This window comes from Podarcis gaigeae, assembly GCF_964106915.1.
Source record: "Podarcis gaigeae genome assembly, chromosome: 7".
In the NCBI taxonomy this organism is placed as follows: Eukaryota; Metazoa; Chordata; class Lepidosauria; order Squamata; family Lacertidae; genus Podarcis; species Podarcis gaigeae.
In genome coordinates, this window is record NC_139683.1 from 15,027,782 (window position 1) to 15,099,870 (window position 72,089).

General features: G+C 45.3%; 1 long non-coding RNA gene across 1 annotated transcript; it reads left to right on the forward strand.

Annotated features, from left to right (window-relative positions):
• Positions 1–55,574: 55,574 nt before the first annotated feature.
• On the forward strand, positions 55,575–58,418 carry LOC310849350. Its single transcript, XR_014566886.1, has 3 exons — positions 55,575–55,697; positions 57,510–57,566; positions 58,102–58,418. It is a non-coding gene; the product is annotated as an uncharacterized lncRNA (long non-coding RNA).
• Positions 58,419–72,089: the final 13,671 nt, after the last annotated feature.

The window sequence follows — 72,089 nt, forward strand, 5'->3', positions numbered from 1 at the left end:
CGGAATACACAGGACTTAAAGAACACTTAACTTTCGGCAAATATTGCTGTTGATAAAGAGAATGTTATTTTTACATGTGCCTAATGCAGAAGTCTCAAACCTCCTCTGGAGCATCAGCTGTTGGCTCTTGCAAGAAACCGGATACTGTGTGACATGAATCAACTACAAGGTGCATTAGCTGAAAAAATCTATTGTTTAACGCAGCAAGTGTACTGTGATAGTTAATATCTGCCTGAGACATCTTCCATGGGAGCACACAATCTGGGAAATGACATTGGCAGGGGCCTTCTAAGGTTACTTTAGGAGACCCAACCACAACCTTCACAATGTCAGAACTTGGGTTGCGTAAAATTCCGCTTGAAAAGTTTTATTGCAACTCTCAGCCAGTAAAAGGCAATCTGGGCCCAGACTTGGCACAGAAAGACAGCAGTACACGTTCACTCGAGGGACTGGAACAGCTGCGACCTCTTGGAAACTCAATCCAGTTTTCATAATCTTCTGCAGATTTGCATTTTGCTGCACTTAACACTGTTTCCTAATTGCAACGTTGAAGCAACAGATGCAGGTAGGGCCCCACTGTGGAAGTGAAATGGTCTTGGATGGAGGAAAACATGGTGAACACCCTCAATGGTTCGTATTTTTCTGGACATTTTCCCAACCAATTAGTTGGGTTAGATGAGTGAACACTTCTCTCCTGGTATGCCCTGCAGAGGACCTTAAGGTCCATGAATAATCACTGTTTAGAAGTCCTGGGCCCTAAGGAAGTCAGATTATCCTCCACCAGGGCCAGGGCCTTCGCAGTGATGGCCCCCGACCTGGTGGAATGCTCTGTCCCATGAGACCAGGGCCCTGCAGGATTTAACTTTCTTCCACAGGGCCTGTAAAACAGAGCTATTCTGCCTGGTTTTCAATTTGAACTTGACCTGATATTTTATTCCCCTTCCTTCCCTCCCCCTCCCCTTTTTATGAAGATTACCCGTTCTGGAATCCCACAGCTAATTCTCCCTTCGTCTCCTCACTGGTGCAAATAGGACTAATTTAGCCAGCTAGCCCTGGTGATCATCTAATGTTTATTGGATGGATTTCCCCCCTAAATTGATTTTTGAATTCTGAATTTATTGTTATTCACGTTTTATACTGTATTTTATGCTGTTTTTCGTTGCATCAATTAAGTGTTTTAAATTTGTTGTTAGCCACCCTGAGCTCAGTTTTTTGAACTGGGAAGGGCGGGGTATAAATAAAATTTTATTATTAGTAGTATTAGTATTAGTATTCTCAGTTTGGTCCATAATTCATCTGGGCATTTATGTGTAGCTGCCCTTGGTCCCGGTTGTGGTGGTGCAGATTGCTGATGGGGGGACATCTGACTGACAATATGTGACACCTTTGTTAAAACATTTGCACTGCCTGCTTATCTACTTACCAAGGCAGGTTTAGGTCCTTGTATTAATTTACAAAGCCTTGAACAGGTCCAGGGTATCTCAGGAGCTGCTTGAACCGAGTATATCTGTCAGGGGAGCAGGTCAGCTATAATACGCAAGGTGTCAATGAAGTTAAGTCTTTATTCAAAGAACAGCTGAGGCATCATCCCCATCAACAAAGGATTGTCGTCTTGTTTTTGTTATGTGCTTGTATGTTTATATGACAAAATAAAATTTTTAAAAGGGTTATCACAAGCAATGGCGGACCTTGGGGGTCTCAAATTTCAGCAGTGCCCCATGCGACAACAAAATTCAGTGCCCCCCAGCTCTCGTCTTCCATTCTACTGAAGGAGTGAGGACCAAGGGTCCACCTGAGTCCACTTTGGAGAGCCAGACTGAAGCCATTTTATAAGAAGCAAGCTAAAAGCTAAAAGCTATTTCTCTCCTCTGCCTGCACACAGCATTTTTGTAAATGCAGCAAATGTGGTCAGAGCACTTCACACCTGCTCTAGCCGTTGACGCAATTCCAGTAAACACACCGAGAATAGAGCAAACAACAGGAAGATGTAGCCCACCACAAGACTAATGGTGAGAACACAGATGGCCAATGTGGTTTTACTAGGAATTGTAAATAGGTCAAGAGGTTTATAAGCTCGCAGCGCCACCTAGTGGATAATGCAGCTTAGAACCGAAGGGCCACCATCTATTCTTTAATTGGTTGAGCTTCAATGAATATGCATAAAGGGGGATGTCTGGGAGGTGGAAAGGGGGGGCTGAGCTGTTGCTTTGCCTTAGAGCATAAAAGTTGTCTGCATCTGACTGACGGTGGGCATTCTCTCATTTTTGCTGAATGTACCCATTTTGCTTTGCTTGTCTGACAAATAAACCAAAGTCAATAAAACTTTTTTAAAAGATATTGCTGCCTGGATTTTTCCATTCTGGTCTGGATTCTGAAGTCTCTAACATTTCTGGTGCCGTGACTCGGATAAGGGACCTTAAGTCCTCAAAAAGACCAGAAGGCAGCTCCCTTGTCCTTTTCTAGGCAGGGCACAGGGGAAGGGGCAACCGGCCGCTTATCCTGGTGCCACCAAGGCTTTTCTTCGGAGGAGGGCGAAGCCAATTTGACCCTTCTGCTGTACCCTCAAGAGAAGACAACGGATTGAAGGACCGAGGTTGGGAGAACAGGGCAGAGACCAGCCGGCTGGTGAGTACATGGGAAAAAGGGCCCTGGGGACAGAGGAAGGCAAGACCCCCTTGTAATTAAAAGGGGAAGGGACATCTTGATCACATGTCCAAGCGTGCTTGGTGGCATTAAGGGAAGGATTGGCCCCTGATAGTTACCCACGCTTAAGGATTTTAAAGGAAGGCAGAAGGAAAAAAAGGGGGGGGACCGGGAGGCTAGTGTGTGGTACAGCGTCCAGTGGAAGAGGCACTTGGTGTGTGTGTGTGTGCAACCCCAGGGTATTCCCCTGGGGTAGAACCAATAAGTACTCCGTTTCCCAGCAGTGCGAGCTCGACTGGGTGAGGAAAATTGGGAACTGCATGTGTGTGTGTTTGGTGTTTGGGGACGCTGCACAAGGGCCATATTAAATATGGGAGGGAGTGGCTCTAAAGGTCCGGTAGGATTCAGCGGAGACTATGGCGTTGTGATGACGCCAGAACGCTTACGCACTCTGTGTGAACTGGACTGGACACAGCACTGAACTGGGAAGAAACATAGGGGCCCTAGCTGGGACAGGGCAACAAGGAGTATCTTTTGAGGCTGAGTACCTATTTAAGGAAGAGTTTCAGACTCAGATTCAGATTTGGGAGCGATGGAGGGGATCGCTCCAGAGATCCTTTAGGTTATTCAAGTTGGTATATTGCACTAGAGTGCATACAAAGCTTTCAGATCTCTGGACCTCAATGAAGGCAAGAGTTCAGCCAGGCAAAGCTGGAGGGTTCTCTGCTGAGCTGTGGCTTTGGTAGTAAGGCAAGCCTCCTAGTTTCTCCAAAGCCCATCACTGAACTGGGAAGCACATGAGCCTCGCAGACCTCCAACAGTTTTGATCCCTATAGTAACTACAACTTGACCAGGGAGGCCAACCTAAATCCCAGAACTTAGGTAGGGAAGAGCTGGGTACCTCTGTGACCAGCGGCAGTTTGGAACATATCAGGGAAACCACCAGCAGCCCCCTAGCTTCTCTGATGACCAGTGAGAGGTGGTCTATGGCTAGGAAATACAAAATGGTTTCAGACCTATAGCAGTTACAGTTGAGACAGGGAGGGCAATTTAATTGGTGTCCTTAACCAGGCACCAGCTGGATGGCTCAGTGCTCAGGTGTGTCTCAGAGAACACTGCAGCAGACCCCTAGTTTGAGGCTCAGGCAGAGGAGCCTCAAGAGAAGACCTGCATCTTTGTGGCCACCACAGTTGACAAGTTAGTTGCCACAGAAAAGGATGAAGGAAGAGATGAAGAAACAAGCCGGACACCTGAAGCTGACACAGGGTGTGAGCAGCCAGTGGCAGGTGTCTGTTGGGAGAAATACTAGAAGTTTTTAAGAAAAAAAACTGCATAAAACTAAAAGAGGAAGAAGAGCTTTCTCCATTTAACTTGGATGAGTTTGTGAACATGGATGAAGTTCTAGAGGTTCACGTGATAATAGAGAACCCCCCCCCCACCCCCCTGGCTGAAGAAATATAAGACTGATAAATGCAAAAAAATTATAGCCCTTAGGGCTATAATTAAAGGAGCACAGGCAGGAAAACGCCTCAAGAAGCCCATTTACCAGGGATCCGAGGCAAAAGTCCTGGCCCCACCCCCATATGATCCAAGTGCCGTGATGGCCCCCCTTGGGAGGACAGGGACAGCCCCATATCCTCAAAGCTCCACCACCGCCCCGATATGCGGCCCCGGGAGCCGAAGCAGGAAAGGGGGGGGGGCTGCCAGCCAGCCAGCCAGAAGTACACAAGGCAGAGCCCAGTAACCAGGTCCTGGAGAAAATATACCCCAAAGTTAAAGAATTGAGGGAAAGGATGAACAAATACAGAAGTTTGACCACTATGTATTGAGAAGCTGAAAAAGCTTATCGCAATGCTTGAGCCAAAGTATTGGGGAAATACATAAAACAGTCCAGGTCCACCGCAGAGGCAGGAGCAGCAGTCCTGACCCCCCCCCCCTTCGTGTAGTTCGGGACAACCCACCCAAAAGGTGTTTGAACAAAGGGGAGATGTTGAGAAGAGGGAGAAGAAGCAGTGAAGGAAAGAAAAGGCAGCAGTGTTAGGCACGGCAATGGCTCACAGCCCAGGGATCCGAGGGGTCCGCCGTAGCCATTCAGAGACCCGCAGCCAAGGAGGAAGATGCCTGCTCAGCAACAGCAAGGCCATGAGAGTTACCCCTGTGAAAGGCTGCATGGGGCCAATTGGGAAGCCTGGTCAAAAAGCATGTACTATTGGCTGGCAGAAAAGCAGCTATGGGAAAGTACACAGGCTGAAACAGGCTTTGCCCAGCCCATTGAGAGGTCTACAGGCGCAGTGGAAGCTTGTGAAACAGACGTGGCTGATGCTCTAGAGAAGCCCTGGGTTGCGTGGTAGGGACTGAAGACGGCATGTCAGGCTGCAGTAGAAGCCAGACCAGAGGGACTTGGAAGCCCAGAAGGGACTGTGGGACGCCCAGAAAGCCCAGAGGGACCTAGAGGATGCCCAGAAAGAGTACCAAGCCCAGAGGGGGCTGAGTACCAAGCCCAGAGGGGGCTGAGGCTGCTTTGGGAAGTTGTTTCTACGGTTCAACGCATCTGTATGATGGACTGTGTGTTGGAGAAAGGCTGAGGCCAGGCAAGCCGTTCCAAGAGTTCTGAGAAGGCCAAAGTCTCCAAGAGTTATTTGTCCTCTGAGGTGAAGTCCAACAGCGAAAGGCATTGCCCTGCAATTGGCAGCTGGATGCAAGGCTAACATCTATATTGATTCTAAATATGCCTTCTTAACCCTGCATGCGCATGACGCCCTATGGAAAGAGCGGGGCTTGATTGGAGCCCACGGGAAAGCTCTGAAATACGGTCCAGAAGTTGAGACGTTACTAGAAGCTGTATGGGCCCCCGAAGAGATTGCTGTGATGCACTGCAAAGGCCATGGTAGAGGTCAGGACATGGTCACTAGAGGCAACCGGAAAGCAGATAATGCAGCTTGTGAGGCAGCTCTGAAACCTCCACCAGTGGTCAACACCGCCCTCAACCCAGCTACCCTGTTGCTGGTAGGAGAAGGTGAGGAGTAGACGCACGATTGCATTGAGGTTATGGACACAAGACTGGACCAGGAGAAGTGGCCAGAGGAAATCGATTGGCAGACAGAGTGGCCAAGGAAGCAGCCCGGGAACCGGCCCCCGCCTCAGTTATTGGAGCAGTGGTCCCAGAAGGAATCTTTAGCACGGCCGACAAACCAGCCTATACAAAGCAGGAAAGGGACACTGCAGATGCACAGGAGTTGACATTGTCCAAAGATAGATCCCAGAGTCCCTTTCCCAGCAGATAAATTCAGAGATACCATGAGTCCACCCACATGGGGCCAGATGCCACAACCAAGCAGCTGGAGAAGTATGTCTATATAGCCAACCTTTATCAACTGGCAGCCCAGATTTCCAGGAAATGCCTGCTATGCCAAAAGAATAATCCCAGAACTCACTCTGGATGATGTGGAACCGCGTTACACCCTTGATGAACAGCAGTGGGCCAGCCAAGAAGGAGCAACGCTCCAGGAAGGACCAGACAGCCGTGTTTTTTGTGCCCCAGCATCTGGCCAGCGTGATTGTGAAGAATTGCCACGAATCCACCCATTTGGGAGGCCCAACTGCTAAAGCACACCTTGGGAGAATACTCTACATCCCCAACCTATCTCAACTAACTGCTGCTATAACTAACTGCTGCTACATCCCAAAACTGTGTCCTGTGCGACAACCAAGAGACTGAGACTATCACCCTTTGAACTTTTGTATGGCAGGCCACCGCCTTTCGTCCGAGACAAGTGCAATCCCTGTGTTTGTCGTGTGTGTTTGCTTCCCTTCCAGGTATTCCCTCGAGCGTACACCGTGCAGTCCCGCGGCAGTCTCGCTGAGCCGGTTCACCAGTCCCAACCGGGTGACAGCGTCTGGCGACCCCTTCATCCTCAACTGCAGTGAAAGTAGCCGAGGTGATCCCCTGGGTACATCAAGAAGTCGGAGGGTGTCTGGACTTGCAAAAGAAATCCTGCTGACCCTCTGAAGCTGATCATCACCTTGTGTCTGACGCTACCAGGGAAAAGCGTTGGGCCACGGGCAACGAGATCCTGCGACTAATCATCACAAGGACAGTCACAAAGACTTTCTCTTTTCTCTCTTATTTTCTTTATTGACTTGCTCTATGTCTTATTGCCCTGACCCCACCGAGCCATACCGCCCTTATTGGCCTGCTGGCCTCTGCTATGACTGGTTCGTCTTGCCGGTGGTAAGAGATGGCGTGCTCATTGGTTATTGGAAACAGGGGTTTGATGAGGTTGCCGTATTGAAACATCCCACTACCCCACTGTGGCTCCTCTTCCATACCACTGTCCAGCGCACATGGGTACTACTCCTACGGGAAGCTGCAGAGACGGTCGAAATCTATCGAGTTCTGGACTGCTCTTGCTGTTGTGGGGGGGTAACCAACTGTCAATCGGGGGGTAGAGCACTGTACCAACCTCCAGGTTCTAATCTTAATCCAGGCGTTAAATGAGACGGAACCTATCTTAATGCAAGTGTTGCAGGGGAGGGAGCCTGAACCAGGTGTGCATTGAAATTGCTGAACAAGTGCCAGTAAATTTTGCAGCCCCACCTGTGGTTGTCGTGGTGGCTCAAGCCTCCCAAAATCCCAGAATACTACCTGAACTATTGGGCCTGGTAACTCCATACGTAATACCCTTGAATGTGGCAGGAAATTCTTGTGGCTGCACAAGAGTTGCCACCCAGTAGACAGACAGAGCACCTAGTTCCAGAAGAATTGGATGGGAGGGACGCCAACTGGCAGCGTCCCCAACGTAGAAACTTGCTCTCCAGCAAATTTAGAGGCACCACTAGGACTTTTGGTATTGGGCCCAGAACCCCTTGATATAGTCACCCCGTGTGTCAGGCCGTTGCAGGGGTGGATATATTCTTGTGGGTGCAACATCATTTACGTGGAAGAAGGGGCCCCTTTTGGATATAGTACTCTCCCAGGAAACCACAGGGGTCTCCACCCACCGGGAATAGTTGGAAAGTTGATCCAAGTGGTAGGAGCTTCCGAAATAAGGTGGAGAGTCACCCCTGAGGCCCAGCGAATAATTGAATACGAATATCAGTGGGCCCTTCAGCGGTAAAAGAATATTAGGAATGGCCCCCGAGTATTGGTGGGTAGGAGTGGTACATACTGCCCTACTTCTCCTGTATTCTTGCTGGCATGAACAATATCGTATCTGGTTAGAGAACCTACCTGTGTATTGGCCAAAGCGGGAAAGAGTCCCCTGGCCTCCCATGCCAACATTTTCCGTCTAATGACTGAGTGGGGCGTCCATAACCCCTACAAGAGGTAGTTACAAATGGCTGAAATGGTAGCCCATTCTGCCAATAAGTCAGAATGTCTGGTATGCACCTTGGCCCCAACAGATGCCACGAGTGGACTACCACTTCTCCCATATCCTGGCTCTCTATGACCTATAGATCCATCAAAACGAAAATGAGGAACCGTAACCGGTCAGCATTTTCGTGATGGAAAGGGGGGAATGAAGGAGTGAGGACCAAGGGTCCACCTGGGTCCACTTTGGAGAGCCAGACTGAAGCCATTTTATAAGAAGCAAGCTAAAAGCTAAAAGCTATTTCTCTCCTCTGCCTGCACACAGCATTTTTGTAAATGCAGCAAATGTGGTCAGAGCACTTCACACCTGCTCTAGCCGTTGACGCAATTCCAGTAAACACACCGAGAATAGAGCGAACAACAGGAAGATGTAGCCCACCGCAAGACTAATGGTGAGAACACAGATGGCCAATGTGGTTTTACTAGGAATTGTAAATAGGTCAAGAGGTTTATAAGCTCGCAGTGCCACCTAGTGGATAATGCAGCTTGGAACCGAAGGGCCACCATCTATTCTTTAATTGGTTGAGCTTCAATGAATATGCATAAAGGGGGATGTCTGGGAGGTGGAAAGGGGGGGCTGAGCTGTTGCTTTGCCTTAGAGCATAAAAGTTGTCTGCATCTGACTGACGGTGGGCATTCTCTCATTTTTGCTGAATGTATCCATTTTGCTTTGCTTGTCTGACAAATAAACCAAAGTCAATAAAACTTTTTAAAAAGATATTGCTGCCTGGATTTTTCCATTCTGGTCTGGATTCTGAAGTCTCTAACACTACCTCATGGTTGTGGCGTACTCCCCAGCAGGACAGTCACATAAAGGCCCACATAAATTGAGATTGTTTCTATCCGCTGATGTCAGCGGTACATTCTAGTTTGTCCAATATCCTACAGATTCTGAAATAATTATCTTCCATCCAGACAGGGAAGCAGCATTGCCAGAGTTCAAGGACACTCAAGGAGGGGAGAGTCCTAAGGGCCAAACAGAGAGTGCATTTGGCCCCTGGGCCTAAGGCTCCCAATCCTCGTTCTACCAACTGTTTTCTCCACAGCAAATGTCCCTTCTCCAGACTCCCACTCTGCATATTGCCAACCAATATGTCACCGTGTGTGTGTGTGTGTGTGTGTGTGTGTCTCAAAGGTCTGTATAGTTAAAGCTATGGTTTTCCCAGTAGTGATGTGTGGAAGTAAGAGCTGGACCATAAAGAAGGCTGATAGCTGAAGAATTGATGCTTTTGAATTATGGTGCTGGAGGAGACTCTTGAGAGTCCCATGGACTGCAAGAAGATCAATCCTCTCCATTCTGAAGGAAATCGGCCCTGAGTGCTCACTAGAAGGACAGATCCTGAAACCGAGGCTCCAAGACTTTGGCCACCTCATGAGAAGAGAAGACTCCCTGGAAAAGACCCTGATGTTGGGAAAGATGGAAGGCACAAGGAGAAGGGGATGACAGAAGACGAGATGGTTGGACAGTGTTCTCGAAGCTACCAGCATGAGTTTGACCAAACTGCGGGAGGCAGTGGAAGACAGGAGTGCCTGGTGTGCTCTGGTCCATGGGGTCACGAAGAGTCGGACTCAACTAAACGACTAAACAACAACAACATATAGATAGATAGATGATAGATAGATAGATAGAGATAGATAATGATAGATAGATAGATAGATAGATGGATAGATATAGATAGATGATAGATAGATAGATAGATAGATAGATAGATAGATAGATAGATAGATGATAGATAGATAGATAGATAGATAGATAGATAGATAGATAGATAGATGATAGATAAATAGATGATAGATAGATATAGAGATATAGATATGATAGATAGATAGATAGATAGATAGATAGATAGATAGATAGATAGATATAGATAGATGATTGATAGATAGATAGATAGATATAGATATATAGATATATAGATATATCTGCCATAAATTAACTTAAATCCAAGAAGTATACCCCATAGTAAATCACATTTAGGTGAGAATTGGGGCTGCCTGCTTCATTTCATTATCACAGTGGGATATGGACAGGCTCCCTGTGGCTTTCCCTCCCACGTTGTCATGGTAATAAGCAAAAGCGCAGGACCACATGGATGGTGCCAATCATGTGAGTCCTTCCTACCCAATCAGTGCCCAGCAGAGAGAGAGCAGCAGGACCTGCCTTCATGATTCCCAATATTACCATAGCAACATGAGGAGAAACCAAGGGATGAGGCTGAAATGAATCCGTTCATGTCCAAGAACTCTTGCTGAACTGGTGCTGAACTGGTACATTATGTGAGTACACCTCAGTGAAACTGCTGCCTAATGAAAGTCCAGTTGTGCTTTTAAAATACACCACCTTCCTTTTTTATTTTATTGGTTTAAACCAAAGAATGGTGTTCGGAGATTCAGAATGCCTATTGCAATCACCACATGTGTTTAATTTTTGTCCTTGGGTGACTAATGACTATATATTCTTCTCAGCTTGTTTCCAGCATAACAATACTCTTGGAAGATGTATTTTGAAAGGAAACAGGAAATTGTAGCGCTGGAACAAAAGATCAGGCAGCCCAGCAGTTCATGTCTTGGTTGTCATGAACAGGGAAGATGGAGAATTCCAAGGAAAGTGGAAAATGTCATTATTTATTATTATTATTATTATTATTATTATTATTATTATTATTATTACCACAACCATCTGGCTGGGTCTCCCCAGCCACATCGGGAGGAGACCTGGGAAGCCTCTCCTGATATGACAGTCATCATGCGCAGTCCCCCCAATGTTGGGCACAACTCGACGCCTGTGGCCACAGACAAATCCCTCTCACGCGTTACCAACACTCATGGCTTCTAAGGCAGGCAGGTCCCACCAGCTGATCCTAAAACACAAGGAAGCAATTCAGAGAACTTGCACCCTTCACCTTTAGTCCTGGTTCATGCCAGGTAGATGGAGGCAATAATACTTCTGAGTACCAGTTGCTGGAAACCACAGACGACGGGAGAGAGCGCTCTGGGGCTGGAGCCCTGTTTTCATTTCCCCACAGGCATCTGTGAGGGAGGGACGCTGGACTAGCTAGGCCATTGGCCTGATCCAGAAGGTTCTTCATATTTTCGTACTCACCTCTGGGGGTAGCCTCAAATACCCATTTTGTGGGTACACGTGAGGAATGGTCTGAGCAAGCAGTTTAAACATCCTTGTTGCTTTTGAACCCTCCAGGGTGACCTCCCTCACCTACGCATTGTGTTTTGTTTTCTTTACCTGACACCCCCACTGCTCGGTGTCTAAACAAGAGACCTGCCAACCAGCTCTAGTGGAACAATTTCCTGTGACATTCATCATGGTGTTTTTCATCTGTCTCTCGGCTTTTGTGATCCTGACAGTTGTTTGAGCTCAATTTTTCACGGGGCGAGCCTGGAAAGGGACCCTTACTCTGCCGAGCACAGTGGCTGGGTGGGCCCCGAGGGGGTGGGGGGGTGGATGTCCAGCTCCTCCCTCACATGTTTCTACTCAGCAGCTCTGTGTTAGCGATCCCTGAGCTGAGATTTCTGAATGGAGGCGAAAAACCGGGTCTCCCTGCATACACAGCCCACTTCAATTACTGTGCGTGGGAAAAGGGTGTGTGTGTGTGTTGGGGGGAGAACAAAAGCAGTTGGCGGGATGAGCCAAAGAACAGCATGGTCGCCTTGCTCTGACCTGGGTTAAACGTTTAGTCATAAATATTTAAGGCATGATTTAGCCATTTTTTTTAAAAAAAAATCAACATGTGTGTCTGCGCATGAGAGAGCAGATGGAGGAAGGAGGGAGAGGGCAGGGAACACATGTAAAATGTGAACTAGTCGTTTTAGTAAGCAGCATACACATTATGTTAAATAAATGAAGAAGATGAGGAGGGAATTCAAACTATGGCTTGTATCCAGTGTTTTTTTTTTCTGGGGGTACGCAGGGGTATGCATACCACTAAACATTTTGTGAATCTTTGTACCCAGAGCAGCGCTTCTCCCAGGGGACGTGGTTTGCCTCCCGTGAGGGGTATGGCCCGCCGCCCGCGGGGTGCCGCCAATCGGGGGTTGCCCTTTTGTCCTCCCCACCTGTGGAATGGCACCCGGAGCAGAGAGACACCCCACCCACCCTCGGAATGCTCCTGCCTCTGTCTCCAGCCCGCTGCTTTATTATCTCTGTTAAAGGTAAAGGTACCCCTGACCGTTAGGTCCAGTCACAGTCGACTATGGAGTTGAATGCTCATCTTGCTGTATGGGCTGAGGGAGCCGGCGTTTGTCCATAGACAGCTTCCGGGTCATGTGGCCAGCATGACTAAGCTGCTTCTGGCGAACCAGAGCAGCGCATGGAAATGCCGTTTACCTTTCCGCCGGAGCGGTACCTATTTATCTACTTGCACTTGACGTGCTTTTGAACTGCTAGGTTGACAGGAGCTGGGACCAAACAACAGGAGCGCACCCCGTCATGGGGATTCGAACTGCCGACCTTCCAATCAGCAAGCCCTAGGCTCTGTGGTTTAGACCACAGCGCCACCCGCATCCCATATCTCTGTTACTTCACTCCTAACTCTTCCAATATTAATCATATTGCTTCCCTTTATCTGTAGAGTGAATGGGGCCCCACCAATTTGCCATGTCTGGCAGGTTCCTTTAATCCAATATTTTCCTAATGGGTCATTATCCCCAGGCTATCATCTCACACAAGAGGCTAGTCCAGTCCTGGCTTAATTAACTTTTGACACATCACAGGAAGCGTCAGCATGGCTTAATTAGTTTTTGACACATGCTGATCCAGAGGATTAGAAGCATCTAATACACAAATGCACACGGGTCTAGCAGAATTCTAAGACTTAATTAAATTCTAACACCTACTGAACCCAGTAATTTAGGGGAGTCTAACACCCATGAACACAATACATTACTTTTATAAATAAATGAATGAGCAAACTCATTTCATTGAGGAGATGGCTACCAGTGGCAAGTAGTCACAACGGCTTTGCTATATCTCTACTGTCGGAGGCAGTGTGCCTCTGACACCCAATTGCTGGAAATCACAGCAGCTCTCCATAGTTTCAGACTGGGTTCTTTTCTGCATGCAAAGCAGATGTGCTATGACTCATCTCCAATTTATGGAGCATAAGGCTTTCAATGATTAATAGCCCCGATGGCTATATTTTGCTCCACTGTTGGAGGCTGTGTGCCACTGAATACCAGTTGCAGGAAACAGCAAGAGAGGAGAGTGTTGTTGTGCTCAGGTCTTGTTTACAGACTTCCCATAGGCACCTGCTTGGCCACTGTGTCCCATGTTCTTATGGGTGTCCTCACTATCCTATCTTGGCTTAAGCCCCACAGGCTTCCCCACACATCTGTGTGGATGCTGTCCTCTTGATAGGGTATGCTTTATCAACTGGCCCTTTTAAGAGAATGAGCTATGACTCAGGAGGACAGCTCCTGGAGAGCAGACTTGGAGGTGTGGCCTAGCTGGAGAAGTTTGCTACTACTGCAGGCATAGACAAACACCAGATGTTTGGGACTACCACTCCCATCATCCCTGACCACTGGCCCTGTTAGCTAGGGATGATGGGAATGGTAGTCCCAAACATCTGGAGGGTCGGAGTTTGCCTATGCCTGTACTACTGTATGCAGGCACCCAGGTGCCATCAGAAATAAAGCTTGTTAGCCATCCACTTAGCTTTTAATGAGTTTCCACATAAACAGTGGAAGACAACGCAGACCCTTCACTTAAACGTACTGCTCCAGTCTCTCTTACCCCAGGTGGTGAGGGAGTGAGGCCCCAGGTCAGCAATTTTGTTGACCTCAGACAAAGGGAGAATCGGTACCTTGTGGTTGCTAGGCAACCAACAAGATACAGTCCCCAAACATCCCTTAGTGGTTGAGGGCCTTCTCTGACAATTAAATTTTGTGGTTGCCTGGCAACCGCCAGAAGCAAATTTGTTTCTTCTGACAAATGAAAGTGAACAGTTATAGAGTTACAGTAAACTGCTAGAGTAAAGCAGTAGGGACCTCAATACTGTGACTGGCCCTAAAGTTTCTGGGGGTGGGGGGAATGCTGTTTTATTATCTTAAAACGCATAGACATCACCTTGCCAACAAAGGTCCATACAGTTAAAGCTATGGTTTTCCCAGTAGTCATGTATAGAAGTGAGAGCTAGACCATAAAGAAGGCTGGTCGCCGAAGAATTGATGCTTTTGAATTATGGCGCTGGAGGAGACTCTTGAGAGTCCCATGGACTGCAAGAAGATCAAACCTATCCATTCTGAAGGAAATCAGCCCTGAGTGCTCACTGGAAGGACAGATCCTGAAGCTGAGGGTCCAATACTTTGGCCACCTTATGAGAAGAGAAGACTCCCTGGAAAAGACTCTGATGTTGGGAAAGATGGAGGGCACAAGGAGAAGGGGACGACAGAGGACGAGATGGTTGGATAGTGTTCTCGAAGCTACCAGCATGAGTTTGACTAAACTGTGAGAGGCAGTGGAAGAAAAGAGTGCTTGGTGTGCTCTAGTCCATGGGGTCACAAAGAGTCGGACACAACCAAATGACTAAACAACAGCAACAACAACTTCAGAATCAGGTCGGATTCTGATATGGGACATGCTGTAAAGGGCATCGTGTTTAGTTAGTTAAGAAGGGCGAGGACACCACTAGGCATTCCTAGAATTGTATTGTGGTGTCTTTATTTAAAGAACTGGAGAACTTGTGGTCTTCCAGATGTTGTTAGATTCCAACTCCCATCAGGCCCAGCCAGCCTATTATCTCAAAAGTGGCATGGTTAAGTGATGTCTGGGGATCAGCAGAGTACCCTCTCACCATTAGCACACCAGTTATGGAGTCTACCCCCCAGAGGCTGGCACCTATGTCAGCCAGATCTTTAGGAAACATCTGAAGAGTAGCCACTCCCCCCCCCCCAGGCCTTCAGGAGTTAGGAAATTGGCCCATCCAGTGATATCTTACAGATGGCTAGGGTTTTATTTAACTGTATTGGACAATGTACTTTTATTGATCGTTATATGTGTCTACAGCCTGCTACATTTGCAACCTGCCCCGGGTTCTAAAGATGAACGGTGTGATACACGTTTCAAAAATGAATGGAAATTAAAAGAATGTTCCGTATTTGGCTTGGTGTGCCACTTGTTTTTGAAAAATCCACCTTAAGAAATAGCCTGCTGCATCACTGCTGCATCCCTGACCTTGTGCCCCAGTCCCATCCTGTCCTGTCTCTGCTCCTAGTTACCATCATTACCTGAATAATGCAGCTGATAAACCCTGGGGCAAGGATTCTGTCACTCATAGAATGGTCTGTGCAGCACCTATCTCCAGGCTGGTACTGTGCAAACATTATATAGCACTGTAATAGATCATCATTAGTAATTTTATGGAAGCAAAGCACAAGATAAGGCAAGCACCAGGCTACATCCTGTCATGTGTTTTTCATATTAGAAAAAGCTCACAACATCTATAGCAACACACACAGACACATTGCCCTTTCATTATTAAACCACGCCGTATAGAGTTGCTTACACGATGGGCCCATATTTTGTATGAATGAAGTTTTCTGTGATTCATGTTGCAATGACTCAAAAGTCTTTTTTTTTTAAAAAAAAGAAAGGCAAAAAAAACCCCTCCAACCAAGAACCCAGCTCTGACCAAATAGAGAGGTACAAATTAAAAACATCAAGAAGGAGGAGACAGAGTGGGATTTATGGAGAAGAGATGGAAGTAATAGGAAAGACAAACATGCCTAGCAAAGGGCAGAGTGGAAGCCTTTTCAAAGCAATGGATATTTCTGGTGGACACTTTGACAGTTCCTTGATGCTGCTTTTCCTCCAAAGATAAACACTCAGCTCGAAAGCATGCTTGACTCTGTGGCCACCGGAAAAAAATACATCTACAAAAGAAAGAGGTCAACCTTCCCACCAGACCTAGATGTGCATTCTTCAAACATCTGTGCTTGCAGGGGTGCCATCTTGCCCTCAGGATTGTGGGTGCCCACTGCCGCAATGCAGATGTGCAACGTCACATGCACACGCCTGCATGTAGTGTGTGTGACATCACACGAGCATTGCAGCAGGCAGCGACATCAGCGCCTCTTCCTTTTCCTCTTCCTTTTCCTCTTCCTTTTCTACCAGTGTGGTATAGTGGTTAAGAGCGGTGGACTCATAATCTGGTGAACCGGGTTTGCTTCCCCACTCCTCCACATGCAGCTGCTGGGTGATCTTGGGCCAGTCACACTTCTCTGAAGTCTCTCAGCCCCACTCACCTCACAGAGTGTTTGTTGTGGGGGAGGAAGGGAAAGGAGATTGTTAGCCACTTTGAGACTCCTTCGGGTAGTGATAAAGCGGGATATCAAATCCAAACTCTTCTTCTACTCTTCTTCTCTGCAGCTAGCGAGGCACCTTTTTTTCCACGGGGAGGGGCTCAGACTTGGAGGCAGAGAGACTCTGCCTCTGCATCAGAGCCCCACCAAAAATGGTGCCTTGCTGGCTGTAGAGGCAGGGGCGTAGGAAGGAGGGCATTGGGGGCGGACCACCCTGGGTGCCCTCACTGAGGGGGGTGACATTCGGCGCGCTTCCTGCCTGCAACTCCCAAGCCTACCCCGAGCTGTCAGAGTAAGGGGGGAGCTGCACCGCTTTGCCAGCAGCAATCCCCCCTTCCCCCTTTATTCCCCCCTTTTTTATTGTTTGTATTTATTTTTATTAAAGATTTTCTTGATTTACAAAAGTGTTATCTCTCTCTCATATCCCCCCCCCACATGTAACATTTTTACAAATCAGTTTCATTTGTTGAGACATTAGGAAGAAAAGGGGGAAAGAGGTGGAGTGGGGGGAGATGGATGGGGGTGGGGTCGGGTGGCGATGTTTCTATTTTATTTACTATATGTAGGGTTTGGTCCCCTGGCTGCAAGGTGTGTGTGATGCTCCGGACACCCGAGTTGCTATCCTGCATCTGGGAGGGCACCCTCTGCACCATGTCCCCCTCAGGAGCATGCCACACAACCCTCAGGAATGCTCCCACCCTGGGCAGCGCAAGCATATGCTCCACCGCTGTGACAAGGGCAGAGCTGAACTGCTTCTCTCTCGGAGACAGCACTGCTTCCACCTGCTGGCTTTTCTCATTGACTTTGTGGGTGCCGGCTCCCGCAATTATATTATTGTGGGTGCCAAGCCACCTATGGCCCACTGGAGTTGGCTCCTATGCGCACTTGTGTGCATGACTTAATGATGCTGAAAGCATAGCATTCCACTACATGACCACATATAGCACAAAACTATATCATATCAAGGACGTGGGTGGCGCTGTGGGTTAAACTCAGAAGGTCGGCAGTTCGAATCCCCGTGATGGGGTGAGCTCCTGTTGCTCAGCCCCTGCTCCTGCCACCCTAGCAGTTCGAAAGCACATCAATGTGCAAGTAGATAAATAGGTACTGCTCTGGCGGGAAGGTAAACAGTGTTTCTGTGCGCTGCTCTGGTTCGCCAGAAGCGGCTTACTCATGCTGGCCATATGACCTGGAAGCTGTACGTCAGCTCCCTCGGCCAGTAAAGCAAGATGAGTGCCGCAACTCAGAGTCGGCCATGACTGGACCTAATGGTCAGGAGTCCCTTTACCTTTATATCGTATCAATACAAATTTATTACCTAAATGGCAGGAGGAGAAAGACACAGGCCATGGTGATATGTGGTTTGTTTTTCTTCTTATTATGTATTTTGTGTTCTCGTTTTGTATTTTTATGTTATGAACTGCCCTCTGTGATCTTCAGTTGAAGGGCAGTATATGCATATTAATAACAGCAGCAGCAGCAACAACAACAACCACAATTTGCAAAAGAACTCCATGGGAATTCTCGGGGAGACCTGTTTACTTTAGGTTCCAGCTCCTTGGCAGTGGCTTTCAGCTTGCTGGAAAGAACAGATACTTTTGCAACTGCAGTGTGTGGAAGGCTCACGAAAGCCCTCGCTGCTACAGCCAACCGTTTGAACAGAATAAATGCTACCCTAGCCTGACCTTCGGCACAACATGTCACAAGGGTGACATCAATGTTTGTCTCCCGCTCCACCCAACAATTATAAGAAATCATATCAGCAGCCTCAAATGGAAAAAGAGGGGGCAGGAGAAGCAGAGAGGTTTCCAAAAGAGGGGTGGGCGGGGAATTCTCTCACAATATTTCCCTCATCCAACAATGAGTACACAGAAGACTCTTGACTGCTGTTTTGATTAATTCTGGAGTAATTCAGATGGAAGTCAGAAGATAGGCTGGGGCTGTGATTTGGGGACAGGAGAAGGGTTAGCTCCAACATCAGACAATCTGGGATGAAGGTCACTTGTTCACTATTTGGCATAGGGTCTGAAACCTCCACCCATATGCTTGGAAAACTTGGAATTGCAGCCACTCTCCTTTGCAGGATTCAATGGCTACTCCCAACAACCTCACGACCATTATCCATAATGATAATAATAATATTTCCTACCTGCTCTTCACTGTGAGGTCCCAGGGCAAATTATAACAATGAGAAAATGCAATATTAAAAAGAGATTACAAACCAGATAACAGGGTGGGTCTTAAAATATATATATCTCAGGTGTTCAAGGCCAGGTAAAGAGGAGCATCTTCAGATGAAAAACTACACCATGAAGGTACCAGGTTCACCTCTGTACAGAGGGGATTTCACAGCTTAGCGGCTACTGCAGAGAACGTCCTTTTCCAGACTGCCAACCCCTGAATTTCTGAGGGTGGTGGGACTACCAAGCGAGTCCCCTCTTTAGGGATGGTGATGGGCTTTCAGATATTTGGGGCATGAGTCATTTAGGGTTTCACTTAGAGTTCCCTGGGAAAAGAAACTTGGTTGTTAAAGCACTCTGAGAACTGTAGGTCTGTGAGAGGAACAGAAAACTCTTAACAATACACAACATCCATAAAGAACTACGATTCCCAATATTCTTTGCAGGAAGCCACGCCTATTTATTTATTTATTTCAAAAAACAATTATTCATTTTATAACACAAATAAAGAACACAAACAGTAAAACAAACAATACAAGCATATCCTTATTTTTCTAAACATTATTAAGTGGGCTTCCCCAAGTCCCATCTATCTGATTTTCATTTTACTTCATCTTTAGCAGTTTACATATATCATATTTTCTAACCATCTTTTTAATCACACTTAAAATAACTTCACATTTTATCACTTACAAATAATACTATTTTAAAATACACTATCTTCTAACACTACAGCCTATACCCACTTGAAAGCCACGCCTATTTAAAGTGGTAGGAGATTGCTTTAAATGTATGGCATGGCTGCAACTCAAGTTTGCTTTTCTATTGGACGGTTAAGTCCGATCAAAGGCGACAATAGGGTTGCGGCACTCATCTCTCTTGCAGGCTGAGGGAGCTGGCGTTTGTCCACAGACAGCTTTCCGGGTCATGTGGCCAGCATGACTAAACCGCTTCTGAAGCAACGGAACACCGTAACGGAAGCCAGAGCGCACGGAAACACCATTTACTTCCCGCTGCAGCAGCACCTATTTATCTACATGCACTGGTGTGCTTTTGAACTGCTAGGTTGGCAGGAGCTGGGACAGAGCAATGGGAGCTCACCACTGCAGAGTGGATTCGAACTGCCAACCATCTGATTGGCAAGCCCAGGAGGTCAGTGGTTTAGACCACGGCACCACCCGTGTCCCACTGTATTGACAATTACACAAGCATGAAGCCATGGGTATAGAAGTCTGGGGTAGTGTAGATACATGAGTTCCCAGGTTCATTTTCTGCTGTCTTCCATTGAAAGATCCAGTTAGAAGGTTGCATGAAAGACTTCTGCTGGACAGCAATTTGCTAATCAGAGCAGCCAAATGCTGACCTAGCTGGATGATAGTCTGCCCTGGCATTAATCACTTTTCCTGTGTTCCTCTCTGCGCATTTAATTATGAGCTGTTGTTTTGGAAAGCATTGCATTACTAATGCCAACTGGTTTATCCATCACAGAATTCTGGCAATGGAAGTTTCTGAGGTGCCGGCTCATAGTCAATAAAAGAATCCTGAGGAACATCACCCAGCAATTGTGTGGGATCCCTGGAGTTCCTAGGAGAGCAGGGCTGAGATGAGACTTAGAAGTTCTGCAGCAGAAGCTCAGTGGCTTCTCAGTTGACAAATGGGATGAGAGACTGCATCCCCAAGGGAACAAAGCTTGAAAACAATAGATGCAGCTCATCTAAGGAGCATTGGATGTGGACCGGTTCCAGGCAAGCTTGTTTCACTTGAATCCTGACACTTTGCAGAAGTTATTGTGTCATGTTGGAAGCCAGCATGGGAGGAATCTGACCTATATATGAAGTGCCAATATTGTAGATTGATGATATATTCAGGCATCTCTTCACTTACTTGGGGGTTAGGTTCCGGGGCCCCAAGTACATAAGCAAAACATGTGTAAGTGTGTGTGTGTGTATTATAATAATAAAAAGGAAAGGGCTTAGAACCAGATATGTCACCTTGAGCTCTTTGGAGGGACTGTGGAATCTAAAAGCAGTAAATAAGCAACTGCTTTCATGGATTGTTATTGATTTTTAATACCTGAAAGCTATTTTGGGGAACTGGTATATAGAGTAAAATTATGTGGGGTATGTGTAGTATGATAGATATAGTGTGTTGTTTTAATAAGATGCTGTTAGCCAGATGCTGGTGGCACTGTGGTCTAAACCACTGAGCCTCTTGGGCTTGCCGATGGGAAGGTCGGCAGTTCGAATCCACTTGATGGTGGTGAGCTCCCATTGCTCTGTCCCAGCTCCTGCCAACCTAGCAGTTCGAAAGCACGCCAGTGCAAGTAGATAAATAGGTACCGCTCTGGTGGGAAGGTAAACGGCACTTCCTTGTGCTCTGGCTTCCATCACGGTGTTCTGTTGTGCCAGAAGCGGTTTAGTCATGCTGGCCACATGGAAAGCTGTCTGTGGACAAACACCGGCTCCCTCGGCCTGAAAGCGAGATGAGCGCTGCAACCCCATAGTTGCCTTTGACTGGACTTAACTGTCCAGGGGTCCTTTACCTTTTACCTTTACCTTGTATGAGCAGGGCAGGATAGAAATGTTTTAAATTAAAATAATCAAAAGGTAAAATGGAACCCTTTAAAGCCAGGATAGCCAATGTTGACTTCTGGGTGGCCGCTGTCAGAATAGGCTACTGAACTAAAAGGGTCATTGGCTTGATCCAGTAGTCTCTTTTTATGAACTCCAACTCCCATCAGCCACTGCAAGTATGGTCAGGGATGATGGTGGCAGTCAAGGTCCAACAACATCTGGAGGGCACGACTTTGGCTCCGCTGGCTTTGAAGAACCAAATCAAAAGGAGTCATTGAGACAAGGCTACTTCACTGGAGTAGGAGGAGGAAACAGTGATTGGAGGCCATATAATGCTTTGAAGAATATTTATTAAGGAAACCCCCTCCCTTTCTACAGCAAAAGCAGCGAGACCGTGGAAGTGGAAGCAGATGTGTTTTGCCAAAGAAAGGTGATGTAATCTGCAGAAGAAACTTGGCTATCTCTAAAATACCAAAGTGCACAAGTGTCTGAGTTGGGAGCGAAAGCTCCGTAAAAAGAGAGAGGGAAAAGAAAGGGGTGTGGCTGCCATTTATCCAAGGGAGAGTGCCGTGTTTATGATCAAAATGGAACATGGGGTCGCTGGGCGCTTTGGTCACTGGTGAGAAGGAGATTTGAGACTACGGGTCATAAAGCCAAAGGAAATGTCTCTGGTGGAAGCACTCAGGGGCGGTCCAGGCACATGGCAAGCACAGTTGCCCAAATCGATGTTGCAAGACTTCTCTGACCAGTAAAGTCACATGATTTTGGCGGGAGGCTGTCAGCACGGGGGTCCAAAAAGGCAGAAAGCCTTAGAGCTGGACTGACGAAGCCAAACAAAACACAGGAATGCAGAAAGCTGCGTTATAATGAGTCAGGTCCATCTAGCTCAGTATTGCCCTACTCTGGCTGGCAGCGGGTCAGGTCCAGGGCTTCTCACCCACCTCTACCTGGAGCAGCAGGGATTGAACCTGTGACCTTCTGCACACAGAGCAGATATTCTACTGCTGAGCTATGGCCATTCTCCCTATAAAATCCTTTCACTTTTGGCCTGTGTCAAAGAGCCAACAGTAAATCACACCATTTGAAGTTGGAGTAACTCTTTATTAGCAAAACCACCCCCTTCACAGACTTGGTTGAGTGTCAGGCCTAAGGAGCACAGCAGCTCATCTCCGGAAGGTCTTACCCCATGAATCAGTTGTCTAGATTGAAAGTCCTCAGCTCCCCACAGTCATCTAAATCCCCTCCTCTCCAGGGCTTTTCCCAAACAATCTGAGACTATGCCGACCTGCCGCTGCTCCGCCTGTTTCAGCCCTCTTCTGGTTCTGGAAGACAGTGGGGCGGGGAGCTTGTCACAGCAGGCAGAGACAAGTCATTCAAGTGAAGAGCCACAGGTGTCTTCCCCTTCTGTGATGACAAGCTCCCCTACCCCTGGTCTCCCAAAATGAGAAAGGGCATGAAGAGGGCAGAGGAGATGTTGACTTCATGCAGGCACGGTCTCTGGTTGCTTGGGGAAAACCCTGGAGAGGAGGGGACTTAGTCTGGGGAGGTGGGAAACTTTCTCAGCAACTGATTTGTGGGGCAACACCTCCTGGAGATGAACTGCTGTGCTCAGTAGACCTAACACTCCATCACCTCTGTGCAGATTGTGTTTTTGCTAATAAAGAGTTAACTCCACCTTGCACAGTGTGATTTACTGCTGCCTCGCTCCTGACACCAACCTGGTACCATCCAGATATTTGGGGCTATGGCCACATTCATACCATATATTTAAAGCACTATGATAGCGCTATAATCAGTCGCAGCTTCCCTCAAAGAATTATGAGAAGTGCAGTTTTTTAAGGATGCTGAGAGTCAGGAGATCCCCTTATTCCCCTCACAGAGCTACTGTTCCCAAAATTCGCAGAGAAGAGGGATTGATGGTGGGATCACTCTGGGAATTGTAGCTCTATCTGGGTGAGACAGAGAACAGGGAGCAGGTCTTGCAGGACTCCTAGTGAGAGGGATCTCTGGAGCCTTCAGCAGCAGTATTTGCAGCCGGAGTCAGTCCCATGTTTTGGACTACAACTACCACAATCCCTCATGACTGCCCATGCTAGCTGGAGTTGTAGTCTACAATTTCTGGAAGACATTGTGTTGGCGACGCCTGTTTTAATCCATGGGAAGATGTACAATATGTGGCGACATGACAGGGCCAATCATGCCTGCAGATCATGCTTGGAAGTTGTGAAATAGGCTACAAAAGCCAATGGGGGGGGGGAGTTGATACTCCAGAGTTGAACTAATGAAGGAAGAACACCAAAGAGGTTTAGCGGGACAACATTTAGTCAAGAGCTGGCCCTGGCTGAACTTGGATATGACTCCAGGAAGCATGAGATTGGGGTGGAGAAGGAAGATAAAAAGAGGAAATAATTCTTCTTTGATCTACTCTCCTCCTTCTCCTCCACAACATATTTTCATGGATCCACTACACACATTGTTTTAAACTGAGGTCTCACACGGGAGCACTAACATGTATCTCACACTGAGCCTTTAATGTGCTCCAGCTGCTTCTTCACAATATCCCAGAAAGCTCCCTGGTCAGGTGTGATCCTGAAAAGCCCTGCAACAGAACACATTCTGGAATGGGGGGGGGGGGTTGTGCCCTAAAAGTGGACGTGAAGCTTTATTTACTTATTTATTACGTTTATGGCACAACCTTTCCCCCAAAGGGGCCCAGGGCAGCAAACATTTCTTTTTGTAATAAAAAATAGGTAATTAAAATAAAAAAAGGATTTTAAATGTCTAAAACAAATAAAATATCTAAAACAGATGTAACTAAAAATCTCGTGTCCTCCTGCATAGGCTCACTGAATCAGAAAAGTTTTCCAGTATTCCTAAGTCAGTAGGCAACATCATCACTGTCTTCTCCTTTCTCCACACTGAATGGCATAAAAACGGCGGGGGGGGGGGGAACCTCCATAAAGTGCCCCACAGATGTTCAAAAACTAAACCGATAAGGCCCACCTCCATGGCACGCTTTATATTTTGAACATATTCCCACCTCCAGACAGATGTTTACTTTTATGTTTCCCTAGTCAATAAAACAATTCTGCCTCCAGCTTTACAACTGCAATAACCTGGTTGTTTTTCATTCCGTTTTGTTCCTCGAAATTAGGACAAATAGTACCCTTCACTTAAGAGCTGTATCCACAGTATATCTACAGTATATTTCATACCAACAAAGAGCTTTGTGACACCAGCTAACATATTTATTATGGCGAAATAAGCTGATCGCTGAAGAATTGATGCTTTTGAATTCTGGTGCTGGAGGAGACTCTTGAGAGTCCCATGGACTGCAAGAAGATCAAACCTCTCCATTCTGAAGGAAATCAGCCCTGAGTGTTCACTGGAAGGACAGATCCTGAAGCTGGGGCTCCAATGCTTTGGCCACCTCATGAGAAGAGAAGACTCCCTGGAAAAGACCCTGATGTTGGGAAAGATTGAGGGCACAAGAAGAAGGGGACGATAGAGGATGAGATGGTTGGACAGTGTTCTTGAAGCTACAAACATGAGTCTGACCAAACTGGGGGAGGCAGTGGAAGACAGGAGTGCCTGGTATGCTCTGGTCCATGGGGTCATGAAGAGTTGGACACGACTAAACAACAACAACAACAACAATAAGCTTTTGTGGAATAGAGCCTACTTCATCAGATGCATGAAGCGTAATCCTCAGTTGTAGATATATGTACCTGCTGTCACAATTTAATAAGAGCTAGAAGGCATGCACGATAAGGCAACGACCCTTTAAAACAAGTGATTAAACAATCAAGTTGGTGGTTGTTGCTGTTGTCATCTGTCTGTCTTGAGAGACATTGGAGTGCCCTTCCAGGGGTGAAGTCAAACTGCTGTAGAATCACAGTGCCTGCACAGACCAGTAACCCGTAACTGCTGCCTCCCACATTATTTTTGCTGTGTTAGCAGCACCAAAGTGACCCCCCTGGGGCACAAACCTGGGCAGTATGTATGGAGGTCCTGGTATGCCAAGACAAGACCCCACGCTCAGCTTCACTGATGTGGTCCAAAGGAAAGCAGAACAAACATTTAGCACCAACTTGGTTGCTGGAGTTGCTGGAAGGAGGTGTACAATACCCTATCCAACCATTTTAGGGACTCCACTTCAGATTTGCGTGGAATTTACTCCATAGCTTTCTCTTCTCCCGAAGAAGTCCATCAAGGCAGCGGGCACAGATTTTTCCTCGGGGGGTTTACTCCTGAAGCATTTGTCAAGCTTCAAGTTGACAATGCTGAGTTAATTAGAAGCAGTCATGGGAAAGAAAACCATTGTCTCTATTCAGACCCAAATGAACAGAGTCGAACCAAGTTGAGGAATCGTGGACTATGATTCAGTAGACTCTAAACCACAAAAACATATGCAATAATAAAATGTTAGTACTTTAGTTCCCAGCAGGGAAACGTGTGTGTGCTGCCAAACTGAGAACGACTGAACAGTCCACTCACCAAAGTATTGGATTGGGCCAGGGTCGGATTTCGGTTTGATGAAGCCCTAAGCTACTGAAGGTAATGGGGCCCTTTATATGTCCAGCTGTCCTTTGTCAACAACAAATTGTCACTGTTTTTTGTGTGATGAATATATGCTATATGGTAATTTATGGACCTAATAGGTATCTAAAGCCATTTGCGCATGTTGCCATGCAACCAGTCCATGCAGAATGTAGGCACCCTATATATAGAAATGAGCAAACCAGTGATATTTTAGGGAGCAGGCTAGCAGGCGGGGCCCATTACTTACATCATAGGAGCCTACACAACACAAAACACTGTTGCTGTATGTAGGTTTTATTTTATTATCTTATATTTTGGAAATGTACATCCAGTTTTTTCCCCTTTATTTTTTTTTTGGGGGGGGCCCCTAAGCTATAGCTTGTTTAGCTTATACACAAATATGACATTGGATTGGGCCCTGGGCTCAAATTGTGGCGGGGGTGGGGGGGATGCACATCTCTATTGCACATGTTAGGAGCAAAACTGACATTCTTGTGTTCAGCTTACTAGTACATTCTAGACACATATCTTTATTACAGCCAGAGTGTGAACATGACCCAAGCTCTCTTTTCCGAATTCTCTCTGTGCACGCTCTGAGTGAAGAGGCCCTTAGCTACAGATTATCTGTTTGTACATGTGCGAAGTTAGCTGCTTCGTGCAAAGGCACGAAAACCGCAACATGCCATTGCTGAATGGACAGTTGCTGTTTCTTTTGCATTCTTTGATCTATTATTACTTAAAGCTGCAGACGTCATTGTCCATCTCCTGCACATCTGCTGCTTATGTTAGCCTTCATGAGTGCAAGCAGAGAGACCTATGTCCAGATCCCATAGACACGCTTGTAATGCAGGAGATAACGGGGGCTGATGTTTTCCAAGATAGGGCCGTTAGCAACAGAGGCACAATCATGAGAATGATCTCAGCTGGAGTAATAAAATTAGAGCAAATCTGTTGTCCTCAATGTGTTCTCCTAACCCTTTCCTTCTTGGAAAAGATGCCATTTCCCAGTATTTATTGAACAGCTGATCTGGAATCCCCCACCCCGAAAAGGCGCTGGGATGGGAGGGAAAGGATGGCTGCGATGGGAAGATGGAGGGCATGTTCAGACCATGCGCACATGTGCACACAAACCAATACAGCAACACATGCTATGAGCTTGAAGGGGAAGCACACACTTAACATGAAGAGACAGCCCATGTCTCACCAGCTCAAGAGTGCACCATCCACACCACTGAGTCATTCTACTCTCATCCCCGCCAACATTTCTCTGATGAAGATAGGGATGTCCTATTCCATAAAAGGGGACGTGGGTGGTGCTGTGGGTTAAACCACTGAGCCAAGGGCTTGCCGATCGGAAGGTCAGTGGTTCAAATCCCCATGACGGGGTGAGCTCCCATTGCTCAGTCCCTGCTCCTGCCAACCCAGCAGTTCAAAAGCACACCAAAGTGCAAGTAGATAAATAGGTACCGCTCTGGCGGGAAGGTAAATGGCATTTCCGTGTGCTGCTCTGGTTCACCAGAAGCGGATTAGTCATGCTGGGCACATGACCCGGAAGCTGACAAACGCTGGCTCCCTCAGCCAGTAAAGTGAGATGAGCGCCGTAACCCCCAAGTCAGCCATGACTGGACCTAACTGTCAGGGGTCCCTTTACCTTTACTATTCCATAATAATAATATTCTTACTATTTATACCCTGCACATCTGATTGGGCTGCCCCAGCCACTCTGGGCGGCTTCCAACATATATAAAACCATAATAAAACATTAAACACTTTTTAAAAAAGCCTTCCCTATACAGGGCTGCCTCCAGATAGCCATCGTGGGTCAGATAACTCCATACCCGCCAGCATTTCTCTGACAAAAATAGGGACGTACTATGGAAAAGCAGGGCAGTCTGGGATTAAATCAGAAACCGGGATGGCTTCTGTAAATCTGAGACTGTCCCTGGAAAATAGGACACTTGGAGGCTCTTCACTCCATCTGTCATGGGAGTTGACAGGCATAGAATATCCAGAGTGAGCAACTAACCATTTATTGTCAAAACCTGATTTGTGCAGTGATTTGCTGAATGAAGCCTTTGGGAATAATATAGCCGAGAGTCCACGAGAGGGATCCAGGACAGGTATGGGTTTTTTCTTCCTCTGGAATCGTGTGATAATAATAATAATAATAATAATATAATTTATTATTTGTACCCCGCCCATCTGGCTGGGTTTCCCCAGCCACTCTGGGCGGCTTCCATAAAAACCAAAAATACACTAAAATATCACAGATTAAAAACTTCCCTGAACAGGTAAAATAATAATCTGCCCTGCCCTGTCACTTGCATCATATTCTAGCATGACTCATCCGTTCTCTATATCAATGGCAACATCTGACAGGCATGCAGGGAGAAGGTTAATTATATGTACCCAGATGAAAATGAAGGGAGGCTTCGGAGAAGGGGGGTGAGCCTCACCACTGCCACGACTTTTCCTTTGACAACCACCACACGCCACTTGTCCTCGGCCCATCACTTCTGCTTCATCTTTGGCCACAATCACACTGTTCATTTGAAGCACTACGATGCCATTTTTGTTAAGTTGTGGGTGAACATATCAGATGACACAGTGATTCTTCAAACAGCTCTTGTTTATTCAAAGACCCAGAACAAAGTGAACTGAAGGGTTCAGCCAGCCTGCTTATATAGAGCTCCACTACAACGCAACAGTAACAACTTTCTGTAACTATCCAATCACTGAACGTCACTTTCAATTCCTTATTTGTATATGTGGACCTGAGTGAAAACTATCTACAGTATCCTGCTGGCCCAGGGTGAGAACTTCAGTACATAACAATTTTAAACATTCATCTCATACATTCTGGGAGTGTACTTTGTTAAGAGTGCTGAGAGTTGTTAGGAAACCCCTATTCCCCTCACAGAAATGTAATTGCCAGAGTGGTTTAATAAGCAATCCCTCTTCACAGGGAAATCTGAGAATTAAAGTTCCATGGGGGAATGTGGTTTTATGTGCTCTTTTGCCCCACCCTTCTTCTTCATCACCATCTCCAGTTGCTACAGCTTTTATAGTCACACGGGTGGCGCTGTGGGATAAACCACAGAGCCTAGGGTTTGCCGATCAGAAGGTTGGCGATTTGAAACCCTGTGACGGGGTGAGTTCCCGTTGCTCGGTCCCAGCTCCTGCCAACCTAGCAGTTCAAAAGCACGTCAAAGTGCAAGTAGATAAATAGGTACCGCTCCAGCGGGAAGCTAAACAGCGTTTCCGTGCGCTGCTCTGGTTCACCAGAAGCAGCTTAGTCATGCTGGCCACATAACCCAGAAGCTGTACGCTGGCTCCCTCGGCCAATAAAGAGAGATGAGCGCTGCAACCCCAGAGTCGTCCATGACTGGACCTAATGGTCAGGGGTCCCTTTACCTTTAGGGCTGAGATTCATGTTCTCCAGCATATTTTTACAGAAGGAGAAACCAGCGATGCCTTCACCCTTTCTCCTGTGTGACATGATCATCAGGCCAAATCTGACATCACGGTTACTGTGATGAGGGGCTTTTTCAAAAAGCAGCAAAAATGGCATGGAAGCTGTAGCTGAACAAAGAAAATGTAGAGCAAGGGCAGCTGACATGGTGCACTCCAGATGTTATATACTCCCATCGTTAGTGACTAGGCTGGCTGGGGATGATGGGAGTTGTAGTCCACAGCTTGTGGAGGTCTCCACAAGAGACTCATGGTGGAACGTGGATGCCTGATCACCATGCATAGTGGTATAGATGAACACAGGCTGCCTGGCTCGGTGTTTTACCTCCAGCACTCCCTCTGGGGGAAGAAATCACTGAAATATCATACGCACAATTGGCAAATGCTCACAAAGTGTGCGCACCTACCCAGCTGAGAACAGTTTCTTTTCCCCCCTGGATTCTGTTGTCTCCAGACTTCCTGCAATTACCCCACAATCACAGACTGTGGGTTCAATTGAGACTTAGTCATACTTCTAGTCGTCCCACCAAAATCCGTGAGATTTAGGCTGGTGGAGTGACTAACCAAAGTCCCACACGGATTTCAGTGCATCGGCTGTAAGCATGACTAAGAGGAGAGATCAAACTCTGCGCCTACAATACTTGCACCACCGCATCCAACAGGGCTACCACAACAACAGAGTCAGACCTCAGTCTCCGGAAGTATGACAGAAGCTCTTTCCAAGGATGCTGCGTTTTCACAGCTTGGTCAGGGATACCTGGGACAGTATTTGTTTGATTATTCATTATTAAAGTATTTCTATACCACCACATCGTAAAATATATCAAGGTGGGGTGCACTATGTATTTTTTTAAAAAAGCAGATTCAGGTGACTGATGAAACAAAAATTAAACCACTTCAGAGGCCTGTTGGCGCTCACACACACACACACACACACACACACACCAAGTTTTCAATATTATTATTATTATTATTATTATTAATATATGCCCGAAAGCCAAAGTGAGGATGCCTTCCAAATTTCTGTTGAAACACTGTTCTATTGAGGCCAATGACACCAAATGCCCGACTTTTAGCTGAAACCAATTGGGCCTCTATTTGTTTTTTATTTTATTTTATTTTATTTTATTTATTTAGTACATTTATATACCATCTTTATCTTCCAAGGATCTCAAGGTGGGCTACATGGTTCTCCTGCTCCCCATTTCCCTTCTCCAACAGCCCTGTGAGGTAACTTAGGCTAAGAGATGGTGTCTGGCCCAAGGTCACCCAGTGAGCTTCATGGCTGCATGGGGATTCGAACCCTGGTCTCCGAGGTCCTAATTCAGCACCTTAGCCCTACAGACTGGCTCTCATGAGTACCTACTAGTAAGATTGTGACGCGGGTGGCGTTGTGGTCTAAACCACTGAGCCTCTTGGGCTTGCTGATCAGAAGGTCAGAGGTTCAAATCCCCATAATGGGTTGAGCTCCCATTGCTCTGTCCCAGCGCCTGCCAACCTAGCAGTTCGAAAGCACACCAGTGCAAGTAGATAAGCAGGTACTGCTGCAACGGGAAGGTAAACGGGATTTCTGTGCACTCTGGCTTCCGTCATGGTGTCCCGTTGCACCAGAAGTGGTTTAGTCATGCTGGCCACATGACCCAGAAGGCTCTCTTTGGACAAACACTGGCTCCCTCGGCCTGAAAGCAAGATGAGCGCCACAACCCCATAGTCACCTTTGACTGGACTTAACCGTCCAGGGGTCCCTTGCCTTTACCTTTTGTACTAGTAAAATATAGCTATATCCCTCCCACCAGTCCCTAGCAAGGCTTCTTCTCCTTCCATTAGATTTTGATCCAGTTGCTGTTGTGCCTTGCTACTTATTACCCAGACAGTTGAGATCCTTCTTTTTCAGCTCGTCTCACATCTCATGAACCCACCACACATGCTACTGGCAGGTAGTGGCAAGGAGAAGGGACCAGACAGGAAGTGCAGGAAACAATAAAAATCCTATTGTCGACACTATTGCCTTTCATAAATTGAAACAGACTCTTGGCGATGAGCTGCCTGGAATGTTACTCAACTACTGTTAAGCTCTTTTTATTAAGACAAGGGATCCTGCCTAGTCAACTTCAGTGGAGTCGGAGAAGATGAAGTAGAGATATCACTGCCAAAGATCAAGGCTGCCATCACAGCCAGGATACAGGCTGCTTACTGCAATGTGCTGTGTTCAACCGCTGCATAAGGCCATTGCTTGTCTCTTGGTGGCTGTTGGGAGACCTGAATATACAACCTTTGCAGCAGAAACCACATTAGTTACCCTTTTTTCCTAAGCCTCAAAGCTCTCGACTTGGATGTTAAATTAAAAAATGGGCCTGCATGAATTGCTTGAGACTTGCTGTTAGACTCAATAGCTGATCTTACTTGGAACTCTCGCACCCAAGCCCTGCACCTGTCGGTGCTCAGGGAGTTCATTCCTGCTTGGTTTGGGTGCACAGGGACCTCTCTCTTGTTAACTATAATTTTTAAATTCACATTGAAACGGAGAATGCCCGTGTGTAGGTTGCTAAGGGTTTGACATTGGAAAATCCATTGGAGTACACTAAGTTAGAAACAGTTCTCTCTGAGCTCTAGCTGAGTTGATAATTAACTGTTGTTGTTCTCTGGCAGTCTTCATGCGAGTGTTTAACCTTAGATCACATGAAGGTGCTCAGTTGCAAATCACCATCTTGAAGGGAATTGCCTGCTAATCTTTCTCAAGAAGCCACGGTGAGAACAAAGGATGTTGCAAATGAGCCTCAGGCTGGAATGCAGGCTGATGGAGGCTATAATGAGAGATTGACCTTTGAATTTAGGTGTGTTTGGAATTATATTATAATACTGAGGACATGCTGAGCAAATGCTTGAAAAAGCATATGTTTTGTGGAATTATTTGGCTGTATCACTGACCGTTTTTGTTCTATTTTGAAGAAAGTTCTGCAAAGAAAGTTTTGAATGGTACTTATGGGTCTGGACAACATTTTATTCCAAGAGGAATCAGTTTTTATGTGCTTCTTCAAGCTGAGCAATATTAAAACCTGCAATATCTCTCTCATGTAAATCCTAAAAAAACCAGATTGAACTCCCTGTTGCATCAGCTTCTGTTTCCTCAACAAGAATGAACTTCCTACACATCTGCTGCATGGTTCAGTCCTAGTTTGGCCACTATTTCTCACCTACCTATCAACCACCTGACATCATTTTGACATCAAACGCTTGGCAGGTAGGTCCTGTCCCAGCTAAAGTTGGCTTGTGGGGTGGGGGTAGATAAAGTGGGGGGTAGATAAAAATCTGGCCTGGTGGGAAAGAAATGTCCCTCACACTCAGGATCCTCCAGAAAGCCACTAAGATCTGACATTGGTCTCCCTTTGTTTAAAGAAGTGAGATCTGCAGTGGGTAGGAGCTGTAAAATAGCTCATCTCTGTTCCGTGCTGTTCAGAGAGAGAGAGAAATCGGTATATGTGGGACAAAGGCGTCATAACCACATTTGGTTATTCCCATTTGACAAGTGGGTCCTGCAACCAAGTGTTGCAGTGCATACTGCTCCTGCTCAGGTCTCCAGCCCCTTTCCGGGATATTCCATTTCATTCCCCCTCCCTGCAGTATTCCATTCCCCCATCAGACACTCAGAATTCTGTAGCCACTGAGCATGCTCAGCCCACAATAGGCTGTTTTTCCTTCTCCCAGTGTTGTTAATTTGTTTTGTACCTCTAAACAAGGAAAACAAGAGAGTCGTACCAGCCACAAGATCTTTATTTGCATTCAAGAATGGGATGGGTTATTTTAAGGCCTCTAAAGGGGGCAGAAACTAAGAGAAAGGCATCACCTCTTATTTTTAGACAAGGACGGGGGCTTTCAGAAGGTCTGGCTTTCTTCAGAGACGACGTCTAAGAGGAGCAGATAGCAAGAGTGGAGAACTAAGTTGTCTCCCAAACAATGTTATATTCTATAGCACAATCTCTTTTCCTAATTAGGGCATTTGGCTTTTCCGCCAGGGTTTTATATATCACTTAGTAACAGAAGGAGATGGATCTCGGGTTAAACAAGGTGGAAAGAGTGACTGATGTGGTAAGAAAACCTACACAAGTTTTTAACTTTTGTGACTTTCCTTTTAACAGCAGACCTTGCTTCATCTTTGAGAAGGCATGAACAGGAAGGCAAAGATTTCTGCATGTCAGAAAAAAGAATTCTACTCCCTGGCAGACAACCTTTTCTGCTATGGCTATCTATCCCGCTCACTCCCATTTGGTGTTATTTGTTCAAGACTTGATTTCCTCCTTTTTCAAGAACCAGACAGGAAGGGAAATGGACATAAATCTGTGGCCACAGTGAAAAGGGGTTTCCTTCAGAGGGAAGGACATGTGAAAACGATCAGAATGCCTCTTCCTTCTCACTGGCTTGGAGAATGCCTACAGCAAAGGCTGATTTCATTCAGGCAGGCAAAGATGCTTTCGTCCTCAATTACAAGTCAACCCACTCCAACGTGGCAATTTGATGCCGCTTCTGTGTGACTCCAGCTGTGTACCACTGTGCCACTTGGCAGAGAGGTTCTCAAATGCGGACTTTTCCAGCACGCTGACACACATTGCACCAATCATGTAAAGGCCTCATTTTGTGCTGCTATTATGATTCAACACTTTTCAGCTGTTCCTTTCCTCTTCCAGGATCTGCTGAGTCGTCTTTTTCCGACACATGTTGATGCGTTTGCAAGCTTGGTTGGTGCTACCATATTGCAAATGTGGAGTGTTTAAAAGGCGTTCAGTAAATCTGCTAGGAAAAGGTGAATCCTGCTCAAATGGCAAACCTCCCAGGTAGGGATGGGCAAGAAATTAAACTCGTGCTCACAACAGCAGCAAGAATACTCATTGCAAAGTATTGGAAGACACAAGATCTACCCACCCGGGAAAAATGGCAGATGAAGGTGATGGAGTACATGGAACTGGCGGAAATGACTGGCAGAATCCGAGACCAGGGAGAAGAGTCGGTAGAAGAAGATTGGAAGAAATTTAAAGACCATCTACAGAAACATTGTAAAATTAAGGAATGTTAGAAGGATGTTGGAATGAAGTTATGTGGTTTTAGCAGTAATGTTATAAAGGAGTATGTAAAAATGGATTGTTAATAGGTGAGAATGTAAAGTTATAATACAGTGGTGCCTCGCAAGACGAAATTAATCCGTTCCGTGAGGCTCTTCGTATAGCAGTTTTTTCGTCTTGCGAAGCAAGCCCATTGACAGCTTAGCGGATTAGCGCTATTAGCGGTTTAGCGACTTTTAGCGGATCAGCTGATAAGCGGCTTATCAGCGGATCCGCTAATAAGCGGCTTAGCGGCTTAGGAAAGGGGGGGGAGGGGAAAAACCCCGCAGGAACTCGCAAGACATTTTGTCTTGCGAAGCAAGCCCATAGGGAAATTCGTTTTGCGAAGTGCCTCCAAAACGGAAAACCCTTTTGTCTAGCGGAATTTCCGTCTTGCAAGGCGTTCATCTTGCAGGGCACCACTGTATATCAAGATAAATTATTAAGATAAAAGCAAAAATGGAAAGGATTTGCTGAAATAACTAATTGAACTAGAATACAAAAAAGGGAGGTGTGAGGAGGTCAGGGAAACAAGTAAATGAAAGACAACACATGGAAAGGTTGATTTGTTTTTAATTGTTTTTACTTCTCTGTATTTTGTATTTTTTGCTTCTTTTTCTTTTTTTCTTATTCTTGTAACTTTTTTGAAACTTTAATAAATATTATTTAAAAAAAAAAAATTAAACTCGTGCTAAAGGCAAACCTCTCCAATTGGCGGTTTCCAAAACAATATCACAGAATCACAGAATTGTAGAGTTGGAAGGGACTAAAAATGCCATCAAGTCCAACCCCCTGCAATGCAGGAATCTCAACTAAAGTATCTGTGACAGATGGCCATCCAAACTCTGCTGAAAAATCTCCAAGGAAGGAGAGTCCACCACCTCCCAATGGAGACTCTTCTAACTGTCAGAAAGATCCTCCTGACGTTTAGTCGGAATCTCCTTTCTCGTAACTTGAAGCCATTGCTTCGGGTCCTACCATCCAGAGCAGGAGAAAACAAGCCTGCTCCATCTTCAAACTGACAGCCCTTTACATATTTGAAGATGGCTATCATATCTCCTCTCAGTCTCCTCTTTTGCAGGCCAACCTCTTTGAACTGTTCCTTATAAGGCTTGGTTTCCAATTCCTTGTTCATCTTGGTTGCCCTCCTCTGCACACTAATAATAATAATTTATTATTTATACCCCACCCATCTGGCTGAGTTTCCCCAGCCACTCTGGGCAGCTCCCAATCAAGTGTTAAAAACAATACACCATTAAATAATAAAAACCTCCCTACACAGGGGAGTACATGGAACTGGCGGAAATGACTGGCAGAATCCGAGACCTGGGAGAAGAGTCGGTAGAAGAAGATTGGAAGAAATTTAAAGACTATCTACAGAAACATTGTAAAATTAAGGAATGTTAGAAGGATGTTGGAATGAAGTTATGTGGTTTTAGCAGTAATGTTATAAAGGAGTATTTAAAAATGGATTGTTAATAGGTGAGAATGTAAAGTTATAATATATTAAGATAAATTATTAAGATAAAAGCAAAAATGGAAAGGATTTGCCGAAATAACTAATTGAACTAGAATACAAAAAAGGGAGGTGTGAGGAGGTCAGGGAAACAAGTAAATGAAAGTCAAGACATGGAAAGGTTGATTTGTTTTTAATTGTTTTTACTTTTTTGTATTTTGTATTTTTTGCTTCTTTTTCTTTTTTTCTTATTCTTGTAACTTTTTTGAAACTTTAATAATTTTTTTTTTTAAAAAAAAAAACTTCCCTACACAGGGCTGCCTTCAGATGTCTTTTAAAGATAAGATAGTTGCTTATTTCCTTGACATCTGATGGGAGGACGTTCCACAGGGTGGGTGCCACTACCGAGAAGGCCATCTGTCTGGTTCACTGTAACCTCACTTCTTGCAATGAGGGAACCGCCAGAAGGCCCTCAGCGCTGGATCTCAGTGTCCGGGCTGAACGGGTATACTGGACCCAGGCCGTTTAGGGATTTAAAAGTCAGCACCAACACTTTGAATTGTGCTCAGAAATGTACTGGGCACCAACATAGGTCTTTTAAGACCGGTGACCTTGCTTGTCAGCATCTTTCTTAAATTGTGGTGTCCAGAATTGGACACAGTAGTCCAGGTGTGGTCTGACCAAGGCAGAACTGAGCAGGGACTATTACTTCCCTTGATGGGGACACTATACTTCTGTTGAGGCAGCCTAGAAGAGCCCTAGCTTTTTTTTGGTGCTGCATTACACTGTTGACATGTTAAGCTCATGATCTACTAAGACTCTTGGTCTTTTTCACATGTGAAGCCAGATGTCTCCCATCTTACAATTGTGCTGCTGGTTCTTCTTGCCTAAGTGCAAACCGTACATTTGTCACTACTGAAACACATTTTGTTAGTTTGGGCTCAGTTCTCCATCGGTTCTACGGTCATCTTGAATCCTGATTCGATCTTCTGTGGCCATAGCTACCCCTCCCTGTTTGGTGTCATGACACAACCACCTACATTCAGGGGTTCTCCTTGGAGGCATAGCTGTGGGGCTGTCATGATGAGCTTCTGTACATCACATTTTACGTCAAATTGGAGAGAAAGACATTGGAGAGAAGGACCAAACCTAGTGGTAGAGCATCAGCTTTCCATGCAGAAGATCCCTGGTGCAATTCCCAGCATCTCTAGGTGGGGCTGGGAGAGATGCCCTGCCTAAAACCCTGGAGATTTGCTGCCAGTCTGTGTAGGGACACTGGTGATGCTGTGGTCTAAACTACTGAGCCACTTGGGCTTGCCGATCTGAAAGTCGGTGGTTTGAATCCCCACTACAGGGTGAGCTCCCATTGGTTTGCCCCATTTCCTGCCAACCTAGCACTTCAAAAGCACACCAGCGCAAGTAGATAAATAGGTACCACTGCAGCGGGAAGGTAAACGGCATTTCCTTGCGCTCTGGTTTCCGTCACGGTGCCCCGTCGCGCCCAAAGCAGTTTAGTCATGCTGGCCACATGATCTGGAAAACTGTGGACAAATACCAGTTCCCTCAGCCTGAAAGCGAGATGAGCGCCGCAACCCCATAGTCACCTTTGACTGGACTTAACCATCCAGGAGTCCTTTACCTTTACCTTACCTACTAAACTATATGGACCAAGGGTTGGACTCTGTATAAGACACCTTCCTATGTTCCTATGACAGCATAATATAGCAGGGAGAAATGATTTACATCCATTTTCTATCTTATCTAGATGTTTCCTGGAATCATTTCCAGTATTCTGGGGTGAAAAGGGGGGAGCCAGACGAAGTATTGTACATCATTTTAACAACTGCTGTTCTCTGGCCCTCGGGGGCCTCCCGAAGCATTAACAAAATCAGAGGTTATTCTTTGGGGAGTGGGAGTGTACATATTACAGTTCCCAGTTTGGGCTCATCCATCACCCGTGTTATGATGTGGCATCCCTCCTCCCTGCTACAGCATTAAGCGTTTCTCATCTCTTTGCTGGCAGATAACATATATAATCAGGTGCTCGAAGAATGGAAAGACTCTGCAATTGCATCTCCTTTGTTACATTAACAACAGCTGGGTCACCATGGAAACGGCTTGGGATCTGAAGCCGTATATACATACCTGGCCGGGGGTTCCTATGACAAATCAATATTATTTCATCAACCACAAATCCCCCTCGTGCAATGGTATTTTCCACTAGGCTGCTGTCTGGAAGAGCGACTGGGATTTGTGTGCAACTGCCCCGTGTGGTGAAGCTTTGAACTGCAGCTGGCAGCCTCCTCAGAGATGAAGCTTCTGCCTACCCACGCTGCTCATGGATTCTTCTGGGCAAGAAAAACTATAAAGTGTTTCGTTTCCCAGCTGAGCCATGCACGAGCAACAAGAACTCTGCATGGTCCAGCATCCTTGGTTATGGTTTTGTTGTTGTTTAGTCATTTAGTCGTGTCCGACTCTTCGTGACCCCCATGGACCAGAGCACGCCAGGCACTTCTGTCCTCCACTGCCTCTCACAGTTTGGTCAAACTCATGCTGGTAGCTTCGAGAACACTATCCAACCATCTCGTCCTCTGTCGTCCCCTTCTCCTTGTGCCCTCCATCTTTCCCAACATCAGTGTCTTTTCCAGGGAGTCTTCTCTTCTCATGAGGTGGCCAAAGTATTGGAGCCTCAGCTTCAGGATCTATCCCTCCAGTGAGCACTCAGGGCTGATTTCCTTCAGAATGGAGAGGTTTGATCTTCTTGCATTCCATGGGACTCTCAAGAGTCTCCTCCAGCACCATAATTCAAAAGCATCAATTCTTTGGCGATCAGCCTTCTTTATGGTCCAGCTCTCACTTCCATACATCACTACTGGGAAAACCATAGCTTTAATTATATGGACCTTTGTTGGCAAGGTGATGTCTCTACTTTTTAAGATGCTGGTTATGGTTTAGGTTATGGTTTAGGCTTCCTTTTTGGATGGTCTCTTAGCCCGTGGTCCTAGCCTTTAGTTTCTCCTTTAATAGGGAAGTGGGGACAAAGTTGTCAAGCTTTTTTGGGGGAACATCTCAATATTAACTAAAGGTGGCTCCATAGTTTGATCCCAGCCCTACCTGGAAACCTTTTACACTCAGCTATGGCCCCTTCCTCTGCTTTGCATATTGCTTCAGACCAGTGACCTTCCCCCCAGCTCCTGACATCTCAGGCTGCAGTTCATGGCCCAACTCAAGGGTCACTCAGTTCACAGGGTCTCCTTGCCTCTTTGGGCCTTCAAGCAGCATTGCATCTCCTTATCTCTGGCAAATGTGATAGTTGTCACATTGTTCTAAGGCAAGCCCTTATGAGAAAGATATCCGAGCTGTAAGGCATTAGGGCTGTGCCAATAAAATAACCAGGATCTTTTCAGACCCTGTTTCTTAATGGTTCCATCAACTGATTAGATCCAGTTTCGATAAGGTGAAGCAGTATGAATTGTTCATTTGGGGGGAACAATGCCATCGCTAATAGCCTAAAGGTGCTTAAAGAGATAAAAGAAGAGCAATGGGATTACTGTAAAGATTAGCTAAATGCTAATATTTGAAGTCTGAAGTGAGAATGTCTTCTCCCTATCTAAATGCTGGGTGTTTTCCTCTGGATTATCCTTTCCATGAACCTAAGCAGAAAGAAGTCACCTGTTATACTCCAAAATGTTGTCCAGTAGCACCTTAGAGACCAACTAAGTTTGCTCTGGGTATTGATCTCTAAGGTGCTACTGGACAATTTTTAATTTTTTTTTTTATTATATCGACTGCGTCAGACCAACATGGCTACCTACCTGAATCAAAAATGTAAGTGTGATTATATCCAATGCTCTCCTCAGCAAAGAGATGCCATCGGGACAAATGATGCAACTTTCATTTCGCTGGCAAACCATATGCTAACTGCAGGTAGGTAGCCGTGTTGGTCTGCCGTAGTCGAACCAAAATAAAATAAAATAAAATAAAATAAAATAAAATAATTCCTTCCAGCAGCACCTTAGAGACCAACCAAGTTAGTTATTGGTATGAGCTTTCGTGTGCATGGAAGAAGTGTGCTTGCACACAAAAGCTCATACCAATAACTAACTTAGTTGGTCTCTAAGGTGCAACTGGAAGGATTTTTGTTAATGTTTTTATTTTATTTTGTTTCATATGCTAACTGGTTTGTACTGTCTAAAATACGGAGTTGAGGAACATCTTGGTTCTACTCCAAAAGGTCTTGGAGGGTGGCAGAAGGAATGCATTCTACACTACCAAAACTCTATAATGCACTGAAGAATCTATTTTGGATTCTGAAATCTACTCCAGGAATTTTCAAAGAGGCTGATAGGACCTTGGCTTCTTGATGCATGCGCCAAGGGATGATGTTATTTATTTGGTGCTAATTTGATTGATAAATCGCTTCCCTACAGGTACCACCAAGCAATTTACAATTTAGATATTCCATTATTCCATCCCCCCTCCCTACAGTATTCCATTTCCCTATGAGACACTCTGTAGCCACTGAGCATGCTCAATCCAGTCATGGCCGACTCTGGGGTTGCAGTGCTCATCTCACTCTATAGGCCAAGGGAGCCGGCATTTGTCCACAGACAGCTTCCGGGTCATGTGGCCAGCATTACTAAGCTGCTTCTGGTGAACCAGAGCAGCGCATGGAAATGGCGTTTACCTTCCCGCTGGAGCAGTACCTATTTATCTACTTGCACTTTGACGTGCTTTCGAACTGCTAGGTTGGCAGGAGCAGGGACATAGCAATGGGAGCTCACCCCATTGCAGGGATTCGAACCGTGACCTTCTGATTGGCAAGCCCTAGGCTCAGTGGTTTAGACCACAGCACCACCCACATCCGTCTTAGAAACATTAGGGAAGTTTTTAATGTTTGATGTTTTATCGTGTTTTTAATATTCTGTTGGGAGCAGCACAGAGTGGCCGAGGCACCCCTGTCAGATGGGTGGCATGCAAATAATAAAATTGTTGTAGAACAGTATCCCTTATATGTATTTATTTATGCATTGCTTATATATCCCACCTTTTCCTCCAAGGAGTTCAAGGCAGCATACATGCCTCTTCCCCTCCTCATTCAATCAACAACAACCATGTGAGACTGAGAAGCAGTGACTAGTCCACTGTCACCCAGTGAGAGAGTGATGATCTGAACCCTGGTCTCCCAGATCCTAGTTGGATACTCTAACCACTGCACCCTGTTGTCTTTCTCTCAACTCACAGAGTCAATTCAAGAGAATACCATGGTCAATGGTATCCAAAGCCACTGAGAGAACAAGTAAGAATAATAGGGTCGCGTTCCCCCTGTCCTTTTTTTCAACAAAGGTCATCCATCAGGGCGACCATGGGTGATTCAGTCCCATAACCAGGCCAGACCCCAGCTGGAATGGGGGTAAGATCACCACTTTCATCCAAGAGTTCTTGCAAACTGTTGCACCACAACCCTCTCAATCACCTTTCCCAAAAAGGGAGTATTTGCAAGAGGATCAGATCCTACACCCACATACGCCCTATGGACATATGAAGACCTGTGGGCTTATAAACTGATGTGTGTGTGTGTGTGTGTGTTTTACATTTTAGAATAATCACTTAAAAACCTTAAAATATCAATGACTTCCCTTCCTCTCTTTCCAAAGTTCATTTTGCACAGCAGAAATACCTGCATATTTTATATAAACTAAACCATTCAGTATCCCATTATTATCCATCAAAACTTATTTACACTGTTGAATATTAATTCTGCCCACATTTTCAAATATACACAATTCCCCCCCCCCATATATTCAATAAACACTTTCCAATCTTCTCTAAACATATATTCTTCTTGTTCTTCTATTCTATATGTTAGGTCTGCAAGCTGCACATATTCCATCAGTTTAAGTCGCCATTCTTCTTTAGTTGGGACTTCTCTCGTTTTCCATTTTTGGGCTAACAAAACATGAGCCGCAGTAGTGGCATACATAAATAACCTTTTCCGATACAGTGGTACCTCAGGCTACATATGCTTCAGGTTACATACGCTTCAAGTTACAGACTCTGCTAGCCCAGAAATAGTGCTTCAGGTTAAGAACTTTGCTTCAGGATGAGAAGAGAAATTGTGCTCCGGCGGCGTGGCAGCAGCAGGAGGCCCCATTAGCTAAAGTGGTGCTTCAGGTTAACAACAGTTTCAGGTTAAGAACGGACCTCCGGAATGAATTAAGTACTTAACCCGAGGTACCACTGTACCTGGGAATTTTCGTCTGAGTTATCCCCAACGAAAGGACTCTGGGTTTTTGTTTTGTTTTTTGAAAAGTACTTTTAAATATAAACTGAGTTCTATCTCAGGTCAGTTCAGTTCAGTTCAGTTCAGGGACATCTCTTGTATGCTTTGGTGACTTGCCTCATATGCCCCAAGATTTCCTGAACATGACGAGGTGACAGCATCATTATCAGGAGAAACATTATCATGTGTGGTCATATACAAAGATTCTTTTATCCGCTTTAACTCCCTGTGTTTACCAAAGATAGTCCCTTTTTTTAGAAGATAGAGACTTGTCCCTGACCAAATGCTACCTTTTGAGGAATGGGTTTTTTTCTCTCTCAAAAGGAGTGTTAGTCTCCATGTGTGTTCATTCGCTTCCCTCAGATTTCACTCTCCTCCCCGCATCACTAGGTAAAGGTAAAGGGACCCCTGACCCCGTGACCAACTCTGGGGTTATGGCACTCATCTCACTTTATTGGCCGAGGGAGCCAGCATACAGCTTCCAGGTCATGTGGCCAGCATGACTAAGCCACTTCTGGCAAACCAGAACAGCGCACGGAAACGCCGTTTACCTTCCCGCCAGAGTGGTACTTATTTACCTACTTGCACTTTGACGTGCTTTTGAACTGCTAGGTTGGAAGGATCAGGGACCGAGCAACGGGACCCCATCGCGAGGATTCGAACCACCGACCTTCTGATCGGCAAGTCCTAGGCTCTGTGGTTTAACCCACAGTGCCACCCACGTCCCCAGAGCAGCTTACAAGTCACTAAAATACAAAGGTACCTCTGGTTACGTACTTAATGCGTTCTGGAGGTCCGTTCTTAACCTGAAGGACCACTTTAGCTAATGGGGCCTCCTGCTGCTGCCACGCCGCCAGAGCACGATTTCTCTTCTCATCCTGAAGCAAAGTTTTTAACCTGAAGCACTATTTCTGGGCTAGCAGAGTCTGTAACCTGAAGCGTATGTAACCTGAGGCGTATGTAACCCGAGGTACCACTGTACATAAATGACCGGCTCAGACTTAAAGACACAATTCAAAAGGAAAATGGACTAGGAGGGAGGAGCATGTAAGAAAACTTGGGTTCAAGTTCTCAGTTGCAGGTTCTTCTAATGACCGGCTGGGATGAAAAAAATCAATAAGAGGATGCAACGAAAGTTGCTGGTCTCTTAGATGTGCTGATGGCATGGTCCGGCATCCATTCTGTCCCCTTTTCTGCTGTAACCTGATGGAATAGCTGCTGGTCTGGTGCTGGTAGCTAGGAAGCTAGGTAGATAAAACAGGTCACCAACAGAGAACTATATGATTAGTTTCTTGTACCCAGCAAGGATCTTGATCCTTTGTTCAAACGCCCTCCTCTAGGGATGCTAAGCTCTGATGGGATAAGGTTTTATAAGGTGTTATATGTGAACCTACATTTCATATAGGGGCAGGTGGGGCTCATCAGCTTGTAAGGCTGCCCATCTAGGAGAAGGAAAATGCCATTAACCCCAGTTAATGAGGCTGCAGCCTATTTCTGAAAGCCAACTCCATCCCAAGCTCCTCCACCTCAATCTCCTTTTTTGAGACCCAGGCTGCTAATTCACTTTTGAAGACATTTCCTTTCCCAGTGGAGGGTGTTTCATTCCGATCAATGAGCTCGATCTAAAGCAAACAAGACTTACAATAAACCAGACAGCCTCGGGTTTTTGATATCATTAGCCTTTAACCTCCCACGGACTTCTTCAGAAGGGAGCTGCACTTTGTTACCAGATGTCAGAAAAGGAGGTGGCAAGTGAGGGGAGGGGTCTCTGCCATCAGAACTTCAACTGGCAACTCAGGCCCACACAGTGTCCGTTTCCTGGTCAATGCACTTCAGGTAATGACAGAAGATTTCCAACGCTGATTGGCTGATCTCAGCAGCAGCAAGGGAACTCCTTGAAGTTAATACAGTGGTACCTCAGGTTACATATGCTTCAGGTTACATACGCTTCAGGTTACAGACTCTGCTAACCCAGAAATATTACCTTGGGTTAAGAACTTTGCTTCAGGAAATGTATAACTTGCTGTTGAAGTGGAATACGCAGGATGAAACGGAGAAATCAGCCATGATTAAGTGGGCACAAGACATTGGTCATAACATTATGTTTGCTGACTGGGAAAAGTTGTGGACCACCGGAATGAAATTTACGGCATGTAATGCCCTAAGAGAGAATATTATGAAAATGATTTATAGGTGGTACATGACCCCAGTCAAGCTTGCAAAAATTTACCACTTGCCTGATAATAAATGTTGGAAATGTAAAGAAAATGAAGGTACTTTCTTTCACCCAAAGATTAAGGCGTTCTGGGAAATGATATATAATGAACTGAAAAAGGTATTTAAATATACCTTTCTGAAGAAACCAGAGGCCTTTCTCTTGGGTATTGTCGGCCAATTGGTGCCAAAGAAGGATAGAACATTTTTTATGTATGCTACAACAGCAGCAAGAATACTCATCGCAAAGTATTGGAAGACACAAGATCTACCCACCTTGGAAGAATGGCAGATGAAGGTGATAGACTACATGGGACTGGCAGAAATGACTGGCAGAATCCGAGACCAGGGGAGAGAGACAATGGAAGAAGATTGGAAGAAATTTAAGGACTATCTTAAGAAACATTGCAAAATTAATGAATGTTAGAATGACGTTGGTTTAGAAATTACGTGGTTTCCAGCTGTAATGGATAAGTAAAAAGAAAAGAAAGGCCAAAAATTAAATGAAAATTAAGGGGAAGGATTTGCTGAATAAATAAATTAGAAATTGGAATACAGAAAGGGGAGGTATGAGGAAGTCGGGGAAGTAAGTTATAAGAAAATAAGGGATTGAAATTATACTTGTTTTTATTTCTGTCTGTTTGTATTATTGTTTTGTTTTGTTTTTATATAATTTTTGAAACTTTAATAAAAATCTTTTTTTTTTAAAAAAAAAAAAAGAACTTTGCTTCAGGATGAGAACAGAAATCGTGCGGCGGCAGCGGGAGGCCCCATTAGCTAAAGTGGTGCTTCAGGTTAAGAACAGACCTCCGGAACGAATTAAGTACTTAACCCGAGGTACCACTGTAGGTTGGATCTGTGTTTTTCCTTATAGAAGATATGCATAAGTGCATTCTATGCAAGAAAAGTTGGATTCGATGGTCAGCGCCATTTCACTGTTGTTCATCCCAGCCTTCCTCCTCCAAGAAGCGTAAGGCGGAAGCATGCATGGTTATTCCACTTCCCATCTGAAGGATAGCTCAATCGGTAGAGCACGAGAGTCTCAATCTCAGGATCATGGGTTTGAGTCCCAAGGGCAAAATATTCCTGCATTGCAGGAGGTTAGACCAGATGGCCCTTGTGGTCCCTTCCGACTCTGCAAATTCTATGATTCTCTACTGATTGGGCCATCCCAGCTTACATGTCTGCTGCACTCTCGTGGGTGTCAGTTGACTTGCGTGAGAGCACAGCGCCACTGCAAGCTCAAGCGCGGGCTGCAAGCTCCTTCTCCTCCCTGAGCTCAGTGGTGGTGCTGGAAGGTGGGAAATGGGACATTCTGGGATCCAATCAGGATTGCTTCTGCAGTTTCGGGATGTCCTAGTAAAATTGGTGCAGCATACCCTCCAACATTTATCCAATGAAAATAGGGACGTCCTATTCTATTTATTATTATTATTGTTGTTGTTGTTGTTGTTATTATTATTATTATTATTTAGTATCTATACCCTGCCCATCTAATTGGGTTGCCCCAGTCACTCCGGGCAGCTTCCAGTATATATAAAAACATAATAAAACATTAAACATTAAAAAAAACTTCCCTTTACAAGGCTGCCTTTAGATGGCTTGGGTATGGAATGTGCATCTAGATGGGGCAGTGGTGGCCACTAACTTGAATGACTTCAAAAGATGATCAGGCAAATCCATGGAGGATAAAGCTCTTGATGGCTACTTGCAATGACTACTATCCTCTCCCTCTGCCAAATAGCAGTTGCTAGAAACCAAAGAAGGGGAGAGTGCTCTTCTGCTATCGGGTCATGCTATCGGGTTTCCCACAGCTATCTACCTGGCCACTGTGAGAAGACGCTGTTGGGCTAGAAGGGCCACTGGCCTGATCCTGCAGGATCTTTTTATGTTCCTACACTCTTAAAAACTGCTTTGTTGTTGTTTAGTCATTTAGTCGTGTCTGACTCTTCATGACCCCCTGGACCAGAGCACGCCAGGCACTCCTGTCTTCCACTGCCTCCTGTAGTTTGGTCAAACTCATGCTGGTAGCTTCGAGAACACTGTCCAACCATCTCATCCTCTGTCATCCCCTTCTCCTTGTGCCCTCCATCTTTCCCAACATCAGGGTCTTTTGCAGGGAGTCTTCTCTTCTCATGAGGTGGCCAAAGTATTGGAGCCTCAGCTTCAGGATCTGTCCTTCCAGTGAGCACTCAGGGCTGATTTCCTTCAGAATGGAGAGGTTTGATCTTCTTGCAGTCCATGGGACTCTCAAGAGTCCCCTCCAGCACCATAATTCAAAAGCATCAATTCTTCGGCGATCAGCCTTCTTCATGGTCCAGCTCTCACTTCCATACATCACTACTGGGAAAACCATAGCTTTAACTATACGGACCCTTGTTGGCAAGGTGATGTCTCTGCTGTTTGTGTCTATATTTTGATGATAATTTGATTACGGTGACCGCTTTTAAAAGTTTGTTTCCACTGCTAGTTTTTACTCTTTCATTCCAGTTTTAGGGAGACTGCTTCGAGATTTATTTATTTTGTGTGTGAAGCATATATAAACCTTGCTGAATAACATTAGCGTGCTACCTGGTGATCACAGAATAAATGAGGTAAGGAGAGAGCTGCTGCCCAAATTGGAAAACAGGTAGTACAGGAACACCTAGCAACTTTAAGTGAATTCAAATATCCAGGGCCTGATGAGCTGCGTCCAAGGGTACTAAAGGAGCTTGCGGGTGTAATTTCAGAGCTTTTGTCTATTATCTTTGAGAATTCTTAGAGAATAGGTGATGTCACTACAGGCTAGGCAAACACTGTCAAAAGGGGGGGGGGAGGAAGACCCAGGTAACTACTGACCGGTGAGCTTGACATCGATACCAAGGAAGCTCCTAGAACAGCTAATTCAACAGTTGGTCTGTGAGCATTTAGAAAAGGATGCTGTGATTACTAAGACCCAGCATGGGTTTCTCAAAAACAAGTCATGCCAAACCAATCTGATTTCTTTTTTTTGATGGAATTACAAACTTGGTGGATCAGGGAAATGCTGTGGATATAGTGTATCTTGATCTCTTTTTCTCTCTCCAAATAATCTTTATTAGTTTTTCAATTAGATACTCCACATACAGTGGTATCTCAGGTTAAGTACTTAATTAGTTCCAGAGGTCCGTACTTAACCTGAAGCACCACTTTGGCTAATGGGGCCTCCCGCTGCCGCCACGCCGCCGGAGCACGATTTCTGTTCTCATCCTGAAGCAAAGTTCTTAACCTGAAGCACTATTTCTGGGTTAGCGGAGTCTGTAACCTGAAGCGTACGTAACCTGAAGCGTATGTAACCCGAGGTACCATTGTACACTTATTGTATCACATTTTACATTTATACTTGCTCTTCAGAGCTGACTTCTCTCCTTCCTTCTTCTGGTTTTTTATGTCACATATAATTTTATCGCATTATTTTCTTCCATTTTGTATATTGTTATTCATTTTCCGTATTTGTCCATAGTGTATCCATAAACAAATAAATCCTCATGTTTATACAATTCCTGTTGTCTGTCTGTATTCATTTACAACTATTGTTAGTTATATTTGTTTCCTTATACATTTTGCTTATTATTTTCATTATCCATCACTTTTCTTAATCTTAATCTTTCCCGTTATGAGGTTTATTTCCAATTCTACTGGTTTCACTATTTCATCTTATCTTTGTCTATCTTGATTTCAGTAAGGCTTTTGACCAAGTCCCCCATGATATTCTCGCAAGGAGGCTGGTAAGATATGGGTTGAATGAGGTAACTGTTAGGTGGGTTTGTAGCTGGTTGACTGACCGGACCCGAAGAGTACTCATTCATGGTGCCTCGTCACCCTGGAAAAAAGTGACAAATAGGGTGCCACATGGTTCCACATGGTTCTGTCCTGGGCCCATTGTTGTTTAATGTCTTTATAAATGACACTCTGGAGGGTAGGACTAGAAACAATGGCTTCAAGTTGCAAGAAAGGAGAATCTGTCTAAACATTTGGAAAACTTTCTGACAGTAAGAGCTGTTCAGCAGTGGAACAGACTCCCAGGAGAGGTGGTGGACTCTCCTTCCTTGGAGGTTTTTAAACAGAGGTTGGATGGCCATCAGTCATGGATGCTTTAGCTGAGATTCCTGCATTGCAGGGGGTTGGACTAGATGACCCATGGGGTCCCTTCCAACTCTTAAGATTCTATGATTCTATACATATAAATGAGCAAATGCAAATTTTATGCAAATATGTGTCCTCTTTGTAGCAATGGATAAGTGGCTACCCTAGGTGTGGACTATGCATTGGGCCTGAACATATGAATCCTAGGAGCTTTTTCTTAAAACACAAATTAGGCGCTTATTGAAATTATTTCTCCTATGAAACATATTTATTTTCTCTCTCTTTCTTTGCACAGGCATATAATTATTCCTTTGTTTCTCTTAGGAGGAAGCCAGATTTTCCAGACTGAAGTGCAGCAGTCCGGCACCTTATTAAGTAAGAGACAGGCTGTAGAAGATAATTAACCACTTCTCATGGTTTTGGCAGCCACCAAAAAGAAAGGAGAGGTGGGAAAGGGTTGAGTCAGGTATTGTTTGCCACCCACATTAATTGTCCAGAACAGATGAACTGGCGTTGGATCCAAAATATTGTCCCACCAGCATCTCATATCCCTGCCATCACAAGGGAGGGAAAGAGAAACTTGAGAAGAGGAGGGAAGGCGAGAGCGGTGGGAAGAAAAACAGTTCCTTCGTTGTGCAACGGGTTGCGTCTCTCTAATGAATCCCCTTTGAAAACCACACTTGGTAATAAATGAGGACATAATATAATGCAGATAGATCAACAGGGGCATTGCAGGCCGCTTGGTGTATCTGACGCATGGAGATCTGAGTTGGGGCCAGAGTGCAGGTCAGGAGTCAGAACAAGTAGGCAAGGCCTAGCTGCTTCATGCAAGGTGAACAAGATGTACCAGGGAAAATGCATTCATGGAAGTTCTCAGTGGCTGCTGACCATGATGGTCTATGCTCTGCCTGGAGGCAGTGAAACTTCTGAATATAGGTTTCTGGGAATCAGAAATAGTGAGAGAGGTGTGTGAGGAGGTTCTGAAGGAGAGTTCTGGAAGCCTGAGGAAGCACAGCTTAGTGGAAAAGGCACAGCTTAGTGGAAGAGCATCTGCTTTTCATTCAAAAGGTCCCAGGTTCAAGCCCCAGCAGCTTCAGGTAAGTCTAGGTAAGTATACCTGAAGGAATGTCTCCACTCACATAATTCAGCCCGGACACAGAGGTCCAACTCCGAGGGTCTTCTGGCAGTGAAGCTGCGAGAAGTGAAGTTACAGGGAACCAGGCAGAGGACCTTCTCGGTAGTGGTGCCTGCCCTGTGGAATGCCCTCCCATCAGATGTCAAGGAAATAAACAACTATCTGACTTTTAGAAGACATCTGAAGGCAGCTCTGTTTAGGGAAGTTTTTAATGTTTGATGTTTTATCATGTTTTAATATTCTGTTGGGAGCCACCCAGAATTGCTGGAGAAACCCAGCCAGATGGGCGGGGTATAAATAATAACTTCTTCTTCTTCGACTGGGAAAGACTCCTGTCTCAAACTCTAAAGAGACACTGCCAGTTGGCAGTAAGCTGGATGGTCTAATTGTCTGACTTGGTAAAGCAGCTTGTGTGTGTGTGTTTGTGTGTGTGACCCAGGCAGAGGCAAACTCGGCCCTCCATATGTTTTGAGACTACAATTCCCATCATCCCTGACCACTGGTCCTGTTAGCTAGGGATGATGGGAGTTGTAGTCCCATAACCATCTGGAGGGCCGAGTTTGCCTATGCCTGGTGTGACCTCTCCAGATAACGGAACAACTCTTCTTTTCTTATCTCTGTGGCTGCAATCTCCTAGGTGACATGGATGCAGTTAGGCAGTCGAATGCACATACATACACTTCCATTTCCTTCCCTTTCCACGCAGTCCCGGGCGCTGGCAACCCTCACTACACCACTGGTAACCATTGACAGTCCTCTTCTCCATGAATCTGTCCAGTCCTCTTTTAAAGCCATCCTTCCTCCTGCGGGAGTAAGTTCCATAGTTCAGCTTTGCACTGCACCACCCAGCCTTCAACTTTACTGGAGGTCCGTGAATTCAAATGTTATTCGAGTGGGAGGAAAACTTGGCTCTGTCCACTTTCTCCATGCCAGGAACATGGCGATGAATTTTCATGTGGCTGGTTTTTCAAAAACGGATGGAAAACAGAACTTAAGATTGGGAAAACAAGAAACTGAAAGAAACCCAAATATTCAGATTCGCCCATCTTCTACATCTCTTCCTGTCCCACTTTGCTATCTCTACAGTATTGTTTCACTTCCCCAAGTGGTGCTCCTCACTTGCTCCTTAATTCCCTTGCCTACCCACCCATCGTTTTGTAAACCACATTTGCTGTTCTTCGATGGGCAGCAAGTTCGTCTGGGTTTCATTACCCACAAGCTATAGAGGGACATTTTGTCAGAACAGCATTTGGGCCCCCTCTTTTTGGATATTAGCGGGTAGATTTGGAAGTGAGCGGGTGCAAGGGGGGCGGGTGGGAAGAAATTCTAAATTGAAAACACATTTCAATAGAAATGAGACACTGAGCAATCCGTTTGATTTTATACAGAGCTAGGAGGAAACTTATATTAGTGGAACAGTTTCAAGGCAGGCATTAATTTCTCCGCATGGCTCTGTCGGTGCTCCTGGAGAGTAACCTGTAGTGACCTCCTAGTTTCATATTATATACATTTTTAATAGTCTCCTTCTTTTGCCCCTCAGTACCAAGTGGCAGGATGTAAACCATTTCCTTTTCTTTTTGGTAAGCTTAAATTCAGTTAAGATTAGAATGGAAGCCATTAGGGCTGTCAACTGATTTGAAGGCTGGGGGATTTTGATGGGTATTTTTTGTGTGGATTAAGACTGTAATCCTATACAGACCTACCTGGGAATGAGCCCCATTGAACTCAGTGGGACTTAACTTCTGAGTAGGCATGTATAGGATTGCACTGTTAACCCTCTGCCTTTTAGCCAATTAATCAGTTATGCTCAAATAAATGTGCATATTACAGAAAGCTCGGTCTAGCTGCCTATTTGAGACCTTGAAGTAAGTGCAGGACAGTGTACAATTTAATTGAAAAACACAACTCAGTACAAAGGCAAGGACATGTGGGTTCGTTGGTTTCAATAAGCACCTGTAACAGTACAGTTCTGTACATGTCTCCTCTGAAGTAAGTCCAATTGAGCTCAGTGGGACTTTCTCCCAAGTAAATACATACAAGACTGCAGCCTACCTCTGAGACCTTTTTGCTACCCAGGATGGGGGTCAGGAGGGTGAAAGACTACGCATGCCATCGCATCCCATCTCAAGAAGAAGAAGAAGAAGAGTTTGGATTTGATATCCCGCCTTTCACTCCCCTTCAGGAGTCTCAAAGCGGCTAACAATCTCCTTTTCCCTTCCTCCCCCACAACAAACACTCTGTGAGGTGAGTGGGGCTGAGAGACTTCAAAGAAGTGTGACTGGCCCAGGGGTCTGCAACCCGCGGCTCCGGAGCCGCATGTGGCTCTTTTACACCTTTGCCGCGGCTCCGGGGCGGATACTAGCGAGGGGAGGAGGCGCATTGTGCGCCCTGACACTCCCCACTGTGACGGGCGCTGTACTGGCTGTGATGTCGCATGGGGGCGGTGCGTGCGTTAGTCACGCACTGTCCCGACGTCACCTTCCCACCCGCTGTCAGATCGCGGCTCTGGAGATATATTTGTTTTAAATGTCGCAATGGTTTTGCGGCTCCCAGTTTTTCTTCTTCTTCGGAAATGGGTCCAAGTGGCTCTTTTTGTCTTAAAGGTTGCAGACCCCTGGACTGGCCCAAGGTCACCCAGCAGCTGCATGTGGAAGAGCGAGGAAGCGAACCCGGTTCCCCAGATTACGAGACTACCGCTCTTAACCACTACACCACACTGGCTCTCGAATAAAGTGGGTGGTATAAAAATGGGATGAATTCATCTTATTACTAGTTAAAGTAAAGGTAAAGGGACCCCTGACCATTAGGTCCAGTCGTGGTCGACTCTGGGGTTGCGGCGCTCATCTCGCTTTATTGGCCGAGGGAGCTGCCGTACAGCATGACTAAGCCACTTCTTGTGAACCAGAGTAGCACACGAAAATGCCGTTTACCTTCCCGCCGTTATTTATCTATTTGTACTAGCGTGCTTTCGAACTGCTAGGTTGGCAGGAACTAAGAAAAACAACGGGAGCTCACCCTGTCGCGGGGATTTGAACCGGCAACCTTCTGATCGACAAGCCCTAGGCTCTGTGGTTTAACCCACAGCGTCACTTATTACATTTGCATAGCCAATGGTGCACACAAATAAGAGAATACCCAAACATAAAACGTATAATAATTAACGAAACCAAAAAAAAGACAATCTCTCCCCGAAAACACACACAAAAAATCCCACTTTCCTCGCAACGGAAGCAGCACGAACACTTTATAACCCAGGTTAAACTACGCTGGGTCACAACACCCTGAGGTAAGTTGAAGAAACAATTCAAAATTACTCCCTGCAATAAACTGCTTTATGCAGCTGTATGAATTGCATAAAGTTAGATGAGAATATGCCACAGAAGAAGAAATAGAGTGGGAGAAACACGGAGATATATGTTCCTTTCGTTTCTCTCCTTTTCTTTGCTGTGGCCTCTGGGGATCTTTGGTAATATAGACTTTGAAAGTATACTAGGATGCAGACATGGCTGCTTATGTGAAACCCCCGCAGGCCATGCTTAGTGCAGCGCCTGCCAAAAGTGGGAATGTGATGCAGCATTACTGCTTGACACGCCTAAAAGAAGCACCGTATTATGACACCATTAAAATGCCATTACAGGCCAGCTGCCTGGTGCGGGACAGTGCCAAGAAAGGCAGACAGGGTCTCCATGAATTATTATTCCTTGGAAGGCTACTCCCCGTCTCCTTTTCTAGCCGCTTTTAACAATAATAAAACTAGAACCAATACACAATTGATTTTAGCATTGCATGTTAGAGAAAGAGAGACATTTGCACACATGTACAAATAACACAAAGGATGCAAGTGGTTCACAAAGGCTCATTCTAGCTTACCTGTTCATTGAATATTCATCCTCATTCGTTTGCAGGGAGATCAGGTGAGGGTGTGTTCAAAGCATTACCGTATGCTTTTCCAATGCATCTGCCCACCCCCCAACCCCTGGTCACTTATTGCAAAAAGTCTAATTGTTTGGGGAAGCAGGGTCGTTGTGCAAGACCTCCAGATCAACTCTGATTCCGAGACCTCAGTTTGCTGGTACGTGATTGAATCCTACCTGAAATCCCAGTGGGATTTCCCCCCAGACCTTATGTGCCCCATTGGCTGGATTTAATTGTGATTCCAGGAATTACCTTAAGCCTTTGTCCCACCCCAGTTCTGGTGAAATTTCAGTCGGAAAGGAAAAACGGAAATTACGAAGCAAAACTCTCGGGATGTATGCATAGGGGTGCCTGATTTTGGATCTTCTCGACAGGCAGACCTCTATAACCAGCAACCAGTGTCCTCTTGCAGAAATGTCAGGATAAAAGCTGTGCAATTTAATGGAGATAATAATAATAATAATAATAATAATAATAATAATAATAATAATTTATTTATACCCTGCCCATCTGACTGGGTTTCCCCAACCATTCTGGGTGGCTCCAACAAAAGATTAAGATACAATAGTCCTTCAGATATTAAAAGCTTCCCTAAACAGGGCTGCCTTCAGATGTCTCCTAAAAGTCTGGTACAGTCATACCTTACAGATGCTTTGGGTTGCAGGATTTCGGGTTGTGCACTGCGCTGAACCCGGAAGTACCGGAACAGGTTACTTCCGGGTTTTGGCGCTTGTGCATGCACAGAAGTGCTAAATCACGCTTTGCACATGCGCAGAAGCGCCAAATCGCAATCCGTGTGTGCGCAAACGCGGCGCTGTGGGTTGCGAATGTGCTTCCCGCATGGATCACGTTCGCAACCCGAGTGTCCACTGTAGCTGTTTTTTTCTTTGACATCTGGTGGGATGGTGTTCCACAGGGTGGGCACCACTACCAAGAAGGCCCTCTGCCCCTGTGAAAGGGCGGCTGGGACAGGAGGGGACACCACCCTCAACCATGGATTCTCCCTCTCCTTTTAGCCATTTTATCTGGCTCTTTGACATCCTCACAAATATCAAAAGGGCACTGTCCATTTCTCGCATCCCTTGCTCGTCTATGATGCTTGATGGAGCCTAGAGTGCCTTCATTTTTCACTTGCATGTCTGCCCCACCCAGACTGACACTGCTCTCACTCCCCATTGCACCTTTCAGTAAGAAATGTCAACAGCCTCAGGTCCACATGAGAGGTGATCAACCTTCAGCGCTTAGCCTAATTTCAAAATCCCTCTGCAAGCGATCACCCACTGCACCCCCCTTCCTTCGCCCCTGCAAGTTCACCCACTTAATCTTCATGGCAGAGCAGAGATTTGAACCCTGGTCTCCCAGGTCTTAGTCCCACACTCTAACCACTACACCACACTGGCTCTCCAGCATCCTGGTCTCACCGTGGGCAACAAAATTCCAGCAAGCAAGCCCTGAGCAGAACAGCAATCGTACCCTAAACCAGAGCGGAAAGAACCCAGAATAGAGCAAGATCTACACACTTGTTCCCATTGCCCTTCCCTCGTGTGTTGGCTGAACCCCTAGTTATGATGCCTCAAGAGGTCTTAGGGTGAACATGGACCAACCTGTGTCCAGCAAAGGTCCTAATCTGGCCCATGAGGGCATATTGGCCATAACTGGGTAAATACTGGGAACTGCAGTATTAGAAGCAAATTCAGCAGTAATTGTTATACACCTTGAACTAGTGTGCCCATTGATGGTCCTGCGCTAGCAACTGGGATAGTAAGCAGCACCGATAATTAGGCTTCAAGGGACCAGCACCCTCACATCTGCTGTGCTAATATGGAATATGACTGACTTGGCATCCTTCCAGTTGCTAACTAGAGTCAAGGTCATTTCATGTGGTTTCAGCTGCACTGTAGCAAGCGCCCTTCATCACCTGCCGGGGAGGAAGGGCCCTTTGATTGGCACCTCATTGATCACCATAACTCAACCCCTTAATTCATAAAAATGCTTCTCCTCAATTGCAGCCCATTAAGCCCTACTAGGAAATAATTGAGCCTCCTTTCTGTTTTTGTCTGGAATGAATTTGCTTTGATCAGTAAACCCAGCTCTGTGGCGTACCTGATTTAAGCTTTTTTCACGGATACGAGGGATGGATAATGTGAGCTTCCTTGTTGCTGTCAGGAACATTTTCCAGCCAGTGAGTTGTGTCTGCAAGTTGTTACCTGCCGGTGATAGCTCTTGATTTGCTGCGGGGAAGAACAGGGGTTTGGCAGGGTGCCCTACAAGGAAAGAAGAAGCTGCCATTTGGAGAGTGTGCGGAACGGCAGATCTACAGTACATGCTGCCTTTAGATCTATGTGCTACCTTTCTCCCAAGGAACTCGGGGCAGAATTTTGGCTCCCAACAACCCTGTAAGGTAGGTTAGGGCTCAGTCAGACAGGACTCACCTTCCAACTGAATGCTTATGTATACATAACTGGATAGCTCAGTCGGTAGAGCACGAGACTCTTAATCTCAGGGGCTGTGGGTTCAAGCTCCACGTTGGACACTGCGGGGGGGGGGGGTAGACTAGATTAGCCTTGGGGGTTACTTCCAACTCTACAATTCTATGATTTTATGAGTTTTATTTTAGATTCAGTGGAGACTGAGGACTTTGCCCCCCTCTATTTAGTCCTGAAATAAGCTACTAGGAATCTTATTCAGGCACTTCTCAGGCTTCAGTAGGAATTTCACGTGCTTCCGCAGCATCTCTTCCCAACCATAATGCCAAGAAACCTGTTAGGAGTCATTTAAAAAAATAAAAAGAAAGCTGGATTTCTCAGGAGCCTGCACTGACCACTCCATTCTAGACTTCTTGAATTCCTTTTTTAAAATAGTTTTTTATATTTTTTTCAAATTTACACATTTCATTAGTTTTACACTTGATTTGACATTTCCAAATTTTGACTTCCTTCCCCCTCTTTCTGCGGTTACTTAAATTAATTTATTAATATCTTCTGCATATCCAAGTTTATTTAACTTGCTCATTTATTTATCTACTGTAAATATATACTCTTATAAAACTGCAGGTTATTACATTAATCCTGCTAATGTTTTTATCTGTTTACAATGTGTCTGTAAATATTCAATAAACCATTTCAATTCTTTTATTAAAAGTTTGTTATCTTGATTTCTTATTCTTCCGGTAAGTTTTCCCATTTCTGCATATTCCTTAAGCTTTTGTATCCAATCTTCTTTTTCTGGGACTTCTGCTTCTTTCCACTTTTGGGCAAGTAACATTCTTCCTGCTGTAGTAGCATACATAAATAAATTTCTATACAATTTACGTAGTTCTACTACAGAACTACCTAGACTTAGACAGGTCACCAGGTGTGATGTTTTGCTTAGTGATGATTTTGAGAAATCATGGCTCTACATCGTGGCTGCAAATGCACAGCATTTTATCCTAGAATCAGTGGAGACCCAGCATTTGGTATTTTTCTACATAGTCCACAGCCAGTCTAGATACATTGCATAATAAAGGTAATGGTAAAGGCAAAGGACCCCTGGATGGTTAGGCCCAGTGAAAGGCGACTATGGGGTGTGGCGCTCATCTTACTTTCAGGGCAAGGGAACCAGCATTTGCCTGCAGACAGTTTTCCGGGTCTTGTGGCCAGCATGACTAAACCCCTCCTGGCGCAACAGGACACTGTGACAGAAGCCTCTTTGGTTTCATTCTGAAAGTAAAAGCTCATTGCACACTGAAAACAAATGTAGGGGGACCAAATAAATTGTGGGAGGGGAGGGGTATGTACACTTGCCCAATGACTTGTAGGTGGGTGTATACTAAGATCACAATCACAGCGTCTTTTTTCATTCACCCAGGGAATGCGCAAAGATGAAAATTTTTGGTTTAACCCAATTTCAATCTCCAGCCTTTATTGGCATACAGTGGTACCTCGGGTTAAGAACTTAATTAGTTCTGGAGGTCCGTTCTTAACCTGAAACTGTTCTTAACCTGAGGTGCCACTTCAGCTAATGGGGCCCCCCATTGCTACCACATGATTTCTGTTCTCATCCTGAAGTAAAGTTCTTAACCTGAGGTACTATTTCTGGGTTAGTGGAGTCTGTAACCTGAAGCGTCTGTAACCCGAGGTACCACTGTATAGACAAAGTTCTGAAAGGTGCAGTGCAATAAAATCGCTCAGCAAAATCTAGCAATCAAAATACTGTTGCATAACATTCACAGATCCTCACTGTGTGTTGAAGAAACCTGGCTACCATCTTCATCTTGTCCCCATCCTGGGTAAGCATTAGGAAGGCTAGCTTACATCCATGGATAAACTAACCACGGGAAGGGTTTCCAAACAATTAACAACACTCACCCTTGTGGATTGGCAGGATCTGGAATCAATCTAGATTGAAAGCAGCATGTTGAGCTTGAGAATGAATGATTCCTGGTAGAGAGAGAAAAAACTACGTTTTTTGGGTACTACAAATGGGTTAGGGTGTAAGCAGTCTGAGTGATTTGCTCAGATCTAGCCTGTGGCCTTTAAAGCTGGATAGAGATCGGAACGAGTGTTTTCTATATTGGAGCCTGACATTTGAATCACTGCACCGCATTGGCAGGATCTGCCAGAACCAAATTGCAAATTGTTGCAACAGCAACCCACCTGGTGGGAAGCAAGCATCGTGACTTCACCCCCATCTCTCAGCTGTTTCTGGTGGCCAGCAAAGAGAAGGATGGGGTGGGAGGGAGAAATAAGGAAAAAGTTGCCAGGTTACCTTGCACTCTGCCAGTGTGAACCCAAGAGCCCTGTCCCTCTGTTCCTCCACCTCAGGGACTCCCTTAAGATAGAAACATAGAATTGTAGAGTTGAAAGGGACCTTGAGGATCATCCAGACCAGCCCCCTGCAATGCAGGATGATGCAGCTGTCCCAGACAGGGATCGAACCTGCAACCTTGGCATAATCAGCACCACGCTCTAACCAACTGAACTACCTCTCTGCTCTTCAACCACCCTTTAACATAAACCAGGAGAAAAGCAATGACAAACCTAGACAGCATCTTAAAAAGCAGACACATCACCTTGCCAACAAAGGTCCATATAGTTAAAGCTATGGTTTTCCCAGTAGTAATGTATGGAAGTGAGAGCTGGACCATAAAGAAGGCTGATCACCGAAGAATTGATGCTTTTGGATTATGGTGCTGGAGGAGACTTTTGAGAGTCCCATGGACTGCAAGAAGATCAAACCTCTCCATTCCGAAGGAAATCAGCCCTGAGTGCTCACTAGAAGGACAGGTCGTGAAGCTGAGGCTCCAATACTTTGGCCACCTCATGAGAATAGAAGACTCCCTGGAAAAGACCCTGATGTTGGGAAAGATTGAGGGCACAAGGAGAAGGGGACAACAGAGGACAAGGTGGTTGGACAGTGTTCTCGAAGCTACCAGCATGAGTTTGACGAAACTGTGGGAGGCAGTGGAAGACAGGAGTGCCTGGCGTGCTCTGGTCCATGGGGTCACCAAGAGTCGGACACGACTAAACAACAACAATCCTCATTTGTGACAGTGGGCTTATTTATCTACATTTATTTGTTGCCCTGCACTTTCCAGGCACATGCCTGCGATTAAAAGCTCAGTGTTTGGGGGTTCTTTGCCCTAGAGCTTTCCCCCACGAAAACCTGCTCTTCAGTGCTCAGTCGGAGCAAACGTCAATTCAGGTCTTCCTTGGATTGCTGTTTGCTCCAGTTGAGCTTTAAAGCACACACCCGGAAAGAGCAGGAGAAAATTAAGTGTGGATAAGCCCAACGGCTGGCTAAAGCGAGCATCTTTTTGTTGCTTTGCTACATCTCAGCCAGATGCGAAGGCAAGTGAAGTTGTCCAGACATCCCAATTTTCATGGAAACAGCATGGAGTTTGAATAAACACTGAGCATTTACCCCAGGATATGATCCGAATTTGACATTCAATACAATAACAAAACATTTTGTTAGAGCGTAATTCCCCCACCCCAAACCTTAAAGGCATTGTTCCTTATCCAGGATTATAACATCAAGTTGTGCAGTCCACCTTCCAAGACATGAAGTTTATATTTTTTATTTATTTACAGTATTCTCATCCTGCTTTTCAACTGTATGGTCCCTGAGGCAGCATGCAACTCATCAAATCACTGGCTGCAGGGACCATGTCTCAGGGTTTTTTAAAAAATGTAATCATGTTGGTCCATAGAAAACATCAGGTGGGGTGGGGAGAACTCGAAAATCTGCAGTTGAGCAATACACTTATTAGAACCAATTAAAAGGTCACAGAATTGTGGCAAGTTTTAAAGTTCACCAAATCTTCTAATCAGGTGGCAGAGAGGGATGCAGGGGAAAATGGCAGAAATTACCCTGGATGTTGTAGCTATAAGGCCAGCTTGCGTGTTAAGACTCCAAGACCTCAAGGGACCAGCAGTCAGGTTGTTGTGGCTTTCCAATCACGCCCACCCACAACAGCATTGAGGTCGGTCTGGATGATCCCACTGCAATGTGTGCTCTCTGGGAAGAAGACATGATTTGTAGACTTGACTCCAAGATTACAAATGGATAAGTCTCTGTTGGGTGTGGAAGGTATAATAATAATAATAATAATAATAATAATAATAATAATAATAATAATATTTATACCCTGCCCTCCCCGGCCAAAGCCGGGCTCAGGCCAGCTAACACCGGATATAAATACAGTAAAAATATTAAGAACAAAACAAAAACAAAAAAACAAAAACCCCAACAAACAATTGATTAAAATATAAGTTAGAGTACAGCATAAAATGCAGCCTCGTTTTAGTGGTAGCCTATAGATCAAAGCGGGAAGTGGGTGGCACTGTGGGTTAAACCACAGAGCCTAGGACTTGCTGATCAGAAGGTCGGTGGTTCGAATCCCCGCAACAGGGTGAGCTCAGTCCCTGCTCCTGCCCACCTAGCAGTTCAAAAGCACGTCAAAGTGCAAGTAGATAAATAGATACCACTCCGGCGGGAAGGTAAACGGCATTTCCATGCGCTGCTCTGGTTTGCCAGAAGCGGCTTAGTCATGCTGGCCACATGACCCGGAAGCTGTACGCTGGCTCCCTCAGCCAATAAAGCGAAATGAGCGCCGCAACCCCAGAGTTGGCCACGACTGGACCTAACAGTCAGGGGTCCCTTTACCTCTACTTACCAGGGGTTTAAAAAGAGAGACATTCTAATGCCCACATGAAGATGTTGGGGGTCCATCTGGATGCCTTCTGCATTGAAGGCAGATGTTACACCGCCCTTCCCCATGAAACTACTAAACACTGATACCAGTTCCAAGTCTAGATTTTGTCCCCTACCACTCTATGTTACAAGCTTCAGAGTTTGCGAAGGCTCTTGTATCTTTAAAAACAGATCCTGCAACATTTCAAAAAGTTACCAGAGCACTCTCTGGGGCCAGGGCTGGCAACCTCCCCCTCCATTGTCTCTAGCGCCAAAGCCTTGACCACAGCACAGCCAGTCAAATTAGATTGTATTAAAATTCCGAGACCTTTAAAGCCTATGGAACATTTTCATTTTTCCTCCCCCTTTTCTCACTTTACAGTCTGGGCTCACTTTATCCCTCGGTGGATTTGATTCTCGGAATATTGCTCCAGTTGTAAAACAGCACTCGATTTTCCCCTCTCGGTGTAAATGTGTGCAGATGATCTCCCTTTCTCTGCACATGTCAATGTATCGTTTGAAGTCCTGCTGCAATTCATCTTTGTCGGTTAGAAACCAGTAGTTCTCCTTGGAGTCTAAGAATACTGTTGCACATGCAATACCCATAAAATGGGATGCAGGATTATGCCTGCATGCGGCTGTTATAACATGGCTAAAGGAACTGAAGTTACCAAGATCATGTTCCCCGGGGGGCAGGAATTTCCAACCAAATGACTCCAAACCTCACTACTTTTCAATAAAGCTTTATAGCAGGCCTAGCTTTTGCTCCTCCCTCCTAGTCGATTTTCCTTTTGAAATAAATTATGTATTTATTTTAGTGACTTGTAAACTGCTCTGGGGACACGGGTGGCGCTGTGGGTTAAACCACAGAGCCTAGGACTTGCCGATCAGAAGGTCGGCGGTTCAAATCCCTGCAACGGGGTGAACTCCCATTGCTCGGTCCCTGCTCCTGCCCACCTAGCAGTTTGAAAGCACGTCAAAGTGCAAGTAGATAAATAGGTACCACTCCGGCGGGAAGGTAAACAGCGTTTCCGTGCGCTACTCTGGCTCGCCAGAAGCGGCTCAGTCATGCTGGCCACATGACCCAGAAGCTGTACGCCGGCTCCCTCGGCCAATAAAGTGAGATGAGCACCGCAACCCCAGATTCGGCCACAACTGGACCTAATGGTCAGGGGTCCCTTTACCTTTACCTAGCTTTTGCTGCAGTTTTCCTCTGCCCTCAAGCATCTTTTCAAATCCCCTAGGCATGTTCAGCTTGATATCTGGAGAAGCCCACAGATATTCAAGCTGTACAGTGTGCACCTGGACCAGAAGTCTCCCCAATCTTTTGGGCCTCGAGGTGCACTGGGAAATTGAATAAGTATCGGCTTCTTTAAAATCTGCTTCCTAATAGTCACGAGTTCCATCGCTGACATGTAAAGGATTGCACAAACCAATTATTACTTTATGTCATTTTTGGATAGAAGGCTTCTACAGTTCAGGGTTTGTGCAACCCGTGTGCACACGAAAGTGAAATTTATATCTCCAGTTCAGCCTCTGTTCAGCTGGCCCAGCGCCTAAAGTGACAACAGAAAGTAATCCAAGTGCAACTTTAAAGGCATGGAAAAAAATGCAACACACTCTGCTAAAAGGGATGACAGCATGAAAAGGGGAAAGAAGGTTCTGGAAACTGCGGCTAGATCTAACAAACCAGGCCATCAGAAGAGGCAAAAATAGACATGAGGCAGAACAACTCCATTCACTTTATTTTATTTTATTTTATTTTACCAACAACCAAAACACAAACAGTGAAACCCCAAGGCAGCTGATACATTGGGTATACATAATCAATAGTAACATATTCAAATTAACCATATGTACAATTTTATATACGTTAACACTCCTCCATCCACAAGGTTTACTTAACTTTTAACATTTTAAGTGCCCCAAATTGTTCAAACCTACCCAAATAATTCAATATCTTCTCAAACCAATCCTCCTCTTTCTCACTGAGCTTAAACCCTTTCATTCTGTGTATTTTCACGGTTAGATATTCTAAAATTATAATATTATTCAGTTTTTTCCTCCACTGGTTCACCCCTAGAACAACTCCATTCATGATTACCTTACAGTGGCCGGGGCAACCCAGTCAGATGGGCAGGGTATAAATAAATAAATTAACAACAACAACAACAACAACCCATCTGGCTGGGTTTCCCCAGCCACTCTGGGCTGCTTCCAACAAATGATTAAAAGTACATTAAAACATCAGTCATTAAAAACTTCCTGCCTTCAGATGCCTTCTAAATGTCACATAGTTGTTCATCTCTTTGACATCTGATGGGAGGGCATTCCACAGGGCAGGTGCCACTACCAAGAAGGCCCTCTGTCTGGTTCCCTGTAACTTGGCTTCTCGCAGTGAGGGAACTGCCAGAAGGCCCTCAGAGATGGACCTCAGTGTCCGGGCTGAACAACAGGGGTGGAGATGCTCCTTCAGGTATACTGGCCCGAGGCTGTTTAGGATTTTAAATTAAAATTAACATTTTTAAATTTAAATTTTTGCGAATTACCACTGTTAAGTACATAATTATTACTCTCTGTAGTCTTTTGCATTTCATTTTCCTCTGACCTCACGGCTTGCAATTTCAGCCAACCAACCATGCCTGTATATGTGGCTAAATGTGTGCCTGAAACTCAGGACGATGCCTTCATGCATCTGATGAAGTGGGACTTTACTGCATGAAAGTTCCTTATGCTATAATAAATTTGCTAATCAGTCTTTAAGGTGCCACAAGACTCTTTTGTTGCTTTTAAGGAGCTGGGAGCTGGAAAGCTGTGTTTGGACTCTGGGGTGGCCCTAGTTTGGCTTTTGAAGTTCTCTTGGTCTCCATGAAGTTTGTTTACCCTCTGCTTTCCTCTCTTCTCCTTTATTTAAGAAGACACCACATAGCAATAACAAACAGTAATTACATTCAGGTATCATTAACAGCCTGCTTTGAATCCACAAACACAAAGGAGTCTCTCTCTCTCTCTCTCTCTCTCTCTCTCTCTCTCTCTCTCTCTCTCTCTCTCTCTGTTGCTCTAAAGACTGGAAACTCCATCCTTAAGTCATTTGTTTAAGGACTCTGACAAATATAGTGTGCCTGAAGACCCCCCTGCACCCATCCTGCCCACAAACAACTGCATTAAACACACACACACAGAGAGCAGTAAAGGATACAGTTTGAACTTTAACTCTCTTTTCCTGGCTTGTGTTGCTTTTCAAAGCAAATCGCTCCTCCTCCATTGCTTAAGTTAATACGATGCCTTGAGAGCTTGCTAAGAAGGAGATAATAGAGCATCTTCTAGACAAACATACTCTTAAATCCCCATCTTTAAAGGTCTACAAGGATCTGGTCTCCCAGGTGTTAGCAGTTCAAAGCGCAGGCTTAGGTGAGTTTATGTTGACCAAAGAAGTTCGATTTGCATCGACACAATGTTTGAGAGCGAGGGTGGGTGTTGTTGTTTTTTGTATTTTGGCATGGCAGGAAGCAGAGAGCTCACATCAAAGGATGCTGAAAGGTGCCTTGGAAGTTCACAAACTAAAAGAGGCCTCTGGTCAGCTATCTGGGCGAGAGATCTCCTGGGAAAAGGCTTTCTCACAACACTTCCAGTCACTCCTAATCCTTCTCGGATCAGAAACATGCATTGGGCATGTTATTTCAGTTCCCCTGGTTTTGGTCAAACTCAGGGTGCAATTACATGGCCGTCTTAATCCAAGATGATGTTTCAAAACTGAATGGGGAGATCCAGATGGATTTCCAGTTCAGAGGCGGCAAGGTGGTTTTGTGAACTTCTTATTTTTTAGTTTGTGGCGTATTGGCTCCTAAATGTTTGTCAGATAAAAGGCAGCTGGACTAGATTAATATTAGAAAGGGGCCTTCAATGCATTGCTTGGAGCACCTGTTAATATATATTTTTTGTTTAAGCAACTCTAGCCAGAGTCCCAGAAATATAATTTTATTATTTATATCTGTTTTAATTGGCTTGTTTTACCCGTATCAATAATTTCTATGTAAATTTGTTTTTACTGTTTGGTTTTAACTGCATTTGGGAAAACATTTTATATTGGTTTTGTAAACCGCTTAAAGGTTTTTTTTGTTTTGTTTTTCAATTAAGGTATTCAGATCTTACCAGAGAAATAGAATAGATGGGTGTTTGGCTTGTTCCAGCAGGACTTCTCTTGTATTCTTAAAAAGCAGTAAAAGTACCCATGTCTAAGAAGAAGTTACCACTTCTCAGGCATCTAATAAGGAATACAGTAGTAATGGAAACTCTACAAAGGAATTTTAAAAATTCCTTCTCTAGGGTGATTAGTTGTGTGCTTCTGAAATACATCACAAAAAATGAGGATGTTTTTATATGCATAAAATCTGCCTGTGCACACACACAAGATACACACAAACACTAGAATAGGAAGGAAGACAGGCCAGCTAACCTGTTACTTACCTTTCAGTTGGACTTCTACTGGACCATCTTTCAACTAGAGATCTGTCCTCTGCGAAGTAGGACAAATGGACATCTTTACCTCCTCCATATCCATCTGTGGTTTTTTTTTTTTATCTATATATAAAACACGAATTATTTAGCTCATATATTTAAAGGAGCTAATTTCTGGCCGAGAAAGTTAATCACTTCACTTCATAATAATAATAATAACCACAAAGGTAAGCTTTCTTCCAGTTGCTGGGCAAATATCATTCCAAAAATATTCAGATTATAAAGTATTCAATCAGCACAATGCGGCTTAAGTATATATATATTATTATTGGGAGTGTCTTGAGTTATGAAACCAGGTTAACAATGAAAACTATTCCATTTTTAATGTTCGTTTGATCGGAAACTTTGATGTCCTTGTCAAACAAATTGATTGCCAACTTATTTAAAGTGAATATGCATGATGCTATTTTGACTGTTGGTCCATCTAACCAAGTAATGTCTACTATGGCCGCTGGTGACACTCCTTGTTCTCCATTAAAAGCTGTCAGTTTGCCCCAAGGCCAATTTCCCCATATGGATGACATGGCTTATCATAGATTTGAATTTGTGCATGCTGGCTCCTCTCCCAGATGAGCCGGCCCTACCATTAGGAAAGGTGATGTGATTCAGCTGAGGCTGATTTCAGCACCCAATTGCCAGTGGTTTAGTTTTTTAGTACACTTTTACCATGAAGAATTGAGATTGGGATTTTCCAGCACAGACCTTTACCCTGCCTCCCCTTCACCCAAAATCCCAGAGAGATAAATAACAAAATGGTATATTTTTCTATCCTTGCGAGCTCAGGCTGAGAAAAGCTTTCTGTTTGCCATCATTACCCAATAGTATATGTGTTGAAACCTTACCAGTAAGAAAGACGGCATCAAGGAGCTAAGGGTATTACAAAACGATGGACTTCTGAAGCACATTGCAGTGATGCCTCTGAAAGATAATGGTCCAGGTGCATGATGTGAACGAGCCACAGCACGCATTAGGCTTTTTGTTGTCGTTTAGTCATTTAGTCGTGTCCGACTCTTCGTGACCCCATGAACCAGAGCACACCAGGCACTTCTGTCTTCCACTGCCTCCCGCAGTTTGGTCAGACTCATGCTGGTAGCTTCGAGAACACTGTCCAACCATCTTGTCCTCTGTCGTCCCCTTCTCCTTGTGCCCTCCATCTTTCCCAACATCAGGGTCTTTTCCAGGGAGTCTTCTCTTCTCATGAGGTGGCCAAAGTATTGGAGCCTCAGCTTCACGACCTGTCCTTCCAGTGAGCACTCAGGGCTGATTTCCTTAAGAATGGAGAGGTTTGATCTTCTTGCAGTCCGTGGGACTCTCAAGAGTCTCCTCCAGCACCATAATTCAAAAGCATCCATTCTTTGGTGATCAGCCTTCTTTATGGTCCAGCTCTCACTTCCATACATCACTACCTGAAAAACCATAGCTTTAACTATACGGACCTTTGTTGGCAAGGTGATGTCTCTGCTTTTTAGGATGCTGTCTAGGTTTGTCATTGCTTTTCTCCCAAGAAGCAGGCGTCTTTTAATTTCGTGACTGCTGTCGCCGTCTGCAGTGAGTATTAGGCTTACATGCTTCTTAAGATTTGAGACAGATAAAAGAAAGTGCTTCAGTACAGCAGTGTACTGTCAAACTAGCTCCCGCAAGAGGCAGTTATGGCCACCAGCCTGGATGGCTTTAAAAGGGGGTAAGACCACTTCCTTGGTGTTAGGTACCATCTGTAGATACTTTTCAGAGGAGTGAACATGGACCACGTTTGCCCAAATGTATGGGAAACCACCCTACTAGAAAAGCTAACCAACTCAAACTAGCACGGGGACAGAGGAGGGTGCCTTTACCCCTAGAAGAAGTCCCAACAAAGGAAGAATGGATACAAAAACTGGTGGAATATGCAGAAATGGCGAAACTTACCGGAAGGGAGCACCCTGTTGCAACAGTTCAATAAAGATCAGGCTTACGAGCTGCTTTGCTTCTCAATATTCTCTGGTTGGCCTCTGTTCTTCTCTCTGACTGATGGAGTACCTACAAAGGACTCTGTAAGGGCTCTTGTGTCCCCCATAAGGGAATAAGGGCAGATTTTTGTTTATTACACTTCCATGGATTTGTTTTATCCTCTCTCTTTTTAAAATTAGTTTTTATTAAAGATTTTCTTGTGTTGCAAAACAGATAAATAAGGAAAGAATTTGGGGGGAGAGAGAGGGGAGGGGGGAAGGAAGTCAAGTTTCAAAATGTCAAAATGACTGTAAAATCAGTGAAATGTATATATCTGAAAAGTATGGTTTTTTTCAAAAGGAGGATGCCTTCACCCCGGTGTGGTTCCCATTTATCACGTAGGGGTAGGTTTGTGGGTATGGCAGAAGGAGATAGGATCTGCCCATGCAATGCCCACCTGGTGGAAACTCTAGCTCTCATGGCCCTTAAATGTAAAACATTAATTCTTGGGTCCAACTCGGTATAAGGCTGCTTTCTGTGTTCTTTCGATGTCCTAAAATTGCTTTGCTATACAATCCATCCAATCTTTTAGCACACCTCTGCGCCTGATGCAAAATAAAATTCACAATGATACAAGAAAAACATCTGAGCCTGGACTCAGTAATATAAGAATATAGACTCTGTCTATATTAGCTGAGTGACTCACATTTAACTGAAGAAGAGGTCTGCTCTTAACCTGAAACTGTTCTTAACATGAAGCATCACTTTAGCTAATGGGGCCTCCCACTGCAACCTCACTGCTGCTGCACAATTTCTATTCTCATCCAGAAGCAAAGTTCTTAACCCAAGGTACTATTTCTGGGTTAGCGGAGTCTGTAACCTGAAGCATCTGCAACCTGAAGAGTCTGTAACCCAAGGTACCACTGTACTGTGTCTGATGTAAGCCAGGTTCCCAGGACCTACTGTGAGCGAAATGATCAGAAATGCATATTTTGCTCTACACATTTTGGACCCCGTGGTGGAGGTCCTGGCTGCATCAGAAGGTAGTGTTTAGGAAGGGGGTGCCGTCTGTCCTCATCCTAGGCCATTGTTCCATTCTCGTTGACAGAGCTTAGCAGCAGATAAAGTCTATTTATTTTTCAATCCCCAGCTCTGTTTATAACAATTATGCTTTTGGACACAGGCGACTGACCATTCCCATCCCTCCTTTTGTTGCTTTTGGATTTGCCAAAATTTAGACTTGGGCTGAGTCACTTGGTATTTACGCACTTAGGACTGGCTTCGGGAAGTGGTACAGCTGGGCATTTGCCAGGGCCTCAAGCAAGCAGGGCAGTTGTCTTTGTCCATGGAGTTTTCTTGGCAGGGATACTGGAGTGGCTTGCCGGTTCCTCCTCCAGGTGGATCACGTTTGGTCTAAACTCTCCACTATGACCTGTCCATCTTGGGTGCCCTGCTCAGCATAGTTCATAGCTTCTCTGAGTTATTCAAGCCCCTTCGCCACAGCAAGGCAGTGATCCATGAAGGGAGACTCCAATACTTTGGCCACCTCTTGAGAAGAGAAGACTCCCTGGAAAAGACCCTGATGTTGGGAAAGATGGAGGGGACAAGAAGGGGAAGACAGAGGACGAGATGGTTGGATAGTGTTCTTGAAGCTACCAGCATGAGCCTGACCAAACTGCGGGAGGCAGTGGAAGACAGGAGTGCCTGGCGTGCTCTGGTCCATGGGGTCACAAAGAGTCGGACACGACTAAACAACAACAACAAGCAAGCAGGGAACCTCCTAACCCAACATGTTTGCAAAGAATACCCAAGAAGATAAGGTGCTGGGTTGGAGAATTTTTATACTTTACCTCTTTGTAAGTTGTTGTTGTTGTTGTTGTTTTAAAAATATTTATTAAATGTCTATCCCGCAGCAAAACAATGCAATAAAAAATAAAAAGCATAAAGACTTTGCAGACATTTTGAAACATCAAGAACACCTGAAACCATTTAAGATCAGTCACCTATCCCTGCAGCTAATAATTTCAAGGCTGCCAGGAACTGTATCTTTCAGCCAATGAATATATGGGTGAACAAAGATGTTTTAAATTACTCCTGAATGCTAATAATGAGGGGGACGGATGCACCTCACTAGGGATGAGGAACCACCTCCGAGAAGGCCTTGTCATGATTTAGTGCAAGCTGGATAGCACCAAGTTAAGAGGGGCACTGAGGTTGCCATGCCAAAGGACCCTCAAAATCCTGTTCGCTCACTGTTGAGCTATCACTAATCATGCTGCGGTCAGTAAGAAGCCTATTAGTTCTTTCTGATGCAGGGTGGAGCCTTTGCCTATGTCTAAAGATAGCTGGGATAAGGCAGGATTTGGAGAAAGTAGAATTGTGGATATAATGGAGAATGCTTTATTAAGCAAAGATCACCAGTGTTGAAGCAACGATTCTTCAACATCAACTTCATTGGACTGGTCATGGTGTTTGGATGCCTGATTATCGTCTTCCAAAGCAACTACACTATTCTGAACTTAAAAATGGAAAGCGTAATGTTGGTGGTCAACAAAAGAGGTTTAAAGACTCTCTCAAGGAAAATCTTTACAAATGTAGTATAAACACCAACAACTGGGAAACACTGGCCTGCGAGCGCTCCAGTTGGAGAACAGCCTTTACCAAAGGTGTCATGGGCTTTGAAGATGCTTGAACTCAGGACGAAAGGAAGAAACACGCTAAGAGGAAGGCACATTTGGCAAACCCTCACTGTAGTGGTTGTAAGGGGTTACTTGTGCGTAAGTTGCCTTCAATTTCAGTTAGATTGCCTGGTTCACCATGCCTTGGCTGACAGCCCACACTCCGTGGCCGGTCAGTCGCTTGCAGAATCTGTCAGTGGGCGTTTCTTGAACCTCTTCCAGCATAAGAGCTGTTTGACGCCAAGTCTCCTCCTACTTTCCCTGCGCGGAACTCGTCTGCGCAAGTAAGGGGAAGGCAGAGGTGTGTCAGCGCTCTCCCCACTAGTCTCTGGTGAAGGGTCTTGGAGCCCTGTCTCCAAATCCTCCATCTCCTTCTCTTCTCTACTGGTATTACGCTGAATTCCTTCCCCCTGCTGGTCCCCTCTCCTGCATCGTTTTAGAGCCTTGCCTCCACCTCTCGCTCTGATGTCAGTTCCCTGACACTCACCATGATCAACTCCCACCCCAAAACCAATGTCCCCACTGTGGAAGGACATGTGGATCCAGAATTGGCCTCCACAGTCACTTACGGACTCATTATTAAAACCGTGTTTATGGAAGACATCTTACTCGGCTACGAGTGATCACCAAAGAAGAAGACTTCCAAACTTCCAAACGTTTTTAAACATGGAGTCATTCCCGCCAAACATGAATCAATGAACCAAGTTTTCCACAAACCTCCCAACATAAAAGTGAAAGGGAGGGGTTCATTTTTGCAAGCCCCTGTGCAGGCGCTTGCACACCTACAGGATGCTGATGCTGCCATCCAAATGCTCTCCATTGCCTTTTGTCCAGCTCCGTCCCCATTCTGGCAAACACAACATCACTGCTGCACTGTGTGAAGAACGGTCTTGTTCTCTCAGTTCCAAATTTACCAGCATTCAGCTTCATTGGCTGGTTTTGCTGGCATGTTCTGGTTTTATGAGAGAGGGAGAACATTTGTTTATCTGTTGTTTAGTCGTTTAGTTGTGTCCGACTCTTCGTGACCCCATGGACCAGAGCACGCCAGGCACTCCTGTCTTCCACTGCCTCCCGCAGTTTGGTCAAACTCATGCTGGTAGCTTCAAGAACACTGTCCAATCACCTCATCCTCTGTCGTCCCCTTCTCCTTGCGCCCTCAATCTTTCCTAACATCAGGGTCTTTTCCAGGGAGTCTTCTCTTCTCATGAGGTGGCCGAAGTATTGGAGACTCAGCTTCACGATTGGTCCTTCCAGAGAGCACTCAGGGCTGATTTCCTTCAGAATGGAGAGGTTTGATCTTCTTGCAGTCCATAGGACTCTCAAGAGTCTCCTCCAGCACCATAATTCAAAAGCATCAATTCTTCGGCGATCAGCCTTCTTTATGGTCCAGCTCTCACTTCCATACGTCACTATTGGGAAAACCACAGCTTTAACTATACGGACCTTGTTTATCTAGCCATACATAATTTTATACACCTCTGCATTTCACACACACACACACACACACACACACACACACACAGGATACACTTCCAGCCGATGACTCTGTGTCTCTTCCTTTCCCTTATCTGTTGATTCTTTTCCACCTCCTTCACCCTTCATCCCCTCAGGGTCTGGGCTGACATTACCTGTGATTATCACCTTCACCCTAATCTCTAAAACACTGGTGCTGGTGTCTGGCTAGTGAATCTGATTACTGGAAACAGCAGCTTTCCGGGTTTGTTTGTTTTTTTTTAAAAAAAACACACACACAAATGTTCAAGAGTCAATATAGACTAATGTAATTGGCGCAGGCGATGATTAAGCATTACTTGCAGCTTTCTTGCCCAAACATGTTAACGCACCACCGGAAATCTACCTGACCTTTAAACAGAAACACATATCATATTGCAGAATTATTTGGAATCGCCTTCTGATTCCAGTTCAGCACTTTTATCGCCAAACTGGAACTTCAGAAGTCTTCCCTCACCCCAATCCCCCAACACTTCCAAAAACAGGCTTAATATACAGCCCCATAATCAGTGACCAAACTTTTCCCAGCTTTAGGAGCGTAGGAATCAAAATCCTAGAGTTGGAAGGGACCCTGAGGATCATCTAGTCCAACCCCCTGCAGTGCAGGAATATGCACCTGCCCCTTACGGGGATCAAACCTGCAACCTTGGCATTATCAGCACCATACGCCAACCAACTGAGTTACCCAGCTGCCTTATATATTGAGTAAGATCATTGGGCTATCTACCTCAGCACTGTCTATCGATGTGGTTAGACTCCAGCTCCCATCAGCCACACACACCCAGCATAGCCAATGGTCAGAGATGATGGGATTTGTAGTCCAATAACTCCTGGAGGCCAAAGGTTAGACACCCCTGGTCTTCACTAAATGGCAGCACCTGAGTAAGACAGGAATCTTACTCAGCCTTACCTGAAGATGCTAAGCCTGAACCTGAGACCTTTTGCACATGGTATGTACTCTGCCACTGAGTCATGACCCTTCT